Raw genomic sequence first — 64,053 nt, forward strand, 5'->3', positions numbered from 1 at the left:
TACTCCATATTTTTTATACGTTGCATGTGTATGTATTTCTTCTCTCAAGTATGAGGCGTGACCCGAATTCGAATTAAATTCAGAGAGTCGGCGTTTTTACAGAAGTTATCGACGACTATCATCACGTTTAATATTGATCACGAGTGCAGTAATATTTGAAACTGTGATTTATTTTTATTTTTTTGGAAAAAAAATCTGTGGTGTGATAATTAGGATTTTAGAGTTTGAATCCCAATTAATATTCCTCAATTTGAAAAAAAAAAAAAATTGAGTTGAATCTGGAAGCAGAATAAACCCAATATACTCTATAAAGGATTAGTTTGTCTCTATATAATTGTACTAAATGAATCTGATCATTTCTTGAATTAAACCGGCCGGTTCAAGCAGACAAGCTAGCAAACAATTATCAGCATTGTCGATAGATGGACCCACGTGTGAGCTGGATATGATGCAGACCATTTAAATGCCTCCATGAAAATTATTAATATATTCATTTTCCTCACCTTAAAATACTTCTATATTTATTTTTCCGCGTACGCTACTTTTTTATATACATCAGATAAATATCCGTATTAATAAATTATATAATAGTCTGATAAACTTCAGTATTGCATGGATAATTAATTCTCCGTGATAGATTCATCCAAGAAAATATTATTACGAAGAATCGTAGTTCTCACCACTGATCCATCGGTCACCTACTCCACCAACTCTAATACTCTCTCAAAAACGCACACAACCCTATATATTTTAAACATAGAGTTTATTTGAATAGGGAAATTAAGGTTCATAATAATTTTTTTTTAACTTTAAAAAAAGTTAAAAATAACGAATTTCTTGTTTTCATACACATCTACATTTTTCGAAGTAAAAATTGACGATATGATTTGTGTATCCTAGTTTCATGTCGGATTATGAGTTAATCATTTCATGAGTCTATTATGGTATTAAGTTTGTAGAAACGTAGCCTATAACATGACTATCGATTAGTTTTTGCGAGTTTATATACTTTTAATAGTTTTTTTAAAAAGAAAATTCTAAAACATGCATATTGAATTAATAGAACCAATTAATATATGAATTTGGATTGGTATAAGAAGAGTGACCAATAAAAATGAAATCTAACGAGTGATCCAAAGGAGCACATGATGTTTCTTTTTAACGTTTGACCCAACGAAAGAACCAATGCCCCATCGAAGCATATGCATTATGCTCACTGCAATCCAACTGTCCCTGTCATCCAGTAAAAAAAAATTTAAAAATAAATTAACATGCCAAATTTCGAATAATTAACCCGAGATGTAAAATTAAATTAATTTACCCAAGAAAAATTATTCTCTAGATTGAGATGTGTGCGCACGTGCAAACATGTGTGTATATCTCTTGGAAATTCTAAATGCCATATATGCACACGTGCATACATGTGTGTGTGAGTGCGTGTAATCTGGAGTGGAGAGGAAGTGGCCAGCTTATGTGATGAATAAGGTCTTTCGACGATTTTAATAAGAGTAAGACTCTTGCGAGTTGATAGACTCATAAATTTATGTATGTGATATGAGTTGATCCGATTCATTTTATTAACGAGAGAGATCAAAATCTAGATTCTTATGAGATAGACTTGTGAATCTACATATGTGATATGAGCTGACCCAATTCATATCAGCAATGAGAGAGGACAAAATCTAGATTTTGATATATAACAAAAAAACTTATGTATGAGTTGAGTTTGAAGTTAAGTGATAATGAGTATTTACAAAGACAACAAATAAGACAGTAGAATTTTAGAAGTTGTCACACTCCAACCTCCAAGAGATTCTTTCTAAGTTATTTGTTTAAATTAAAATATATAATTCAAACTTTTAAAAAAAAAAATCAGAGGTCTCAATACTATTTGGATTAATTTGTAAATTATTAATTTATGGTTAATTTTTTAATTAAAAAACAAATAAAGGTATTATTATATAAAATTAATCTTTATTCAGTTGAACGAATAATCAATTTATTGTAATATCTATGGGAATATTCGACAAATTTATCTAAAACAGATTCGTGAAAAGTTTGTGTTGTATATAGTGTTGGTAACACCAAGAACAACATGCAGTAAAATAATAAAACACGAATAAATAATTAAAAAAAATAAAAACCAGAGATAATTATGCACAAATAACTAGTACTTGTGTGGTGTCTTAGGTCAAATAATCACTAAAAAAACGTGGATAAATTTACAAAAAATACTAGTGATTTTCACGAAAAACTAATTTTCTCAACAAGTTGAGAAAACAAATTAAATTGCATAAAAAAATAATCAAATTTAAATTTTGTATGCCAAAACGGGATAAATAGAAAACGATCTTCAAACAACATTTTGCAATTAATATTCTCTTCGATGTCTCCAACACGCAAGACAACACGGTTAAAACAACAACCAAGTCTGCACAAAACATTCAGAAAATTCTTCGAATTCTTCAACATAATTTTCTCATGCTCTTTGATTTGTTGTCTAATTCCTTTTTATAGATGAGAGAGTCCTTTCAAAGGATTCCTTAGATAAAGAAATCATGATATCTTGATACATATCGATAATAACGTACAAGTCTAAAATAATAACAAATCAAGATATAACAAATCTAGGAAATATTCAATCTTGAAAAGCAAAACTTATAAATTCAATCTTTTCAAACTAGGAATTTATGTGCAAGTCATATTCCTTTCATAACTAAAAAAAGTACACATGTGTTGCATGTAAATAATTAACCACTGAAAATATGAGTAAGAACTTTAGATAATATTTAAATTAATAGTGAATTAATAAAGAAGAAGATATATGGTAGATTAGTAGATGGATAATCATCCGTCTCCCAGCGTCTAAATGTCTAGACGGTTTTTTCCAGTCTAAATCTCTAAAATATTCTTGTTCATCTCCATATTTATCCAACATTTCATCTGTATATAGGATTCAAACTCAAAATCCACAACATCTTCTTTCTCCTCATCCGATACAAATTTTTTTTGTAAAGTTCTATTACGTAATGAGAAATGTGTGATACGCAAATAATTCATAAAATATATAATAATCCACCTAGATAGCCCTAGGCGAATTTTGAACTGTCTAGCTAAGTAACATGTCGCCCCATAAGCGGTCGATTAATGCGAAAGACATCTTTTTAAAAATCGAGACAATTAGTGACAGTCTAACGTCTAGATGAACCTATTCCTATATTAGGGGTGGATTTTCGATATATCGTATAAAAAATATTGTTATGAAAAAAATTTATATCGGAATCAATATCGAAATTCTGAAATTTTGGTACGAAAAAAATTCATACTGATACCGTAGAGATACCGAAAAAAAATTCGATATACCAAAAAAATGTTTATATATCGAAAAAATTTCGGTACGGTATACCGAAAAGTCGGTATTTTGGTTCGGTATCCCAACCCTAATTGTTGTTTTCTTTAATGGATAAAATAAATATATATTTTCAACGTCTTACGCGGTCAAACTGACTTGGTTCTTAAGTGGTTACATACTTTAATTTATACTATGTTTATTTATGATCCTTAATTTTTAATTTTTCCTTCTCACGATTAATATACAGCATAGTACTACATTAGTTTAAAATTCAATGCTATATTAAATATCGATCTATTTTTGGAACTCACACTTGTAAGAATGTATACATTTGTTAAAGTATAGAACAGTATATAGTTGGATTAATTAATACAATATTTTAGGTTTTGTTGTGTACTTTGAGATTGATTTTTTTAATGAATTACAAATTACATCTCGCTCTCCATATTTTATTAAATTTAAACATATGTGATATGGTCCAATATATTATAGTTTCAATTTTTAGTTTTCATGTAAAAAAAATCCCGAGTTTTATGTTATGAAAATTTGATCATGAGCTAATATGATTGATTTTCTAGAATAAATTGTACATAAAATTCTAAATAATTTAATTATTTTTCTTCCTCAACCTCCAACTTAGCACTGAATATAGTGTTAAACGAAAAATTTGTATTACAAAAAAATTGTATTTTAGGTTATATATGAATGTTTTTCTACGATGTTGGTAATCCATATATGTTATCAAATTTCATCCATGTATCTATTATTTTTTGTCAATTTTAATCATCTTTCATCAAGAGTGCTTATATGACATTACATGTATGTCAGCGCCACGTCGAAAACTGATTGAAATTGTCCCAAAAAAAATATAATATAATACGAACTAAGATTGAAATTTGACAGCATAGATTACCAAAATTGCAAAGTGACAAACATAAAAAAAAAAAAAAATGAAATTTTCCAGAGATTATACTTTAATAATTTTTTGTAACAAAACAAAAATTAATTGTGATCGATAGACAGGTAAAAAAATGTATACACAATGTTTTGTACGTATACACCCATCTTTCCCCTGTATTTAATATATTTGACACTAAATATAAAAATTATAACATGCAATGAAAGTAAGTGTCAAATACGTCAAATACGAGCGTATAAGCGTCGTTTTAAAAAAAAAAACCAAAAAAAGGGAAAATTAAGAAATTAAAAGGCATAGGTGTCCAAACAGTGAGGACGAGAAGATGGGGAGGTGTGACCCCCTTTTGTTATTAGCCTCGCTGTCTTGCATGTGAACCCCTCACTCCTCATATATATATACATACATACATACATCATCGAGATACATCCCCTATTTCTACACAATCCAATTTTTTCGAAATCAAACATTTTCATTTCAACCCCAATTATTTGCGAGTGAATTTCATGATATCGTCGATTAAGACACATGTATCCCACCCATTATTATCCATTCTCATATATACATATATAATTATTGAGAGACCAAGGTGAAAATTATATATGAATCAAGTGCCTTTGTTATAAATTTTTCGAACGAAATTCACATGCATATGCAATATGAATGTTTTTACATCTGTCGGCTGTCGATTTGCCTCCCTTATTGAAATATATATCTACTTATATTTATATCGGAAAAAACATTATAATTAATGTCTTTTACATTTGCTTCTAATTTTGTGTTTTGATCATGTAATTAAATTTTCAAATTTTGGATTTTGAGTTTTGACCCTCTTATGTTTTGATTTCTGTCTTTTTTTTATCAAGATATTGACGTTGTTATGTTTTGATTTCTGTCTTTTTTTCATCAAGATATTGACGTAAAGCTAAAAAACACTGATGTAGCATCGATAAATAATGTTGACGCGTGTTTCACGTCAACTCTACAAAAGATAACCAAAACTCAAATTTGAATATTTACACTATCAAAACCCGAAACAAGCAAAACTTAGATGGTCGTTTAAACTATTATTCTTATATTTTTTTTCTAAAAAAATCCCTTCCCTTCCCCTCAAATTCAATACTCTTATATTTATTACAAGAAACAAATAAACAACACGAAATCTTATGTGTACATAAATCTACATTTGATATTAGCAATGGAATATATATACACATATACACACCCTACATGCTAATTAAATATAATAACAATACATTAATATAAAAACAAGACCCCTAAAAAATTTCATATATTATAAATATAGCACACCCACCATCCACATTACAAATCCAACTGGCATAGTGATACACTCAATACTTTCAACTCGAAGACAAAACCCTTGTAAGATTTCATCCTCATTCTCTTTCGTCTTTTGCCCCCTACCCCCATCACCCACCCACACGTATACGTACTCTAAAACAAAAACACAACAAGAAATTAAAAACCCACACACAAAATCGACTCGCGAAACCACACCACACCAAGAATTCAAGAAAACAATGGAGTACATTTGCCCTTTCGAAGAAGAAGAAGATAATCAAGGATTGATCAGCAGCAGCAGCGGGTGCGAATCGGGCTGGACGCTTTACCTCGGACATGATGACAGCTCCTTGAGCAACGTCGACGTCCAAGAACACGATTTCTTCGGAGGAAGAAACCGTGTCTGCTACGAGGATGAGGACGAGGATGAGGATGAAGACTTGTCCATGGTCTCCGACGCTTCGTCGGGACCTCCGCACTTGAACGAAGAGGACAGCTATGTCTCTACTGGGAAAGACAACATTAATATTAATGCAGCATTGTCTGGAAAGAATCTCAAGAGACAGAAAATAGAAGAAAATCGACGTCGAATCAAGGATAATATTGCTAATGATCAAGATCAGTGTTCTTCCAGCTTGCTTGATGACACTGCTAGCTCTCCTTTCTTCGGCGTAAACTACCTTTGTTTAATTAATTACGTTCTTTTTTGTAATAATTAATGGTTTGTTTAATGTCTGAGATATATATATGTTTGAATTTGGTGCAGGAAAGATTCACTCACACAAGATCGAGGCAGGAGAAGGAGTTGGATTATTCACAAGGATACTCCACGACTCATTTGCAAGTATGATTAATTAATTTATATATATTCTTATTTATTCAATCTTTTTTTTAAAAAAAATCTATATGAAATTATTTTATTTTATGGGTTTTTATTGTTGCTAACCGGTGATTATAACTATTCCCTTTTTTTTTTCAGGGGAGAGCTAATGATTATTACCATGAGACACATGATTTTTTCCAGTCCTCAGTTTCTGGAAATCAACTGTACCAAAACCAGTTAAGTACTATATATATTTTCGAATATTTACTATTTAAATCACTGATGTTAAAATTTATTTATTGATTTAGATGTTAAATTAAGTGTATTACAATCTTGTCTTATCCTGTGTATATTTATTTATTTTTTGGACTCAAATTCTTGCAGGTGGTTTGAAGAGAAGAGATGGTGATTAATTCCAAGAAATTAAATTCAATATTAATTAGCACTTTAATTTGGTTATCTGAACCTAAGTTAAAAGGGAATTCATGAAGAGATGTTTTCCCTTTCTTCTTTTTCCTTTTTCTCTTCAATTGTAGCTAATTTGAATGTAGTGGGAATGAAGCTTGTGAGGCAAATAACAAAAACAAAAAAAAGACCAAAAAAAAAAAAATAGTGAGGGTTGAATTTCATATATTGTTCAAAGGTTTAGCATTATTTCTTGTCTACAAATTAATAATGGAAATATTTGAGCAATTTCTTTCAATGTTTCTTGTTTTTCTTTTGTTTGTCTTTTTATATATGGAGCCCAGCCCCTATGTTCCCTACAATTTTAATTTTTTTAAAATATAAAATGGAAATATTTAAAGATCATGATCTTGTCCATAAAAAAATAAAATGAAAATAAAGATATATCTTCTTGTCCAATTTAATTATATTGATGCTACAAAAATATATGTGCATATTTTAAAGAAAAAATTAGAATAATTTTATAAAATATATCAATATTTAGATACACACACTGACACACACACACAAAATAAAATAAAATAAACGTTGATTAATTAGAATGTCATTTGTGAGAAATTAATTGTATCGTTATCTCTTGTGATTGTGAAGATGCATGCATGAATTGTGTTGATTTCAGCTCATTAAATTGTAGAGTACTCACTCCCCCAACTAATTTATTAAATACATAATAAAATAATAATAATAATAATAATAATAATAATAATAATAATAATGATAATAAAAATAAAATTTCTTAACTAATTACAATAATTATCGAAGAAGACAACTTTGATTAACCTTCGATATTATTAATGTTATAATCACGTGTGACAGCCAATACACATTCCTATATATTAAAATTATCACATGCTGCTACTCAAACCAAAAAAACAAATTAAATTAAAATAAAAGTAGCATGCTCCCTCTGTCCAATGTTCGTGTAACTATAATTATGAATAATACTTCACATTTTCCATATGACAAAAAAATGCGCTATTAGCGACGGTTTATTGAAAGATAATCTCGTATCACATTTATTAATAAAGATGGTTTATAGATACAAAATTAATTAACCAAGAAAGAAAATCTTCATTCACCCAAAAAAAAGAGAAAAAAAATGACAAATTGTACTAAAGAGTCGCCGGTTTTTAAATTGCCCTGTAACTTTATAATTATACGACAAGCACTCCGATTATTAATGTGTAATTTTTGTAATGAAAACAAATTTTTTCCACTAAATTATATAAGACCCTTCAACCTAGTTATATATAATATATTAATATTAATATTTTTCACAATGGAAATTAAAAAGTTTTTAATATTTACTATGCCAAGTTCCGAGCAAGAAATTGAGTACTAGCTACTTCCTAGAGTTATTCTTTTGTAGAGAGATATATACAAACAAAATAAATTAATTCGAAAGCTAATTATTATATGGATTTTTATATGATCAAATATATTTTAGTTTGACTCAAATTCAAAAAATTTCGAATTTGAGCGAACGTGAAAGGTGATTGCAAGCTGTTGGATTCATTTGAGCCAGATCTTTCAAGTTCTGCATGTGAAAATATTTAATCAAGCTTAATTTATAGAAAATGTACAAGCCTAATCATTTTATTTCAATGGCTGACTCAAAAAATTATTTATTTTTTCTTTTTAAAAAAAAAACGAATTTAAGATTTTTAATTGGGTATAAATAAATGATATTATTCTAGACAAAACTCCATGCTAATTACATGGTATTAATTTTGAGATAAACGGGGTTAATTCGATCCTAGCGATAAGGTGTTTTCTTATAAGAGTTTATTCAGTAATATACAATTGAGAAATATATGATTTTTATACGTGAGACAATGCATTAAACAACGTGAAAAATCAGTTATTCTATATACGCGTAATGTACGATTGGATCAAAACTTAGGACAGCACTGGATCGAATACATTAATCGATAAATGGGTTGAAATTTTTACATATTGTTGTATAATTTGAGAGGATGATTGATGTGTAAAAGGGGTGTAATTAATCCTAGGTTATGGGCAGTCAGAGAAGAGGGGAAATGACAAAATAATATGTTGGAATATTTCATATTTCATCTTTTTATAGTGCAGAGATCCTGCCTCATATCTTCCTGACCTAAGGCAACATGCCCCCATTTTTATATTGCCAATTATTTTTCTTCATTTAATTTTGGGAAGTACGTATCTTGGTGTTAGCCCAAAAAAATATAAAATAATTCGTTTCTATAACCTTTTGTGGGTTCGTATGCGTTTGCAATATATGATGAATGCAACAAAACACAACATCATCCCAGAACGGCAAATATCGATTCTACCCGACGGAATTCGAGCGGTCTCCGACGTTCGATGCGAATTATTATTATTATTTTTCCAAAAAAAAAAAGAGCTTGTACTATATATATATCATCAATTTTCCAATGACTAAACATTTAAATAACTCCCCCTCTTGCATATATTGATAGTGAAATATGTATACATTATGCGACAAGAAAAATAAAAAAAGAATGAATGTGTGCGCACTATATATGCACAACCAATCAAAAGCAACTAAAAAAAGGGACAATGATTTTATTTTATAATATAAAAGCAAGAAACAAATTATCCAAGAAAATGTACCCGAACCAAAAACCAAAAAAAAAAAAAAAAGGGATGATTGGACAATTCATTCTCTGATATTTGATAATGTTGGGTTGAGTATGAAAACCGAGTATGGGGGTCAACATTTTTTGTCGCAACCAAGACAAAGTCCCCAATCCCTTGTCACAATTTGTAAGAGATGATTCGAACACTGGTCCGATTTTGGGTATGTGCCCCAATTAATTTTTCACCTAGGACTGTTCCCAATCCACTTGACAATCCCTACATTACACCCACTGCATACATGCCAACCATTATGGCCTTTTACTCATAATCTCTCCATTTCTTTTCACTCACTTTTTTTGTGCATCTTTCCTTTTTCGGTCACAACGAACCCGCAGTCGCTCTCTTTCGACCCATACTGATTAAACCTTGTGTTGTAAAATCGCCCGTTGAGAGGCACCTTTCAGGCCCTCTTTGCGTGTGATTGCGTGTATGTATGTATATGTGTATTGAAGATATTATCATTACATGGAATCATTTGTTTGCAGGCCTTCAGGGGGGGGAGCATGTGCTTTGGATCAGTGACAGTGAACATTGGTGTAATTCCCCCCCTTTCTTGAAGTTACGGTATTCACTGACGATGTAACGTGGATTAAATGCAGTTCTGAACATGTATATAATATCATTTCAAGATTGGAATGTATTAAATGAAAATCTGATAAATCTTGTAGAAAGTTGTGTTCGTATACATCAAAAGTCGGAGAACGTTAACGAGATTTGCGATAGAATTACATATCCTTAAGATAGGTAGAACTCAGATAAAAAAATCTCGACCGCGGGGTCGAGATATGCATGTGTGAGAGGTGGAAGAAGGACCACAGATCAATATGATGACGACTGTACTGCAAAGTACAAGCTAAGAAGGGGGGATTGAATCATACAAGTTGGGGAGTTCAATGAACGTGGTCAATCAATCATCCCATCGTCCATGCATGCATCCACTCGTGCAGGGGACCCAACTTCACTATCTACGTACCCAACAATTTAGACATCTCCATCCTTGTATAGTTTTCGATATCATGTATTTAATGTTGGGAGGACACTTCATTATTTGAGGTGCCTTTTATTGTTACATTATAAGACTGGATAATTTAGACATCTTTCTTTTATATATGTTTTAGAAAAGAATAATAAACAACAAAGGAGCCGAACCGATCCGGACCGATTTCGAACCGGATGGGCTAATGTCATCTCAAATGAAAAAAAAAAAAGGTAGAAAATATGTACCTGAAACTATAGACACTGAAAAGGAGGGTGTATAATTAAGTTCAATTTTTGTGGTCTAAAGAACCAAACTAGGTGGGTACACAAAAATTTTGTAGTGTAGAAGACAGATCCTAGGAGACGCATGATATACACAAGATGCAAGAGGGTGAAGATACACATGCATGGAGTGGATGCTACCGAACCTCTCCATCCTCGCACGGCTCCTGATCTTCACTCCGCTCCTCAGCATCGACGTCCTTGCTCCGACCATCCCGATGATCCCTTTTGCGTTTCTTGCTCTCTTTTTCGGGATCCACATCGGCGGTCCTCGATTGCTTCTCAATCTATCAAATATTTACATGATTAATACTGCTAGGTGTTCGAGCCGATTTGTGCAAAAGCGCGTCTCATAATATTTAACAAAATAGCACAGAAAGATACCTGCCTTTAATGAATTGCACAAAAAGATACCTGTTTCGACTTTTTGGCATCGGTGCTGTGTCTATTAGACCTAGACCTATCTTTCTCTTCGCCGTCGAAACTGGCATCATCAGTGTAATCCATGCGCCGCTTCCGATGCCTCTTGCTCCTGTCTCTCGACCTTCTACTCTCTTCAAAACTGTGTGATTTAGAGTCGTCGCTGTCAGTTTCGCCTTTCTTATGTCTCTCTCTATCCTTTTTGCTCTCGACTCTCCGATCTTTATTCTTCCTCTCCTTATCGTCTCTCCTTTTTTCCTTCTTTGCCTATGAAGAACATAGTTTAGCCCACATATTGCACGGTAAACACAATCTACATTAAATTGATCGGTCCAAGGAAACAAGAAGAAGCGATAATTAAGTAAATCATCAACGGGCTCGACCTATTCATAAAATGTTCAAAAATAGTGTGGGATTGCACATAGGAAAAAGAAATGAAGGTCGTCTTATTCTCGGAAAATTACTCACTGGAATATACAAATCCCAGAAATTATGTAACAAGAACACAGATGATAAGAAAGTTTAATACCTTTTCCTCTCTTCTCCTTCGCTCCTTCTCTTTGGCCTTTTCTTTGAGTTCAATGATGAAGTTGTCAAAGATTTCCTGGAAAAAGCTTTCGTCTCCAACAAACCTGTCCAAGGACATGTTCATACAAATTGGTTGACAGAAGGTTGGGAAGAAAGGAGACGCATCAGAGTATAAAGTAGAATGCACAAACATTAAATCTACATTAAAAGATAAAAATTACATATCTGAAAATTTTAGCCAACATGGTTATTCATGTTTTACAACATTTGAGCAGGAAAAGAAAAACGAATTGAAGCTAAATCTTCAAAAACATGCTAATTTTCGCTATTGAATAGAACAGAAGTTACAATAATTTAGTAAATTAGAGGTGTACCGATCTCCAACAAGTGGTTTGCAATCCTCCCACTTCGAGGACGCTGTTATTTCCTGCTTAAAATAGTAAACAGTGTTATAGGATAACTATAAAGTAAATCTAGAAGTAAATGAACTTGCGTTGCTAACGCAACATAGGTTACTGTACCTTTAAAGTATATAGGAAGTCGTGGAAATCTTCAGCTAGACGCTTGCGCTTCTTAGCTTCTTTTTCCTCTTTATCTTTAGTTATTTCCATCAACTCATTATATACAAGCTGCAATATTATGAAATCATTTAGCACATCATGTGCACAAACATAGACAATATACAAGCACTGACAGAAAAGGAAAGAAAACAGAACTAGCAACCAGGTCCATGTATTTATAGTTGATAGATCAAATATACTGATCAACAGATACAAGATCATACATGAAAAGAAAAAATTCAGCAACCACGAGCAGTAAAAGAATAGGCAGTGAAGAAAAATTTTCAATTTGTTTGATCATATCTTATCGATCAAGATTATTTTGAAAACTGTCATTCAGGGACACCCAGCAGTAAAAGAATAGGCAACTTCCATAGCTACCATCTAGAGGATGAAATGGCCTAAAACATATAGGTAAATGACATGATGCAAATTTAATGAGCGGCACAAGATTTCTGCTGCCATTTTTAATTATAATTATGTATTCAGGTACAATGACGTGAATAGGTGATTTTAAAAGCAAGGATTGTGAAATAGACATTTAATTTGTGGCATCTTCATTATAAAATGCCAACAAACGAAAAAGAAAACTACCTAAAAGGCCTATTACAAGAAAAAGGTTAGCAATAACATTTAAATGAATTTTCTTACTTTATTATTATGGACTCATAATTTTCCAGCATACCTTTAAATTAATATCAGATATTTTTCCTGATGCAATTGCTTTGGGAAGTGCGGCCTTGAAGTCTTCAAGAGTACAAGATGTAGACAAGGATATCTGTAACCACAACTTACGTTGGTCTAATGGATAAATTTAACTATTCCCAGAAAATGCTAAAAGGACGGCCAATTCAATACCTTTTCATTCTTTATGGCACCTTCAATTTTCTCCTTGTCTTCCAAATACTGCAATTGAGTTATCAAAAAACACATAATGCACAAGCAACATGACAAATGAAAGGAGAAAAGTAAGTGGCAGTATATTAACTATTGATTTACAACATTGTATTGCCCCATACAACTCGTAAATCGATCTATCACAAGATTCACAACTCTTACGACAAATGAAAAATAAGGAGTAACAACAAGATCGTTTGCTCACCTATACAAGTGGATTATGGCAAGTCATATATTTAAACAATTATTTACCACATTCTCCAGGAAACTTCTTGGCATCTACAATTCAAGTTCACAAACTTTTTTCCTTATCTTTCTTTATTTTCCCCAAGATGTAATATATGTGAGAGAACGTCAAGTGCATATGTGGTGAAAATCCTCGTACTTGAAAGGCATATAGGAATGTAATGACTTTTAAATTCCATAATCTACAAAGTTTTGCCCCACATAGATCAGAACATAGTGCTTCAAAGTTCTTAAAAGGTATTAAAAGCAATGAAATATGTCCAAGATCAGTGAGATATTAAGCTAAAATACAACACCATTGGCCATCATTCCCATTTCTTGGATCCTTTTTAAGCAAAGTACGCAAATTTCTTCTAGAACCAAACAAATGAAGGTAGAATTTTTTTGGCAGTTTTATTACATCAGGTCTTAATTCTCATTTTGGAAAATACGTCCATGAGCACAAAGACACGTATAGTTGTGTCAAAGATACAGATTAAGTTTTTCAAGTCACCAGTGATCAATACCAGATACTAGTCATACATAAGAAGAGCATTAGCAGAAAATAATATTTTGGAAAATACGTTCTTGAGCACAAAGAAGCGTGTAGTTGTGTCAAAGATACAGATAAAGTTTTTCAAGTGACCAATGATCAATACCAGATACTAGTCATACATAAGAAGAATATTAGCAGAAAACAATATTTCAGATTCATAACATTTTTTTCAGAAGAGAAGGACGGACTACCTGTTTTTCAAGGTCGTCTATGACATCCTCAAACAAATCTTTTGCTTTAGACCCTGAGGTGTTCGAAGATACCGCCAGATATGCGGGCGTGTCTTTAACCTAAAACAAAGTTGAAGTTAAAGCACAATAAAAGAGATGTTCTTGGCCAAACTGTGTCATATGTATAATAGAACCAACCTTTGTACAATAGTCACGCCAGTGAGTACTGGCAGTAAGCATGCCATTAGCAATATGTTCCTCCATCAGTTTTCGAAATTCATCACGGTTTTTACGTTCTGCTTTCCTCATGTCCTCCTATTTCAGCAGTTACAGATGGTTTATAGATGAAGAGAAGGGAGGGGGGAGGTGGGAAGGGAGAGAAGTAGGTGCAAATAAATTCCAGAAAAAAATCTGGTTATATTACCATTCTCAATTTTCTTTGTTCCTCTTCTACCAATTCTAGATCTCGTATATATTCCTAAAACACAGCTCAACAACAATGAATACAAATCTCATGCACAAAATGATTTGATGGCAATTTCACGGGAATATAGGAACTAATATTTACTTGAAAGATTTCCAATCGCTCAAATTTTTCTAGGCGTAAGCATCTCTCATCAGTTTCTAAACGGTGCTGAATTTTCCGCCATTGACTACTTGCCTTGTAAATAAGACAAAGAAGCAAAATGTTAGCCTGCTGCACAGATTTAAGGACTAGTACAATGAATGTAGAGAGAAAAATACCTTGATAAAATCACAAGATTTTAGAAACTCCAAATACTCTGTCTTATGACGTTTGCGCTCCTCCAAAGCCTTTGCTCGTCCCTAACCGAGAGAAAGAAATATGCAAGAAAAAAGTTACAGGTATTTCTGAAATGTTCGTTCCAATTGATATGTAAATCCTTGTTGTGTACACATGTAAATTCCTTGTGATGTTATTCAGTCGCCAATGACGAACAGAATCACCCCCCACCCTTCCAAACCTCCTTTAAAAGCTTGTTTACGGTATTCGCGACCACCTCATTTTTCTTACATACTGAGAGAAAACTATCGACCATACCTTTTTCTTGAGATCCTCTAAATGGTCTTCAAAGAGGTCCTCACGATCTTTAGCTCGTTCAACAGCTTGAAAACGTTCATCGTTTTCAAACATAGATGCTGCTTTGCTGCAACAGCCATCCAGTGTTATCGCAAAACATCAATCAGCAAAGTAAGAAAAGTAGGCTAGACCATACTTTGATCTGTTAAAACAGAATTAATAACATCTTAACACCGAAACCGGAAAACAAATACAAACCTCCATCTTGTTGATGAAGTCAAATCTTCTGATTCCTGCATAAATTATGACTGGGGTGAGTGACTTGATTAGGAGATCATAACATTCATTAATGATAAAACATAAAAAATAAAACAATAACGGCAATCTTTGGTAAAGTCAGAAAAATCTACTAACCTCTAACATTTTCTTGAAATCTTCCCTCGCCTTCTTCTGTCTGGCACGCCTCTCTTCAACTTCTTGTTTTTTCTTTTGTCCCACAAACTGAACCACAGATCACAAACATGCTTAAAATAACCATTGGCAGAAATGGAAAGCAACAGCTGGAGGTATTCAAACTGAGGTTATAACCATCAAAAGAAAATCTTTGTAGTGAATGCAAAATCACCTCATTAAAAGCTTGCTTTCTTTCACCGAGAGTTCTTAGTGCACCATATCTCCGGTCATTTATTATCACTCTCATGGCCTGCTTAGAGACAGTGTCTATATCAAAGATTTTCTCGCAAAATCTTCAAAAGGTGTTAAAAAAGCAACCGACCTGGTCCCAATTCCAATCAGAGCCAACATTTGATATTTCCAAAAGAACTTTAAAAGCATTCTTCGCCTCCTAAAGCCAGAGCCAGGGAAAGAGAGACAGAGAGGGAATAAATGATATCACTAAGCTGAATAAAAGATTGACTAAAAAATTTATAAGTGAGCTTTCCCTCGTACAGCTTAATACCACAAGCAAAAGTTAATTAGCTTTAGAACAGGAACATAACAAATCAAAATACCTCTTTACTCTCATAGACTACAGGTCCATGCTCTACTTTTTTCTCTTCAGGTGCAATGATGCTCCCGCTTTCAGAAATAGCAGATATTTCATTGGTTTCCTGCGGAAATATAAACAAGCAACATGAGATTTTTTTTAAAAATGGGTAAAAGAAAAAAAATCCAACTTTTAGTACCAAAAAACAATAATAAAAACTAAAGATGTAATACCTCCGGACCTCCATTTGAAGTTTCATCGACAGATGGTGGCGTAGCTTCCCGAGGTGATATGCTATTAGCAGTTCTTCTGCAACAGCATTGCATTTAATCTAAGATGTTGGGAGATCAAGAGAAGATTCAATGGATAGCTAAAGAAACATGGAATACATTGGTGCAGTGGAGCTGTCAAGCTCAATGGGGACCGATGTATCTGCCGTAGCGATTGAAGCAGCAGTTTCTAAAGGATCACGCAATCCTGTTACATCTAGTTTCGTATGAGCAGACTCCTCTTGTTTGCCTGATAATCCAGAAGTGGCTGCAGGTTCTGGATTAACAGCAGGTTCCGCTGAAACTGGGCTAGACACAATTTTTTCACCACCTTGAGAAGAAGAATTGTTTGCATTGGGAATTGAAGCTGGGTTCTCAGAAGCAGGAACACCAGCTGAGGTATGGGAAATAGCATGCGTCATTACTGGTGTTCCTTCACATGAAATCAGAGTCGCCCGTTCACGAGCCAACTATACAATCATTTAGACACATCAGACAAAAAACACCATTAAATAAGTAGCATAGTATATTTCTCCTATAGCAAGTTCAATACTCAGTGAATCAGATAAGAATTACCTTGACTTCATCTGGAATTGCCCACTTCGATTGTTTGGTAACTTTATTGAAGTAATACCTGTTAAAAAAATTTAGAATGAACATAATTGCGTTGAAAACAAAACAAATGAGTGATTTACTCTTATTTTTACTGCAACAGAAGAAAACACCATAAAACTATTAGGTCACACACTTTCTTCCTGCGGGACTAGTGAACTCTCTCCAATCAGTTGATGCATCAGCTCTCTGCAATATTACAACAACATGAGATGAATTGGTAGCACATGGAAAAAGAAATGGAGAATATGGAAGTCTGTGATTAAGGAATTTGTCATTTTCAGGAATCAGATTCCGATGATACACCAATAGACCCAACGAGCGAATGACACAAGGACGAGACAATTACGAAAATGTAGTCAGGGACAATTCATGTCATTATCTCAAACAAAATGGAAATTATAAGAAATAAATCGAATCTAAAGCAGAGGTTGAAGTATGTCTCACCTCAGTGAGGGTCATCAATTCTAATGGCTTCTCCCACAGAGAAATCCCTGTCCGTTTGCTGTAATAATATCTGCAGTTGAGATACATCATGATTTGACAACTGAAAATATAAAAGCATAGATCAAACAGAATAAACTTCCTAGTCAATCTTGCAGACGAAATTATACCAATTGTTAGGCGTATCATAGTCAAGTTAATTTATTAATCATCAAATACATACATCGGAGATGTTCACGAGCTCAAATACCATAAAACAGAGAAAGTATGTCATTCCATATGAATTGCATGAAACAAGTTGCTTAACAAATAAAATACTTTTTTCGATCACGAGAGGTATATTCTTTCCATTCTGATAAAGCCTTTTCAAGGACGGCGGGCTTGGTAATTTCCCCCTGAAATCGAAAACATCAAGAATCATAGTCTTAAGCAAAAAGAAAGTGGTGTGGGAAACTATTTTGTACATGCTGCAGAAAAAGGAATATCAGAACCACTTGAGAAAATTGTCACTGGACTGACCGTGCCAGCTAGTTCCTCAGTCTGCTGAGAAGGTATTCCAGATTGTACATTGTGATTTGCACTTTGAAACAATTGTTCTGCACCAGCATTTTGCTCCCCGGTCTGCTGCAAAGGGGTAACAGGTTTTAAATTCTGGTTCCCAATTGCAAACCATGGTTGTCCTCCAGCACTTTGTTCCACCTCTTGGTGTGGTCGGATGGTCGATTGCAGGTTCTGATTGCCCATAGGATACCATGGGTGTCCGCTAATAGAAAAATTGGGAACATTAGTCTGGGGCATCGACTGATTCTGAGATATTGAGCCCACGTTCATTTGCTGCAAGCCACTAGATGATGAGGATACCTAAAAACAAAGACATGAACGTTAATAATAACAATAACCTTGAAATGCACAAATTCACGACGAGGGAGGCCATCTGAGGATATTTACTTACAGTGTATGCCGCTGGAGAAAAACCAGGCATGAAATTATTTGAGATTGGATGCTGAACAGGAGCAGGCATCACAGGTCTATTAGGCTGGAAATCTGTCGGCGCTAGCGGTGGTCCTTGCGGAGGCAATGGGGGAGGCGGTGGCGCTCCTTGAGGATACTGAATTGGCATGGGATGAGGAGGCATCCCCATGTTTGAATGTCCAACTGGCTGAAATTGATGGTGAATGTATGGTTGAGGCGGCTGCGGCTGTGGTGGTGGCGGGGGCGGAACTGCTGGTCGAAACTGAAATGAAATAATAAAAAATTACAAGGAAAACCTTTAAGAAACCTCACTTGTAATATGATTGGAGGGGTGGCGGGGGCGGAACAGCTGGTCGGACATTCCTTTCTTCTTTAGTACTATGACATGTTTCATATGTTAAAGCTAAATAGCCAACATAAAAATAACATACTACATAGAAAATAATATAAATGTACAAGTGCATATATATATTCAAATCTCTTCCATAATTTTAAAAACCAATCTCAAATTGAAATGTTTAATGAGACCATCTAAAATCCCTACCTGCATGCCACTGAACTGAGGATTATTGGCCATTTCAGGATAATTGCCAGTTTCTGAAACAATAAAGTAAATATTAGTCTATATATGTGAACAAGCGTCATATGAAAAGAAAAATATATTAATAAATAAAAGGGATAACCACCATAAAAACCTAGTATTACAGAATAAAATGCAAAAGGAGAAAGAATATAAGGAAGATGATCCGGAAAGTAACTATATAAGGCAGATAGTTGACCACAATTGAAAAAATTAATAGTGACTAATTCTGCACATAACCGTTAATACCGTTGCAGTAACGAACTAACGATCATTGCTTATTTTCCTCGTGGCAAACACCAAAAAAATATAAATAGAAAACCATGTTTATCCCACATGTGATTCGGACCGACAACAAAAAGCTTCTGGATCTTGGGATTGTCCAACCAAGAGATAATATAAAGATATCAGAACGATAGCATTTTCTCAATTCTTCTACTAATATCATCAGGTATTCAGATTTCAGGTATTATCACCAAGTGCTGATTATTTCAACTGAAACCTTTCTATTTTCATAACTTGTAATAGGAAAATCAATGACTGATATAGAATAGGGATTTTCTTTTACAGGTGTGCAAATTGATCTAACCTAAAGTGCAGAAAGTCAGATACTCAGATCCAACCTATTACAAGAAACATTAAAAAATGGCTATAAGAAACATACATCTAATAACGGAATTCTGATCTTCATGAAATTATTTTTTTTTTTTCTTTACTTATCCCTTCGCCCCTTCTTTTCTTCAGTTTTTTTCATTCAAAAACCTCCATTTTCATAAAAAAAAATCACTTAAAAAGCCAATGATTTGGCATTACAAAACATGAATTCAATCAAGTTAATCATGATTGTTACGGCCACAGCTAACAACTTACCAGTCACAGGAGAACTGAATTCTAAAAAAACATATATCACCACACCTGTTTTCAAAGGTTAACCCTAAAGAAACAATCAACACATGATAAAGTACTACTAGAAAAAAAAGGTTACTTTTCAAGTAGTTTTTAGCCCAAATAAAAAAGATCCCTTTTTTATTTTTTGGCAAAGAAGAAACTCAAGAAATCATCCACAGAAAAGGTGGCAGAAAACCTATCAACAATGCAAAAGTTCCATACCCCAACTCCAGAACCAAGAACCCATTGATTTTCAAGCGGTTTTTAGCCCCAACGAAAAAAAAAGATCTTTTTTTTTTTTTTGCAAAGAAGAAGCTCAATAAATCCTCCACAGAAAAGGTAGCAAAAACCTATCAACGATGCAAAAGTTCCATACCCCAATTCCAAAACCAAGAACCCATTGCAATAAAAAGAAAATGACAAATAATGAGTGGGCTTAGTAGGAGATTAAATTACATTGGAATTGAAGAGAGAATAGGCTCCGTTTTGTGAATGCACCAGCTTGCCAAGCGTCAATATATCACGACAGCGCGGAATAACAATAATAATTAATGCACAAAAAAGGGGGGGTGGGGAAAAAGGTGAGTAGGATTGGGATGAACCAAAGACGCCAAAAGGTTGATGATGCTGAACAATATCTTAGCTGTTTTGCGGGATTTTGAATCAAAAAAACCACTCGGGGCAGCGGGTTTGGGAGGGGTTTTGGTGGGATGAAACTGAAATTCGCTGGTTCTTATTATTTATACACGCCCTGCCAAACGGGATGTTCACACAGGATCCCTTCTCGCGGTTTTGGGTGTAAGCTTTTTTGTAGATCCTGTATTCAATTTCTTGCCCTTTTCTTCCATAATTCAAAAGTTTTCTTCTTGTTTTCTTTTCATATAATAATAATAATAATTTTTTGTAAACTTTTATTTTCACTAAAATTTCATGTGACTATTCTATAACTCTGTTTTTGCTTTCATACAAGAGTTTTAGCTTTCTTCAATTTTCCCCCCTAATTTTTAGCATCATATTAATAGTTTAATTTTTTATTTTGACATGAAATATTTGTATGTGACCGTCAAAAAAGAAATATGTGGATGTAGCATGCTCTAGAAGAATGAGTTATATAACAAGAAAATACTAAAATTTTCATAAATCAATCGGAGTATCAGTATAAATTATCGACGGGATAATGATCGAAAATCTATTGATATTTTTGCTTGTGTTTTGGATATTTGTCACCAGTTGGATCGATAACTTATAGTATGTTTATGGCATTGTCTCTCGCAAGGATGACAATTTATCCAGATCTAACGGATACCTGATCTAGACTTAACTCATTTTAACGTTTATGAATATGAAAAAATTGGGTATCAGATTAGTTACGAGTGTTGAAATTTGGATTATTCTGTATACGAGTCGAGTCGAGTAACGGGTCTCATGTTATCTGAAAACTTAGGAATTTAATATTAATGTATTGTGTATATGTGAAATATATTCAAGCAATCTATCAATGTACTTTTTATATTTGTAAAACACGTTTCCATGCAAATAGTAAATATTTTCACTATGTGTTAGTTCAATTATTTTTATCTAACGCATTACACACGTGATGCGCGTGTTTATTCAATTACTATATTAAAATAAAATTTATATATAAAAGGTGTTAATTATTTTAAAAATAATAAATAAAAGTCAATCTCAAGCAATTAAAAAAATAGGTAGCAGTTAATTTTTAAATTTTGAAATTAAAATGTCTCAAATGTGAGGTGTGAAAGTTGTATTAAAATAAATTGAAATTGTTAAATTGTATTTTTATCTATTTTTTATTTATTGAATAGATTTATTTTGGTAGTTCACTTAAAAATATCAAAATTAGTTATGATATCACCCTCTTGCTTTATTAAATTGTAATAGATAATAATGTTGCAACGAAATTAACTGTTAGAATCTTTTATATTTTCATAAAAATAAATAAATTGTTAAAAAAATACTTAAAAAATTAATTGTTAAAAAAAATAAATAATAATTAGTGAAAATAATGTGATTTTTAGTTGTTATTGGATTATCATTATGATTCAATGGAAGGAAACATAAAATCATTTCTAAAAGTAAAAAAAAAAAGTGAATTTGTATCGATCGTTTAATCATAATAGCAATTATTATAGTAACTCGCACACTGTTTTACAAGATAAAATGATAAACATGATTAAAGATCATTATTCTAATTAACCAAGTGTTTAATTGGATCAAAAATAAGAAAATAAGGCTTCGGAAATGCAGAAAAGTTCGGAAGCACCGATGTAGCCTATGTCAAGATGCACTAGACACTTCAATACACGTGCAGGAAATATGAAGGTTTGAAGTAGGGATCGGAGCTTCAAAAGTCAGCAATTCGGAACATGGCAACCATGTGCAGTTCAGAACATTCGAAGTAGTGTTCGGAACGTCCGAACTCCGCCTATAAATATCATCTGAGGCTCACTTTAGACTTGCAAATTCACGAGCTTCCCACATCTTTCAGTTTATATTGTGGGTTTTAGCTATCTCTATCGAGGGTCGGGCAATAGCGATGTGTTTTTGGGGTAGCAACGGAGTCGTGTCCAAAGAGTTGGAGCCTTCAACATAAAAAAACTGACGACAGACGTAGGTATAGTCTGCGATCCATAGTAGTATTGGGAGTGTTTATTAGCTTAGTTAAGACTTTTAGATATTTTAGTGATATGATAATTATTGGCTTGTAGGCTTGAATCCTAGACTTGTATTGTCATAACTGCCTTAGCTAGAAAGGTACGTGAGTACTGACTGAGATTGTCAGAGAGTAATGAGTATGCATGCTTATATGTTGTATTTATGTACCATGATACATGTTTTACTGTTTTATTATATTTATGTTGCATGTGCATATTTATATTGAGCCGCATCTCCTTCGAGATAGCCATTTTAGTAGGGTCGTTCAGCCCTACACCCTTGTTATGTGGTCGGACTCCAGGAGGTGCCATGATGACGGGATGGTGCTACAATGGTCTTAACGAGTGTGAGAGTTTACCCAGCAGAGTTGACCTCAGATGGTACTACACACTCATTGACGCTTAGACTAAGTAGGACTTGATTAATTGAACAGTTACTCAGTCATTTGCATGCATGATATTCATTTGTACACTCGTACTTTATGTTCTGATTGTTAGTCGCTCACGTCCTTGTTGTTATTTTTTGGACACCCTATTTGACGAGGCAGTATCATGTTAGATGAGGCCAGAGATTCGAGGCAGGGTTGAGAGCAGGACCAGCGACCAAAGTTAGGTGTCGTTTTGTTCTGTGGTTTTGATACAGTTTATTCGATATGATTGTATAACTTTATTGCTTTGGGTTTTAGTGTCGGTTGTATTCTGCCAGTTCGCGTTGTAAACTCGGTTTAAATTTCTGTTGCTTTACTTTTTTTGATTAAGTTTTATTGCATGCCTAAGGAATCTAAGTTAGTAAGTGATCCGGGTAAGATTACTACAGTTATAATCTCAATCAATCAAGTTAAACGTATAATTTGCGTTTGATTTGAGTAATATAATTATATATGAAAGAATAATGATAAGTAATAATGTGTATAGTTATATTTTGTTTCATGTCATAAAATGTTTTGAAATGTATTTTTTTTTTTTCACATTTTCCATATAAATTCTGAATTTTTTTTACTTAATAATCAAAACTGTGGTAAAAATTATGAGTATTCACCTAAAAAACCTATAGTCATTTTTTGTTCATGTTTTTTAAAAAATAAATAAATGAGTCTTTCATATATTATTTCTGGAGTTATTTGCATCAACCACTCCTGTGAAATATTGAAAATGCACATTTTTCTCCTATGAAATTTTAATAGGCATCTTCAACCCCGATCTTTTAAAAAATTAGCACACTCGCCCCTTCAGATGAGTGATTGTTGCGCACGCGTCCCTCATGTGACTGTGCAAAGATTTTGATATTTTTTTTTGCACAAAATACCCCTGTGAAATATAAAAAATGCATATTTGACCCCTGTGAAAATAATTTTTAAATATATTCAACCCATAATACACAATTTTTATTAAAATCTAATTATAAAATATTTAGCAAACATTTTTCGTTTTATTAAGAATAATTTTATTTTTAATTTTAATTTTAAATTTATTATTATTATATAATTGTTTTCTAAAAATAATTATTATTTTATCTTGTTATCATTATTTTATTAAACTTTCTTCTTGTTTTCAACTTCTACATTAAAAATGCATTCATAAACGAGATTTAAATACCTAAAAATACCAAAATATTAAATCAAAATGATAAGTGAATGATAAGTACCAAAAATTTTTAATTTTATTTATTTTTATTTTTATTTTATAATTTTTAATTAATTTATTTTTTACAAAAATTATTACTTTATCTCGTTATCATTATTTTATCAAATCACTTTTGTTTTCAACTTCTCCATTAAACATGATTCACAAATAAGGATTTAAATATCTAAAAATACCAAAATATTCAACCAAATGATAAGTTAATGAATGTTACTTTTTCGATTTAGAATTATATAAGCATGTTATTTTTTATTATTTATTACAAATTGTGCAATGCATATTCTCAAAAAATTTAAATTTTGGTTCAATAATATATAGTCCTAAATCGAAAAAACAATAGGTTTGAACTTATCGGTTTAGTTCAATATTTTGATACTTCAAATTATTTAAATACTTGTTTATGAATGCATGTTTAATGAAAAAGTTGGAAATACAAAGTGAATTTAATAAAATAATGAAAACATGATAAAATAATAATATTTTTTAGAAAATAATTAATTAATGATAATACATTTAAAATAAAAAATAAAAATTAATAAAATAAAAAATGTTTTCTAAATATTTATAATTGGATTTTATTAAAAATTGTGTATTATGGATGAATAGATTTAAAAATTATTTTCACATAGGTCAAATATGCATTTTTAATAGTTCACAGGGATATTTGGTGCAAAAAAAATATCAAAATCTTTGTCCAGCCGCATGAGGGGCGCGTGCTGTAACACCCGGTATTTTAAATACGTGAATCCGCAGGCATAATTAGGATATTTAATTATTTAAATTTTAGATTTATGGGTTAAATAATTATGTGAATTATTTGTGCATGATTTAATTTATTTTTAAGCATTTAACCCATAATTAGTGATTTTTATGATTTTTAGTATTTTAATTATTTTATCGCGTAGACGGGACCGTGGACGGACGAGATGACAACTTTCTAGCCAATTAATTTCATGAGCCTTTTTAGAGCCCTAAAATATTATTTTGAGTTTTATTATCTCAAAATTTTTAGTATTTAATTTTATATAATTTTAGGAGTCCATTTTTATTCAAAATAAGCCAAAATATTGACTTTTTAGTATTTTTAAAATTCCCTAAATTTATAATTTCGGGATTTTCATATGTTTAACTTAAATTATCAGATTTTTACTTTTATTTAGAGTTTTAAAATTTTATGTTTTATATTTAAAACTTTTAATTAACCTAAAACCTATTTTAATTAAAAACCTAAACCTAATCTCCCCAAACCCCACGTTATTTTTCCTCTCAGCCGACACCCCTCCTCCATCTTCATCCTCTTCCTCGAACCAAAGCCAAGGAGACTCCATAGCTCGATTTTCTGTAAGTTTTGAAGGGTTGTTCATCGTTCGTCGTCCCGGGAATCGTTCTACGCGCTTCTAAACTCAAACATTGGTGAAAGACATGATTCCTTCTCTATTTTTCGTACCATATCAGTTGTTATAGTGTGTGTGTGTATGCATCGATTTTTATCTAAGTTTTCCTTTAGAAATTCAATCGGTTTTGATGTATGCATATGGTTCTTGAAATTGTTGATCATGTTCACGTTTTTACTAGCCATGGATCGTTCTAGCTGCTGGTCATGGTTGATAGGATGTCTAAGGTGGGTCTAGGCTCAAGTGGCTCGAGGGGCTCGAGCCAAACGAGCCTATAATCAAGCCAAGAGGTGGTCGGCTCCATGGTAGACGCAGGCTAGGGTTTCGGATTAAGGGGCTTCAGGTTCCTTGGCTAGGGTGCATGGGGACCGGGGCTGGGCTAGGTTCAATCCGCCCAGACGTGGGCTATGTCTGGGCGACGGCGCTCCGGCCAGGGGCGGCCGGAGCGAGGCGGCAGCAGTCCCTAAAGGGCTGCTGCACGCGGCGGCCGAGAAAGGGAGGGAAGGGGGAGTTTCGGGTTTAGGGTTAGGGGGTGGTCTGGGTCGGGTCGGTGGTCCGGGTCGGGTCAGTAGTGAAACGACCCTAACTCTATAATTAATAAATAAATATGCGGAATTTTTTTATTTTTTTTTTACTTACTAAATAAAATATGTACATATATGCACAGAATAAAAAGATTTAAAAATAAATAAATAAATAAATAACTTAAATAAAAATGCATTCTTTAATAAAATAAATATTTGAGTCTACATTTAATTAAAATACTGTCATGAGAAAATAATTAAAAACTGCATGCACTAAAAATATTTAAAAATAACATTCCAAAACCCAACCACTGAAAATTACTTTAAAATGTAACATACTAAAAATATTCAAAACATGCATAACGACTCAGACATCTATCACGGTCACGGGGTCACTGCATGTCTGCTCATATGTCCTCGCCGTCGGTAGGAGCTACATCCTCCTCTACGTACTCACCTGCACCATACCAGTGTAGTGAGCCTAGAGGCCCAACATGCTAACATAACAAGGGTTTAAAATAATTTAAATCACTTTAATACTAATACATAACATATACATGAATGAGCATGCTTAAAATATCATAAACATAACATAAACTTAAATTAAACTTGAATATCATAATACATAAACATTGTTGAGAAAAGTATTTTCTAACATCGCATGGTTGTATCCATAGTGTAACCTTAAATCATACATTAAATACTGATCAGCGTGGAAACCAACGTACGTGGCGGTGACGAATCACCTCTTAAATTGGCAGTAAACTGCCCTTCAATAGTTCACATATGGGGACGAATCCCCCTCAAATCTCAAATTATCACACTACTTCAACTTCCAACATAAAATATTTTCTTATTGCTCAACCTTAAACATTTAATCGTACATAAAATTATTTCATGAATGCATGTACTTAATTAAAATGTGTGTTCTTCATATATATTTAATTTAATTTCATACTAACATATAAATATTAAAATAACTCCCATGCATAAAATAATTAAATATATATTCAGGACACATGCAAATTTCTCATGGATTGTACTGGACTGCTGGCCCTAACACCCAAGCCCATTTACTTAAATCTGGTCCATTAACACTGAGACTGGCCCAATAACATACTTAAGCCCAATAAAAATTATTCTAAGCCCAATTAAATAATTAAAGCCCATTAAAACATTCTAGGCCCAAAAACAACTTAATCTGGCCCAATAGGCCCGAAAGCCCAAAACCTGGCCCAATGACTTCCATGGGCCCTAAAGCCCATAAAAATTAGTGGGCTCACTTAATTAAATTAATTAAGCCCAAATACTTAAATTTAACCCAAAATAATTAAATGGAACCCAAAACATTTTATTTCAAATTAAATGGCCCAAAAATCAATTAAATCATAAAATACTTTAAAATTAAAAAGGCTCGAGCCCGGCCCACCAACCCGGACCCGAACCAACTTAACCCGACCCACTACCCTAATGACCCGACCCGGACCACTCAGACCCGGCCCAGACCCGAAACTAGCCCAAAACCTCCTCTCCCTACCCCTTTCTCGGCCAACAGTTTGAGCAGTTCCACGAGATTCGTTCGTGCCATCTGCTCCAGAAACATTTGGCCGTGAAACCACCTCACAAACATAGTGCACTCAAATACGTTTCCAAAAAGCTAAAAACCAGCCAAAATGATGGCATAACGAAGGAGAACGGACCTCTGCAAGTCAGCCTATCCTAGACTTGCGCGCAGAACTGACCAGCGCCGGGACTTTCGATCGTTCTTCCTACTCCGGCCATATTTTTCCATGAAACCACTTCTCAATCCTAAAAAAAATCTAGATGGTTCAAACCCTTCAGGCCTCACCCAAAATAGTGGCCTGGAGAAGGAGAACGAAGTCTTTTCCTCAGAACCCTGAACCTGCGCACCCTTGGACCCAGAACTGATGCAGCTCGACTCCAGCCCTGTTCCAGCCTTAACCATCCAACCAAACCCAGCCTAGGGACCCTAAGACCCCCTCTGAACCATGGACCAGCAGCCATGCACGCCCATAATCATAAAAACATGAGTATGTTAATGAAATCAAAGAACCATGTGCATACCTCTAGAAATCCGATTTGTTTTACTGAAAATTTCAATGAAAAGTTTGATGCCTACACACACACACGCATAATAACTGATATGGCATGAAAAATAGAGAAAGAATCATGCCTTGCACCGTAGTTTGAAGAGAAAGGAGTGCGTAGAACGATTCCGGGACGACGGGGCGATGACAACCGACTTGGAAGCTTCAAAATCGAGCTATGGTGTTCTTCGTGGAGGCTGCTAGCCGAAGAAGATGATGAATATGGGGTGGGGTGGCGGCTGATGGAATTAACGTGGGGTTTGGGTAGATTAGGTTTTGTTTTTGTTTTAATTAAAATATAGGTTAATTAAATATAGATAAAAGGTTTTAAATATAAAAATATACAACTTAAACTTTCAAATAAAAGTTAAAATCTGATAACTCAATTTAAAATCCCAAAATTACAATTTAAGGGAATTTTAAAAATAATTAAAAGTCATTAAAATGGCTAAATTTGGATAAAAATGGACTCCTAAAATTATATAAAATTAAATACTAAAAATTTTGAGGTAATAAAACTCAAAATAATATTTTTGGGCTCTAAAAATGCTCATGGAATAAATTGGCTAGAAAGTTGTCATCTCGTCCGTCCACGGTCCCGTCTCCGCGATCAAAACAATTAAAATACTAAAAATCGTAAAATCACTAATTATGGGTTAAATGCTTAAAAAATAAATTAAATCATGCACAAATAATTCACATAATTATTTAACCCATAAATCACAAATTTAAATAATTAAATATCCTAATTATGCATGCGGATTTACGTATTTAAAATACCGGGTGTTACAATTCTCCCCCCCTTAAATTGAATTTCGTCCTCGAAATTTAAAGTACTTACCCGAACAACTCCGGGTAGCGAGTCCTCATGTCTGCCTCGGTCTCCCAAGTAGCTTCCTCCTCTGAGTGATTCAGCCACTGGACTCTGACCATCGGTATGACCCGCGTCCTAAGCCTCCGCTCCTCCCTAGCCAAGATCCGCACTGGCCTCTCCTCATACACTAGATCTGGTGGCAACTGCAAGGTCTCGAAATCCAACACATGCGACGGGTTAGAGACATATCTCCGAAGCATGGATACATGGAAAATGTTGTGCACTGGCGCTAGCCCTGGTGGTAGAGCTAAACGGTAGGCCAACGTGCCAACTCTCTCCAAGATCTCGAATGGCCCTATATACCTCGGATTAAGCTTGCCTCTCCGGCCAAAATGCACTACTCCCTTCATAGGTGACACCTTCAGGAATACGTGATCACCTACAGCGAACTCCAAATCTCGTCGTATGGCATATGCATAACTCTTCTGACGACTCTGAGCAATCCTCATCCGATCTCGAATCTGAGTCACAATGTTAGCTGTCTGCTGCACAATCTCAGGACCCAGTAAAATCCTCTCACCAACCTCATCCCAATGCACAGAAGATCTGCATCTCCTCCCATACAATGCTGCATAAGGAGCCATACCTATAGACGACTGAAAACTGTTGTTATAGGTAAACTCCACTAATGGCAATCTAGTCTCCCACGAGCCCTGAAAATCGATGACACAAGCTCTCAGAAGATCCTCGAGAACCTGAATCACTCTCTCAGACTGACCATCTGTCTGGGGATGGAATGCTGTGCTGAACAAAAGTCTAGTCCCCATAGCTGTGTGCAGACTCTTCCAAAACGCGGATGTGAATCTCGGATCTCTGTCTAACACAATCGACACTGGTATGCCATGCAACCTAACAATCTCCTTGATGTAAAGCTCCGCATACTGTGTCAATGAGTAAGTAGTCCTCGCCGGCAAGAAATGGGCTGACTTGGTGAGTCTATCCACAATCACCCAAATCGCTGTGCAACCTCTGGCACTCCTCTGTAAGCCAACCACAAAGTCCATCGTAATATTCTCCCATTTCCATTCCGGAATAGGAAGAGGTCTAAGAAGTCCTGCTGGACGCTGATGCTCTGCCTTGACTCGCTGACAAGTCAAGCACTCTGACACCACTCTCCCGATGTCTCTCTTCATTCCGGGCCACCAATACAATAGCTACAAATCTCTATACATCTTCGTACTTCCGGGGTGAATGGAGTACGGAGATGTGTGAGCCTCTGCTAAAATATCAGCTCTCAATTGATCGACGTTCGGTACCCACATCCTACCACGGTACTGAACAATGCCATCCACCACTGTATACAAGAGATTACCCCTAGCCTCATCTCTCTGTCTCCATCGCTGCAACTCCTCATCAGTAGACTGTCCATCCCTGATCCGATCTCGCAGAACTGGCTGCACCGTCAATACTGACAAGCTCGGTGCATGACCACTCGAGTACAACTCCAAATCAAACCTCTGAATCTCACTCTGCAGTGGTAACTGCACTGTCAAAAACGATACCACTGTCGACTTCCAACTCAAAGCATCGGCCACTACATTAGCCTTACCTGGATGGTAGCTAATGTCGCAGTCGTAATCCTTCACCAACTCCAACCATCTCCGTTGCCTCATGTTCAACTCCTTCTGGGTGAAGAAGTACTTGAGGCTCTTGTGATCAGTGAAAATCTTGCACTTCTCTCATACAGATAGTGCCTCCAGATTTTCAAAGCGAAAACCACTGCTGCTAACTCCAAGTCATGCGTCGGGTAATTCTGCTCATGAACCTTCAGCTGTCTCGACGCATACGCAATAACCTTGCCACACTGCATAAGTACTGCGCCTAAACCCAGCTTAGACGCGTCGGTGTACACCACTAACTCCTCGTGTGGTACTGTCACTGCTAACACCGGTGCAGTAGTGAGTGCTTCCTTCAGCTGATCGAAGCTCCTCTGACAGTCTGAACTCTAGATAAACTTCGCATTCTTCTTGGTTAAGGAAGTCAAGGGTACTGCAATAGAGGAAAAACCCTTGATGAACTTCCTATAATATCCTGCCAAACCCAAGAAACTGCGAATCTCCGAAGCATTCTTCGGAATACCCCAATTCTGCACTGCCTCAACCTTCGACTGATCAACTGCAATCCCATCTCTCGAAATAATGTGGCCAAGAAATGCCACCTGCTCGAGCCAAAACTCGCACTTGCTGAACTTGACATACAACCGATGCTCCCTCAAGGTCTGCAAGGCTGTCTGTAGATGCTGTCTATGCTCCTCAATGCTCCTAGAGTAGATCAAGATATCATCAATGAAGCCTATGAAGAATTGATCTAGATACGGCTGAAAAACTCAGTTCATGAGATCCATGAAATCCGCTGGAGCATTGGTCATCCCAAATGGCATCACTAGGAACTCGTAATGCCCATACCGGGTCCGGAAAGCAGTCTTGGACACATCTGCATCTCTAACCCGCAGCTGATGATAACCAGATCGCAGGTCGATCTTGTAGAACACTGAAGCTCCCTGCAACTGATCAAATAAATCCTCTATCCTCGGCAGTGGATACTTGTTCTTCACTGTGACCCTGTTGAGTTCTCGGTAATCGATGCACAATCTCATACTGCCATCCTTCTTCTTCACAAATAACACCGGAGCTCCCCATGGAGAAAAGCTAGGACGAACAAAGCCTTTCTCTAATAGCTCCTGAATCTACTCCTTCAACTCTTTCATTTCGGTAGGAGCAAGTCTGTACGGTGCCTTAGAGATAGGCACAGTGTCTGGCACTAACTCAATGTTGAACTCCACATCTCTCACTGGTGGAATTCCTGCAACATCCTCCGGAAAGACGTCCGAAAAATCACGAACCACCTCTATCTCTGATAATGATCTGCTAGATGGTTATGAGGCCGTGCCAATACTCGCTAGAAAACCTCGGCAACCCCGTCTCAACAACTTCCTCGCCTGAATAAGAGATATCACCTGAGGAGTACTACTGCTCTGAGATGCATAGAAAGTAAACGGGTCGCCTTCTGACGGTTTCACTGACACTGAACTCCGACGAAAATCAATCGAAGCTCCATTGACTGTCAACCAGTCCATACCCAATATCAAATCAAATCCACTCAACGGCAAAACCACCACATCTGCGCGAATGGAGTGCCCCTGAAGCTCCAACTCCAGTTCTCGAATGATACTAGAGGTAGTAATAATCTGTCCTGACGACATAGTGACATCATAACCACTGTTGGCAATCTCAGGTGTGATGCCTATCCGTCTGATAAACTCTAGGGAGATAAAATAATGTGTAGCCCCTGAATCTAGCAACGCAAATGTGGAGTTTCCTCCAACTAGAATTCTCCCGATGATTAAGGAGGTATCTAGGTCTGCCTCCTCAGCCTGCATGACAAACACCCGCCCAGTGGTGTTCTTCTTCCTTGAGCAGTTGTATGCCTCATTCCCTAGCTCCTTGCAGTGGTAGCAAACGTTGGAACCGATCAAACACTGACCTGAGTGAGACCTCTAACACTATGGGCACAAGGGAACTACTCCTGTCTTAGGGGCCCCGCCCCTCTGCTGCTGCTGCGGCTGGCGCCCCTAAGGCCTCTGCTGCTGTCCCTGCTGATTCGGGCCCTTAGACGGCCCAGTAAACTACTTCTTCGCAGAAGACTGCGAAGATGGTCGATAAGCTCCTGGCTGGAACTGCCTCTTGCCTTGCTGTTACCTCTGCATCTCTCGTCTCCCTTCCTCAGAACGCAATGCTCTGCTAACTGCCGCCTCGTAAGTAGTGACATCCAACATGCGAACGTCATGCTTGATGTCAGCCCGCAATCCACAAACTGTCTCAACTTGTCTGGTGCACTCAGCAAAAGAGGCACGAAGCGACACCCTCTCTTGAACTGGGTAATGTAATCCACCACATGTTTCTTTACGTAAATCGTCATACATAACTAAGTGTTTTAAAATTAATGCTAACTTAAATCCTTAAAAAAATAAATCATACTATAAACACTTAAAACTTACAGACCGGTAGCGTGGATTTTTGAGCTCGCATAGCAGTAATGACCCCTCCAAGGACCGTGCTTTGATACCAACTGAAACGACCCTAACTCTATAATTAATAAATAAATATGCGGAATTTTTTTATTTTTTTTTTACTTACTAAATAAAATATGTACATATATGCCCATACATATATGCACAGAATAAAAAGATTTAAAAATAAATAAATAAATAAATAACTTAAATAAAAATGCATTCTTTAATAAAATAAATATTTGAGTCTACATTTAATTAAAATACTGTCATGAGAAAATAATTAAAAACTGCATGCACTAAAAATATTTAAAAATAACATTCCAAAACCCAACCACTGAAAATTACTTTAAAATGTAACATACTAAAAATATTCAAAACATGCATAACGACTCAGACATCTATCACGGTCACGGGGTCACTGCATGTCTGTTCATATGTCCTCGCCGTCGGTAGGAGCTACATCCTCCTCTACGTACTCACCTGCACCATACCAGTGTAGTGAGCCTAGAGGCCCAACATGCTAACATAACAAGGGTTTAAAATAATTTAAATCACTTTAATACTAATACATAACATATACATGAATGAGCATGCTTAAAATATCATAAACATAACATAAACTTAAATTAAACTTGAATATCATAATAATACATAAACATTGTTGAGAAAAGTATTTTCTAACATCGCATGGTTGTATCCATAGTGTAAACTTAAATCATACATTAAATACTGATCAGCGTGGAAACCAACGTACGTGGCGGTGACGAATCACCTCTTAAATTGGCAGTAAACTGCCCTTCAATAGTTCACATATGGGGACGAATCCCCCTCAAATCTCAAATTGTCACACTACTTCAACTTCCAACATAAAATATTTTCTTATTGCTCAACCTTAAACATTTAATCGTACATAAAATTATTTCATGAATGCATGTACTTAATTAAAATGTGTGTCCTTCATATATATTTAATTTAATTTCATACTAACATATAAATATTAAAATAACTCCCATGCATAAAATAATTAAATATATATTCAGGACACATGCAAATTTCTCATGGATTGTACTGGACTGCTGGCCTTAACACCCAAGCCCATTTACTTAAATCTGGCCCATTAACACTGAGACTGGCCCAATAACATACTTAAGCCCAATAAAAATTATTCTAAGCCCAATTAAATAATTAAAGCCCATTAAAACATTCTAGGCCCAAAAACAACTTAATCTGGCCCAATAGGCCCGAAAGCCCAAAGACTGGCCCAATGACTTCCATGGGCCCTAAAGCCCATAAAAATTAGTGGGCTCACTTAATTAAATTAATTAAGTCCAAATACTTAAATTTAACCCAAAGTAATTAAATGGAACCCAAAACATTTTATTTCAAATTAAATGGCCCAAAAATCAATTAAATCATAAAATACTTTAAAATTAAAAAGGCTCGAGCCCGGCCCACCAACCCGGACCCGGACCAACTTAACCCGACCCACTACCCTACTGACCCGACCCGGACCACTCAGACCCGGCCCAGACCCGAAACTAGCCCAAAACCTCCTCTCCCTACCCCTTTCTCGGCCAACAGTTTGAGCAGTTCCACGAGATTCGTTCGTGCCATCTGCTCCAGAAACATTTGGCTGTGAAACCACCTCACGAACGTAGTGCACTCAAAGACGTTTCCAAAAAGCTAAAAAACAGCCAAAATGATGGCATAACGAAGGAGAACGGACCTCTGCAAGTCAGCCTATCCTAGACTTGCGTGCAGAACTGAGCAGCGCCGGGACTTTCGATCGTTCTTCCTACTCCGGTCATATTTTTCCGTGAAACCACTTCTCAATCCTAAAAAACATCTAGATGGTTCAAACCCTTCAGGCCTCACCCAAAATAGTGGCCTGGAGAAGGAGAACAAAGTCTTTTCCTCAGAACCCTGAACCTGCGCACCCTTGGACCCAGAACTGATGCAGCTCGACTCCAGCCCTGTTCCAGCCTTAACCATCCAACCAAACCTAGCCTAGGGACCCTAAGACCCCCTCTGAACCATGGACCAGCAGCCATGCACGCCCATAATCATAAAAACATGAGTATGTTAATGAAATCAAAGAACCATGTGCATACCTCTAGAAATCCGATTTGTTTTACTGAAAATTTCAATGAAAAGTTTGATGCCTACACACACACGCATAATAACTGATATGGCATGAAAAATAGAGAAAGAATCATGTCTTGCACCGTAGTTTGAAGAGAAAGGAGTGCGTAGAACGATTCCGGGACGACGGGGCGATGACAACCGACTTGGAAGCTTCAAAATCGAGCTATGGTGTTCTTCGTGGAGGCTGCTAGCCGAAGAAGATGATGAATATGGGGTGGGGTGGCGGCTGATGGAATTAACGTGGGGTTTGGGTAGATTAGGTTTTGTTTTTGTTTTAATTAAAATATAGGTTAATTAAATATAGATAAAAGGTTTTAAATATAAAAATATACAACTTAAACTTTCAAATAAAATTTAAAATCTGATAACTCAATTTAAAATCCCGAAATTACAATTTAAGGGAATTTTAAAAATAATTAAAAGTCATTAAAATGGCTAAATTTGGATAAAAATGGACTCCTAAAATTATATAAAATTAAATACTAAAAATTTTGAGGTAATAAAACTCAAAATAATATTTTTGGGCTCTAAAAATGCTCATGGAATAAATTGGCTAGAAAGTTGTCATCTCGTTCGTCCACGGTCCCGTCTCCGCGATCAAAACAATTAAAATACTAAAAATCGTAAAATCACTAATTATGGGTTAAATGCTTAAAAAATAAATTAAATCATGCACAAATAATTCACATAATTATATAACCCATAAATCACAAATTTAAATAATTAAATATCCTAATTATGCATGCGGATTTACGTATTTAAAATATCGGGTGTTACAAGTAGGTTAGTGGGTCGGGTTAAGTTGGTCCGGGTCCGGGTTCGGTGGGCCGGGCTCGAGTCTTTTTATTTTTAAAGTATTTTATGAATTAATTGGTTTTTGGGCCAATTAATTGGAAATAAAATTATTTGGACTCCCAAATAATTTTATTTGGGTTTTTAAAATTTTAATTAAGTTAGTCCATTAATTTTATGGGCTTTTGAGCCCATAAAAGTTATTGAGCCAGTCTTTGGGCTTTTGGGCCCATTGGGCCAGTTTAAGTTGTTATTGGGTCTAAAATGTTTTATGGGCTTTAAATTAATTTAATTGGGCTTAGAACAATTTTATTGGGCTTAAGTATGTTATTGGGCCAGATTTAAGTAATTGGGCTTGAGTGTTAGGGCCAGCAGTCCAGGACCATCCATGAGAAATTTGCATGTGTCCTGATTATATATTTAATTATTTTTATGCATTGAAGTTATTTTAATATTTATATGTTAGTAAGAAATTAAATTAAATATATATGAAGGACACACAATTTTATTTAAGTACATGCATTCATGAAATAATTTTATGCATAATTAAATGTTTAAGGTTGAGCAATAATGAAATATTTTATGTTGGAAGTTGAAGTAGTGTGACAATTTAAGGGGGATTCGTCCCCATATGTGAACTATTGAAGGGCAGTTTACTGCCAATTTAAGAGGTGATTCGTCACCGCCACGTACGTTGGTTTCCACGCTGATCAGTATTTAATGTATGATTTAAGGTTACACTACGGATACAACCATGCGATGTTAGAAAATTACCTTGCTCAACAATGTTATGTATTATGTATGTCTATGTTATTTAAGTTAATTTATGTTATGTTTAGTTCATGATATTTTTAAGCATGCTCATTCATGTATATGTTATGTTAATATTTAATTGTTTTAAATTATTTTAAACCCTTGTTATGTTAGCATGTCGGGCCTCTAGGCTCACTACACTGGTATGGTGCAGGTGAGTTCGTAGAGGAGGATGTAGCTCCTACCGGCGGCGAGGACCTATGAGCGGACATGCAGTGACCCCGTGACCGTGATAGATGTCTGAGTCACATTGCATGTTTTAGTTATGTCAGCATGTTACACTTTTTAATTATTTTTCAGTGGTTGTGGTTTTGAATATTTTCAGTGGATGCAAATTTTACATTATTTTTCTTATGCAGTATTTTTAATTAAATGTTTGACTCAGATATTTATTTTATTTAAAGAATGAAATTTTTATTTGAGTTATTTAATTATTTAATTATTTTAAATCTTTTTATTCTGTGCATGTATGTATGGGCATATATGTGCATATTTTATTTAGTAAGTATATAAAAAAAAATTTTCCGCATATTTATTTATTTAATAATTATAGAGTTAGGGTCGTTTCACGTGCGCAACAATCACTCATCTGAAGGGGCGAGTGTGCTAATTTTTTAAAAGGTCAGGGTTGAATATGCATATTAAAATTATACAGGGAGAAGTTTGCATTTTCAATATTTCACAGGGTTGATTGGTGCAAATAACTCATTATTTCTGAGAAGTAAAATATATTAATTTTATTTTTCCATTTTGTAAAAGTATCAGCAAAAAGATTATTTATTACACCTTTCATCTTACAATTTATATTTAATTGAAAATATACCTCCTTTAATAAAATATACTTAATTAATTGAATGAAACTCATAATAAAATTACATCAAGTATTATAATCTAAAGTAAAAAATATGGACAAACTATATAAGTTTTAGGAAAGAAAATAAAAAATAAAAGGTTGTGTATCATTATTATGGAAAAACAAAACTATCTGCCCATAGGGGCATATGCGAGTTGGTAAGGCCTGAGGTGACGTGGGAAAAAATTCCCCAGCATTGCGGGTTCGATCCTCGTGTGGAGCATATTCCTTGCTGAAATATTGTGGGGGCTATGCTCTGGGGATTGGGTCATGTGCTCCCTCCTTCAGGTCCCTGCCGCTCGTGCACATCCCTCGATTTACCCTCCGTATGAGCCAATGAACCTCTGACTCATGTGGAATGAGGTCCCCTTCGGGGTCAACCCTTTTTTTTTTTTGAAAACAAAACTATCTAATGATTGTGTTTATATCATATTTAGGGTAACTTCGATCCTATTAATGGGGTATTACTCCATGGGTGGTGTGAAAGTATTTGATTGGTCAAATCATGTGGGCCCCACATAAATCATGTGGGGTCCACATAATTTAGACCAATCACAGCACTCTACAACATTCATGAGATATTACCTCATGGGTAGGTTTAAATTTTCCATATTTAAAATCGTCAATTTGAATTTGGATCAAGTCAACCTAAAGCATCTTAAAACATATATGACAATTGTATCAACTCATTTAGAGGCATATCGAAACAAACTAACCTATCAATATTGCAGGTGTAACTAGGTTAAGTTACTTTTTATCGAGATTTTAATTTTAATTTTTTTTTTTTTATGTATTTTATATGTAGATGATGAAGATGATATAAATATTTGAAGATAAATTTATTGGGTGATATTCAAATATTTTATAAATTATTCATGAAGAAAATGAAAGGTACGAAGAAAAATATGAAAATTCAAATGATAAAATGATTAATGGTTGATGAATTTTGGACAATACATTGATTTTGTTAAACTTTATTAAATTTTAGGTTTTAATTTCTTATGATATCAAATTATCAATAATATTCATGGTTGGATAATTTGGTTAAATGTAAAAAAAAATTAATTTAATTAATATAACCCTATCAAACTTAAAAAAACATGATTATATAAATAATTAATCTATTCTTTAATCAAGCAATAGATTACATATAATCAATTAATCTATTTAATAATAAAAAATACATAATTAATTAATCATTAATCTATACTAATACAATCTATACAATCTAATAATGCACGAACTCTTTAGAATAACCATCTTAGTTAAATTAATGGATGCACAAAAATCTCTCTTACTACTTATAATTACTATCTTTTAATTTTTTTTTTCAATTTAAAAATATAAAAAATATTCATTATTTTTAAATATAATATAAACTATTTATGCCCACGAATTTTCGGTACGGATTACTAGTTTAGATTAATTACTACAGGATATTGTGGGCTTATTATTATTTTTGTTTTGGGTTTTATGGGTTTATGAAATTATGATTACCCATAAGCGTCAAAATTATTTCTAGAAAGAAAATTGAGATAATTTAATCCTCCAACTTTCCAAAAACCTCGAGTTAAGCTCCAGTCGCCGGCTCATGGCGGCGACCACCGTCTCCGTACAATCTCGGTGTTGCTCCGCTCACTTTCAAGCACCGTCGCTCTATTCCTCCACCAGATCTCACCTTCCAATCAGAACCTTCCTGCAATTGCAGCCCCGCCGCCCCGCCGCGACTCTTCTCCTCCTCCTCCAGGTCACATTCTTCCTTGAAGGATGCAGTAGCAACTGAACATCCTATAATGCAACTTATTTAACACCTGAATTTCTTAAAATTGAACAGAAGGGTCGGAATCCAATACACAATAATGGCTTTTGGGGAGTGAGCTCGCGAAGTGGTATGGTGATGGGTGACGATGGAGGTGATTTTGATGAAGATGACGAGGATGATGAAGAAGATGAAGATAGGAGCTTGGATCTCCTGATCAGGTTTGTGGAGAATGTGTTCAAGAAGGTATCGAGGAAAGCACGCAAGGCAGTTAAATCTGTTCTTCCTATTCCCATCTCCACTAAATTGGTAGGACTAATTTCTCTATCAATTGCTTTTTTTTTTTAAGGTCTGTTCCATCTAGTTATCATCCTGAGAAAGGTGGCGTAGTTATGGAGTTGTTATATTTGCCATTTCCATTTCCATTTCCATTTCCATTTCCGATTTGATTTCTTCCGACTTAAATGGTTGAGAGTTTTGGGTATTTACTGTTCTGAAAGCCATCAAATTTTCCACCTGAGAGAGTGCATGACTGATTCTTAATCTCAATGTTTGAACATGCTATCAAGTATCAAGCATTTAGATTCCGAGTGATGTATCCAAGACCTTGAATCAAAAGGTTGGCATCTAGAAATTTCACCTTTTTGTTTTCATGTTTGGAGCTTAGTCAATGAAAACGTTTTGTAAAGCTTGATGTGAATCGTTTCCAATGAACTAGTCACCATTATGGCTGCAAAGCTTGTTTTTAGATTCATGACATCACAAGATTTTACTGGTTCCGCTCCAATTGTTTGTATAGACTTTAGAGTGCTTTTTTAGCCAAGTCGCATGCACTTATACAAGAGGTTTGTTTGCAAAGAAACTGAAACTTTGTGGAAGAAGGAAACGACCAATATTAATCAAGGTTCTATGGAGCTGTGAAACTTGCTATTGCTTTGTTTTATTTGTTTAAAACAACAGCTTTTAATTTTTCTTTGAAAGAGAGCATGCGTTCTTGAAATTGGTTGTTTATTCTTTTGGGATGCAGGTCGGATTTGCTGTTAATGGAACTATAATTCTAACCTTTTTGTGGGTTCTGAAGGCATTCTTGGAGGTAATGGAATTCTTCTCTTGCTTTCAAACTTGTTTTATACAAAGGGAATGTTCTGCACTCTGTCTGTTGGCTCGTTGTCCTTTGTCTGTACGAATCCTTAGCAGGAAACAAAACTTTTGTTATTCATCGTTAGCTTTGATCATTTAGCAGCATGTAAGTTCTTTTCTTTGTTCAGTGATTTTTTGTATTAAACAAAGAATTTTATGGTCTTGTGGCGTTATTTCTAGAAAATTTTTAGTTACTTGTGTATAATTATTGGATTGATTAAGGATGTCAATATCAAAGATTAGTGCGAAACAAATGTTTTAATGTATTCAAAGGTTGGGCAGTAATCAAGGATGATTAACGTGGGAGTTATGCTTTGTCCTTCATAACAAAGTTGAAACTCACGCACTCATCAGTGCATTTATGATATGGGGAAACAGTCTGCAAGGGGAATCTTTTCCTATGACCCTCTTTGATAGAGAACCAACACCAACGTGCATGAACCCAATATCAAACTAGTGATATGAACCCAGACACTCCGGTGGAAACCCAATATTAAATTTGGAACAAAACCTCAAGAACTTAAAGGTAGCTTTGATTGTGTGTTTTGACCCGTTACTTATAAACAAGGTAGAAACCAAAAGAACAAGAAAACGAAACCATAAACCTTAAACCCACAAATAACTTATCTTTGAGAAACCAAGGATGAAAAGTTGACGAACACCACAAAGTTGAAAACTTTGATAAGCGTTGATTTTTAGTGTTTAAAGTTTAAATGAAAATAACAAGCACAATACTCACAATTTGTATGAAAAGATGATTGGCTCTTTTTGATAATGAAAGCTCCTCACCGGGCTGATTGTAGTAGGCGACGACCACTCACGTATCAATTTAACTTTCTTCTCATCAACTTGTATACTCTATGCACCCCCAACAAAACCAAGAAACACAAGTTTGTCAATACAAAAATACACACTTCCTAAGGTGAGGAAATCCAAAAACATGAATCCAGAGTACGATGGAAAGGGTAGGGAGGATTCAGTGATATGGGTTCATAGTATATCGAACTTCTGTCACACAGGTAACAAATGGGATCAGCAATCTCTCATTTGCGAAACATTAAATGTCTATGTAACATCATCTCTTTATAATTATCTACTTCAGAATGATTGTATCCTCGTGGTGTATCCATCCAAACAATATTTTTATCCTTTGGGGCAGGGAGGATTTGTTCGAGAAGACCCCTTTAATTTTTACCAATTTTCGTTTGAGTTGTCGGGGTTAGGATTTTAGTCATGCATGCTCTGCAATATATGGATTTTAGTCATGCATTCCTGTTACAAGAAAAGCAGTTTCCGGCAATGGCTTTCTAAAACATGATTGCACCTACTGATTGGACGCATAACCTACATTCTGTTGGAATATGTACGTATGTACATTATGTGCTTGTTCTCCTTCAGTTATTCTGTTAAGTATGATCGTTTACGAATCATGCTAGTTTTGATACCTCGGATCTCCAATTTGAAGATCCACATTCTTATATTCTTTAGTTTTTTTTTGGGCTCCGTGCAACACCTGATTGTTTCGGTTCCAACATCCCTTTCTCTCTAGGTAATATGCACCCTTGGCAGTGTCGTTTTTACAAGTATTCTGTTGATTCGTGGAATCTGGACCGGGATTTCCTACTTCCAAGAAACCCGCAGTTATAGAGCAGAGGATGATGAGCGTGAAGTTTGGACTGGCACCCAACCTGCCTTTGAATGATCATTTGCACCAATAAGAAAGGTTCAAAAGTCTCTTACTTAAGTGGACAACTGAGACAAAGGCAAACATAGTCTGCAGTTCAAGTGTAAGACTATATGTGAAATTTCTGGTTCGTCCTCTCGTTATATCTCACCCTCATCAAGCTTGCTAGCCCATAAAGTTTAGTATAAGTCAAAACCACACATCTTTGTACTGCTTGTTTCGATTTGTAATGGAAGCAAAACAATAGCTTCTGTGGTCTCCACTTGGAACCCGGGGAAAACAGCAGTCTTTAATGAAAAGGTACACAAGAGAATGTAACTATTGTACTGGAACCAAATATTTATCACAGCATTTTGAATTTCATATATGTTCAGAATATAGATACCAATTGTATGATTGTATCTCCATTATCTTTTAATTTTATCCATTCGTGTGTAATCATCCATTCACCTCGTGTTTCGTAGTATAAACGTTTAAAAGCAAAAATTTATTGCCAAGCGTTTTACTATAATTTTTAGATTTTCCTCACCAGCCTGTGTGAATCAACGAGATTCTCCGAATCATGTATTCAATGGTTCATATCTCAACACATGGACATAATTAATGATATAACTCTTGATTTAAGATTTAAGCATGAGCCGAGCCGAACAGTATCAGGCTCAGGCTCAGGCTCGGCTCATTTGACAGAAATAAGGGCTCGAGCTCGATCCGAGCTTTTATCATAAGGCTCGGGCTCGGCTCGTTTAGTATATATAAAAGCCCGGGCTCGGCTCGTTTATCATATTAAACAAGTCTGGATCGAGTTTGGCTCGTTTTCAGGCTCATTAAGCAGGCTCGTCAGAAAGCTCGTTTTTAGGCTCGTTAGTGAGCTCGTTTTCGGGCTCGTTAACCAAGTCCCGTTAGCAGGCTCATTAAAGAAGCTCAGGCTCGTTAAGCAGGCTTGTTAGCGAGATCGCTTTCAGGTTCGTTTTCTGGCTCGTGAGACATATAACCTAGCTCGAGTTTGATTTTTTTTCGATTATAATTTTTCGATCAAATTGACTATAACTTAATTTATAAGCTTACCATGATCTAAATCTTCAACCTCCAACACAACCCAATTCGAAAAATTCACCAATTTCATTTATCAAAGTTTTTGATCTTTATGAATTTACAACATTATTACTAACTGCTCAAGTCATGATATATCTTGAAATATCCGAATTTATTATAGATCAAATTCTAGATGTAAATTTCAACCACAATCCTTCGACTGCTTTCAATATGTACAAGTTCAATGTGCACTATCATATGCTATATAGTACACAATTATATTCATCATTCCAAAACTTTCATCACATAATCAAATAATTAATAAACTCAAAATTCAAGCTTCGTTATTCTTTATATCTTTCAAATAAAATCTGAAGCTCCCAACTAAAAATCCTAAACACAAGTTTCGAGTACTTACCCTTGAAAAAATCAAAACTGGCAATGCTTATTTCACAAATATATAAAACTTTATTGTGTAGCTTAATTATTATAATATATATTTTTTAGATTTAAAAAAAATGTATATATATTTTAATTTTTTTTAAAAAAACCATCACACTATTATTTTTTATAATGAGATACAAGCATTACTTGTGATACGATTTGTCCGTATATGAAATATTTTATTTAATGATATTATATAACTTTATTAAAATGTTGTGCATATTTAGATACATTGAGTTAACAAGTTTTAACTCAACAAATTTAATTTAGATAATTTCACTTCTTCTTTTAACTAATTTTTTTTAATATCATTCATCTATCAAATATAGTTTTAATTCTCGTAAGACATTTTAAATAAAATTGTTATTTCGGTTATTTGAAAATGTATTGATTGAATTGTCATCATTAGTAATATTGCACATATAAATATTTTATTTATTGTGTTTTTAAGAAAATTTTAATACAATGATTTTAAAGTTAAAATAAAAAATACAAATTGCGGCTACATCCTATATATTGTAAATTCATCTTTATTTCAACAAAGTATTATGTTCTAATCATGTCATTTGCATTAATATTAATATTTTTTATTTATCCACTCAAACTCAAACTAGATAAAACCACATAAATTAAATGAACATATTTGCGAGCCTCCGAAATGAGCCAAGCCCAAGCTGGAGCTCGCGAGCCTCCTAAACGAGCCGAGCTCGAGCCCATACTAGCGAGCCTCTTAAACGAGCCGAGTCCGAGCTCGGGCTCCCAAGCCTATTAAAAAACATGTTCGCGAGCTCACGAGCCAAACATCCTTAAGCTCAAGCTCAGCTCGTGAAAATTGTCGAGCTCTAAATCAAGCTCAGGCTCGACTCGATAAGCTTATCGAACGAGCTTGAACGAGCTTTCTATCGAGCCGAGCTCCGAATAGCTCGCGAACCGTTCGGTTCGTTTACATTCCTAGATTTAAGGTATCGTTTGGTAGGTATGATGTGATAAATAATACATAGATAAATAATATAATTTAATAAAAAATAAATAAAAAATGATAGTAAATATAAGTATTTGATTTCATTGATGAATTATAATTTATTTGATTTGATTGATTAAATTTTATGTAAAAATAATAAATTATTATTTTGTCTTTTTAACAATAAATAAAATATGAATAATATTATTTATAAGGGGTAATATAGTAATTTAAAATTTAATAATTTGACTGATGTAAGATAAATAATTAATGACTTGATTGATGTAAAATAAATAATTAATAGATGAATAAATAATATGACAAGAAAAACGTGAGATTGAATAAGATAAATTATACGTAGATTACTAATATATGCTACCAAACGGAGGATATTACTCAAAGTAGATTGAATTCTACCCTAATTTGGACAGAATCGGATTTTACAACAAAAAAAACACATGAATGATCGTTTTTAGTGAATGATAAATATCTAATAAAAACATATTCATTTATTTAATTTAGTTTTTATTTTATAAAATTTGACCATCATCAGAATAAACGGATAAGGATGACCAATTGATTTAGAAATTTTCTTCGTACCTATCTGTTTGGAAAAACAAAATCTTATAGATACAACAAAATTTATATAACAAATTTTACAACAAACAAAAATTCAATATAAAAATTTAATTTATCAAAATATCACACTATATTTAATTATTCTGAGTATTGAATTTTTAATATACATAAAACATAGTACCGATTCAAATTAAAGACCATGGAGTGAGTTACCCATACCAATTACAAAATCATGATTTATTAAAAAAAAAATTGAAAAAAGTTGTTTCAGACATTAATATTAGAGCGGTCAGACGGACCAACCCATAGCGAGACGAACCGACTCACCAAAAACCCACCGTTTGGCTGGTCGAGGGCGATCCGGCCCACCATCCTGACGGACGGGAAATCCTCAACCCAACCCAACTCAACCAAGGTGAATTGCGGGTTAGGCGGGCCGACCCACGAGTTGACTCATTATAAATAAAAATAAAAATCATTATAATTAATTATAAATTTTATTTCATAAATAAATATTAATAGAAACATATTAATAAAATTTTTAATTATTGATTTCACACGTATAAATTTTATATAAAATAATTGATACAATAGAAATCACAACTATCACTATAGAAGTACAAAGATAAAAAAAATAATTTCAGGCACGCCGCGGGTTGGCCCGCCTTTAGTTGGATTGAAAAAAATTTCAACTCAACTAAATTGTGTGGCGGGGCGTGTTAGGCCCGCCGACGGCTCTAATTGGTAGTGTTTGGAAGAGCTTCTAAAAAACAATTATCAGTTTTTCCTTAATTTTTTTTCGAAATTTTGTAAAATTTTGTTAAAAAAAACTAATAAGTACTTCATAGAAGCTCTCTTAAACACTACCATTACATTTCACTCGTACAAATGCAATATATATATAAACAAATCATAAATTAGCGATACAAGTTTTTACTCGTATGTATTCGTTCGATTAAGATGGAAACAAGAAGCATTCAAAGCTCCGATTTGATTGAACGAAGAACTAATCTCAAAATATATAGTGTTGAAAATATTTCAAAACCCCATTAATATGAATATTCATTTATGCATAGAACTAATCTCAAAATATATACATATCTCCTAAATCGAAATAATTTGGAGTTTTTTTTATATTTAATTTAAAAAAAAACCTGCTAATAGCGCGCTGCTTAAACATGGGGGTCTTGCAAGTCCCCCATGTGCATTCCTTTTCTTTTTTTTTTTTTTTTAAAAAATTAATTATTTAATTAATAATATTTTATAAAAATAGTATTTATTTAGTATTAATATAATAATTTTTTCCCAAAAATATAAAGTTTAATTTTAATTTTTGAATTTGATGACTACGTTGAAAAATTTTAAAAAAAAAGCAAAACAAAAATATACAATTAAAAAAATTAGATTGATCAAATAAATTTATTTTGATCAAATATATTTATAAAAACATTAGTTAACTTAAATAACATATTTTCATAAAATTTATTTTATATTATATTTTTTAAATATAAATTTTATTTTTAATTTAAATTTTAGTTAGCATAGTCATATATTTATTTTAATTCGTTTGGATTTGTGAAGGTTCCTCGGTTCTCTGGATAAACCTAAAAGAGTTAATTCAGATCTATTCGGGCTGAATTGATGCAAAAATGCTAGGTTTTCGTCCTTGAATACTATCTATATATAATTATTGTTTTTTTAAATATATCTGATCAAAATAAATTTATTTAATCAATCTAATTTTTTTAACCGTAAATTTTTTTGGTTTTTTTTTAAAATTTTTCAACGTGGTCACCAAATTTGAAAATAAAAATAAAAATTTAGATTTTTGAAAAAAAATAAACATACTAATACTAAATAAATAATACTTTTATAAAATATTATTAATTACATAATTAATTTTTAAAAAAATTTCCTCTCAAAAAAATTTTTAAAAAAATTGTTAACTAATGATTTTATAAATATAGCTGATTAAAATAAATTTATTTAATCAATTTAATTTTTTTAACTATAATTTTTTTGTTTTTTGTTTTTAAAATTTTTTTAAAGTAGTCATCAAATTAAAAAATTAAAATTAAAATTTATATTTTTGGGAAAAAAATTATTATACTAATACTAAATAAATACTACTTTTATAAAATATTATTAATTAAATAATTAATTTTAAAAAAAAAAGAAAAAAAATGCACATGGGGGACTTGCAAGTCCCCCATGTTTGAGCAGTGCTCACAGCAGCGGGCAGTATATTTGCAAACGCTTCTGCTTTAAATTACTTTTGTAATTTAATTTTTTTTTAAATTAAATATAAAAAAAACCCAAATAATTTGACATGAAATGAAGCAAATTTAGTAGTGTTGAAAATATTTCAAAACCCCATTAAATGAATATTCATTATTTATGCATAGAACTAATCTCAATATATATCCTAAATCTGGAAATAATTTGACATGAAATGAAACAAATTTGCTAGTGTTGAAAATATTTCAAAACCCCATTATATGAACATTCATTTATGCATAGAACTAATCTCAAAATATATACATACCTCCTAAATCGAAATAATTTGACATGAAATGAAACAAATTTAGTAGTTTTGAAAATATTTCAAAACCCCATTAAATGAATATTCATTATTTATGCATAGAACTAATCTCAATATATATATATATATATATATATATATATATATCTCCTAAATCTGGAAATAATTTGACATGAAATGAAACAAATTTGCTAGTGTTGAAAATATTCAAAACCCCATTAAATTATGAATACTCATTTATGCATAAAATCCACGCACAATCATTAATGGCCACAAAATTTAAGGCCGTTAATTTCACCATGCATTAATTATTGTTCGGAAACCTTTGGAATTCTTTCCAGTCTGTTGCAACTCAAACCCTCTTATGGTAATCGTCCTCTGACTTTATTGCAAATTATTCGTAAAATACAAATGAGATTTAATTTGTTTTATAAAGAAATTCACCCATTGTTACCTAAATATACCCCCAAGTATTCAAAGTCTTTGGTCTTCTTATCTTAATTATTATGCACATGACATAAACACACCCACACACACATGTATGTATATATACGTACATATTAATGCACATGTACACAATTCATATATAGGCCAGCCACGAACATATTTCTTGAATTTTTACGGTGCATTTCGCGGAGGGGAAAAGTTATAATATTTGTTCATATTTTCAGAGATAATTGAGAAAATTATGATGAAGGAGGCAAGTTTAAGCACTGAAGTGGGAGATGATTTTTCTAAGTTTGATGACGATGGTCGCATAAAAAGAACAGGTTATTTTTTTTTTCTTTGAGAATTTCTTTGTTTGTTTACATATTTTGGATTTTTATTTTGTTAGCGCTTTATAAATCAAAATGAAATATTTTTTGTTAATGATATATATATACCTTTTTTAAAATCATATTTCTCGATGGCTTTCGGTAAGATTTTAATCCAAACTTCTGTGAATTTTATTAAGTTCAGTTTAAGTTTTAAAGCAATTTAATTTCTAATGTATGATCATCTGTGTTTTTTCCACTGTTGGAAAGCTTCTACTTTCTTTAAATTTTATTTAGTCACCCACAATGGTTTTTTAAATCATGCACAATCTAGCTGAAAATGCTGCTAAATGTAACAATATTAATTTAATACAGTTTTTTTAGTTGAAAGAGATTTATTATAATCGAGTTTCGAACTCGAGACCTCGTCCATCCGCTCGTAGTATATGATTGTGGTTGATAATATGATGCAGGAACAATGCTGACAGCGAGCGCTCATATAATAACGGCTGTAATTGGGTCGGGTGTATTATCTCTGGCCTGGACCATTGCTCAATTGGGCTGGATCGCTGGGCCCATTGCCCTAGTGGCCTTTTCTGTAATTACTTGGTTTACATCCATTCTAATGGCTGATTGCTACCGATCCGCTGATGGCAAGAGAAATCCCACCTATCGGGCTGCTGTCCAGTCTTATTTAGGTGAATTTTGATATCTCACTCACGGTCACATGGATCAATTTTATGTGATGGATTTCCTATTCGACGTGTATAATTCATGAAAAATATTATTTTTTGTGCTAAAATTATTACATTTCGTTTGTAGATACTGTTGGATCGACCCTTTTCACACGAGACTTACTCAAGTTATAACTAAATCACAAACTTGAGAGTTTGCACTAGATGTATATGAAAGAGTGAAACCAGTTTTATTTTTCGAAGTGGGAAAACAAACATAAAAAAGGGCATTTTTAATCATATATATTTGTCGGTTTGCAAATCATTTGTACTGTCAAATTTCAATCTTAGTTTTATCGGCAAAAGTAGAGTTATTATTATTTTTTTTTGGATGTAGCTGTAGTGTCAAAGCAGCACTCACCATAAAAAAAAAATTATGACTGAAGTTACAAAAAAATCAGAAGAAACCAAAGAGACAAAATTAAAACACATTTTTCCCAATGTAGAGTTGCAACATTTTACCATATGCATGCATGGTCATATCTGCAGGAGGATACAAGATCTTGCTCTGTGGGATAGCTCAGTACAGCGCGATCGTGGGCGTATCCATCGGATACTCCATAACCACCTCCATCAGCATGGTGTAAGTACACGCCGCGGCCAATAACGACGCGTGACCCTGATAATCATACATGTACATTTTTCATTAGAAGTGCATAAAATTAATCTGGTTGTCATGTTTGTTTTCTATGCCAGGGCCGTGAAGAGGTCGAATTGCTTCCACAAACACGGCCATAAATCTGGTTGTCATGTACCAAACAATCCCTACATTATCACAAATGGACTCATACAAATAGTTCTGAGCCAGATCCCAAATTTTCACAAGCTAGAGCTGCTTTCCATCGTGGCCGCAGTCATGTCCTTCGCCTATTCCTCCATCGGCCTCTCTCTTTCCATGGCGAAAATCGCAGGTCCATCATCTCTGTTTCATAAGCAGTATTTTACTTTTTAAGTAAATACATGTATATGCCTTTTACATGTTGTTTGTTATATATACAGAGGGAGGGCATCCCAAGACTAGCCTAACTGGAATACCAATTGGAGATCATATGTCGAGTACCGCGAAGATGTGGAACACCTTTTCTGCCCTTGGAAACATTGCATTTGCTTATGCTTTCCCTCAAGTTCTTGTAGAGATACAGGTGATTTTAGTCAAATATAACTTTCATCTGTTGCTTTAGATCACCGTAAACTTGCGTATTCTCCGAATTAAGGTTGCATCCAATGATCCTTACTCGTTCTCATTATCATTATTATTAATGGATGTGGTGATTTCTTGATGTTTGTAGGATACCATAAGATCCGGAGCCCCGGAAAATGTTGTCATGAAAAAAGCCACTCTAATAGGAATCTCAATCTCCACCATTTTCTACATGTTGTGTGGGATATTGGGATATGCTGCATTTGGCAACAATGCACCTGGAAATTTTCTGACTGGATTCGGCTTCGACGAGCCATTCTGGCTCATCGATATAGCTAACTTATGCATAGTCATTCACCTCATTGGAGCTTATCAGGTACCGTTTTCGTCCACGTTTCTTGCGAGTTTTGATCATTCCGTATGCTTTGTAGATCATCTGAAATGGGATTGATTGATTTTCAACATAGGTGTATAGCCAACCACTCTTTGGTTTTGTGGAGACATGGGCCAGAACCAAGTGGGGAAAGAGTGAATTCATCACCAAAGAATTCCCAGTTGGTGACAACTTCAACTTGAACTTATTCAGGCTGGTTTGGAGGACCTTTTATGTGATCACCACCACAGTTGTGGCCATGCTTTTCCCCTTCTTCAATGACTTTGTGGGGCTAGTTGGAGCCATCACCTTCTGGCCTTTGACTGTTTATTTACCTATAGAGATGTACATTTCGAGGACGAAGATAAGACGCGGCTCGTACCCTTGGGTTTGGATGCAGTGTCTCAGTTGCATTTGCCTGATCATATCGTTGCTCGCTGCCGCCGGATCCATCAATGGACTGATCAAGTCCCTCGCGACCTATAAGCCGTTCCATTCGGTGTCTTGAACTCGTGCACGTTGTTTGCTTGGTGTAACAGATTATGAATTTCGTAGGGAAGGGAGTATGTTGTATTAGCTACTTGTTAGATCTTTGCATAGTGCCCTACCAGTTTTTATGTAATTCGAACGATATGTTTTTAATGAATCATGAGGAAATGTCACATATTTTCTACATAGACATGATAATATCAAACACTGTTCTTCTCTGAAATTCAATGAACTCAAAGATGAAGTGATGATTCAAATTAGCATTGGGAACATTTTAGCTGTGACAGCATATATCAATTGTGGAGTCGAGAATCCCGCTTTATCATAGCTATGTTTAGTATAACGGTACAACTCAAATATTTTAAATCAATCAGTCTCCTAGTGCAGACAATAATGGCACCGAGTGTGAAATTTCTTAGTAGTAAAAGTTAAATGCAACATATTACTAAGGATAGTTAGCAAACTACCGTTGATCAAACTTGTTTTTGAAAACTTTCTCTGGTGTATTTGAAATTCTCTCGCTTTATCTTTCCCTTAAATATATTTCATGATTGAGAACACCAAAGTGACACAAATTTGGTTAATAAGATGCTATCTTCCAGTTATTTTTATGGGTCTAAACAAGTGGGGTGTATGCTGAATTCAATAGACGAATTCACCGTATTTGAATTACCTACGACTGTTACTTCCCTTGTTTAGCGGCGTAATATATGGCTGCATTGGTTCAACTAGTTTAACACCTTTTAACCTTCAAATCTTCAATTACATGTATTTTTTTGTCAAAAGATGTCCTTCAGATTTTGTCTGGTTTTAATTAATGTTACATGAGAAAAAACGTACGACTATATGTTAATTAATATCTGAAATATCCTCCAAAAGCACATGGGCATGTTTAACACAAATCTCTCGATTCATCATTTAATTTTATGATACAGATCTTTTATTTGATCAAACTCATGAAAAAAATATTATATTATATTTTAAAAATATTACTTTTTACAATATATAAATCGAATCAATCCTTAAAATCGTCTCACATCAAATATTTTAATGTATAAAACATAAAATTGATGACCATCGGCTGAATGGGGTCTCTTCTTTAGCATAATTTCTTTCTTTCCCACCTTGAGTCCAAGTTCCGACAATTCAACTGATTTTTGGCACAAAATCCAATGTGATGCATGACTCGTGGGTCGTGAAATGGTGTGAACAAGAAAATATTAATGTACGAGGTTAGAGAATTACATAGACGATGCTATCGGCCTAATGGCACCAACCAGGTTTTTTTTTTTTTATAAATTATTTAAAAAATAAATAAATATTTTAAACTAATGTAAGTGGTCCGTAAAACTCTATCACTTGCGTGGTAACTCAACCCAAAAGACTAAGTGAATGACGGTTCAAGTTCAAATATACAATTTCAAACATTTAATCTAGTCGATATGAGACAACTTACACATGTTATAGGTCTTCAGTGACCAACTTTTTTTTTAATTATTAATCATATAATTTGTAAATAATTTTGTAATATCGTTATAATTTATTTGCTACCAACATTTGTAATATTTTTTTGTCTCAAAAAAGAAAAATCGAATTTGAAATTTTAATTTGACAAGCTAAAAAAATTATTAGGGACTCCCTTCTTGTTCCGTGCAGAAAGGAAGAGTTTCCAGCTTTGTTTGGAACCACTACAACAAATTTTGGTATCAACAACACCTAAAAGACAATTGTTTTTTCAAAAAATCATTATTTTTTAGCTTTTAACAACGGTTTTAGTAAAAATTGTTGGCCATATTTTAATGAAAAAAACAACGATTTTTAAAAAATCGTTGTCTTTTATATGTAAAAAACCGTTGGTGTTAACACTGAAGCAGCATCATTTGCTAAGTTCCCGTTTGACGATCGATCTATATATCTCCCAATTGTTTTTTTGCAAGTTTTCGTTTAATCTAAGAAGAAGAGACAGATATATAAATGGTGCAAAATGCTTCGGAATTTTACTTGAAGAACTTTGCTTTTTGGCTTGTTTCTTTTAAATAATGCATGTGATTAGTTTCGCCAAACAGTGCAAAAATGACCACATTTATATATCTTTGAAAGATAAATGCATGTGATTAGTTTTTCGCCAAACTTCTAAAGTTTTCATTTTAATGATGGAGATCAATATAATTGGATCAGGATCCCCTACTGTGTGGGGGATCCCACAGTAGGGGGTGCTGTGGAGGAAACGGCCTTCACAGCACACGTGCCTCTTCCTTTTTCTTTTTTTTTTTTCGTTTGTTTTTTCTTCTATTTTTTTCAAGTTTTGCACTTCCTTTTTCTTCTAATTTATCCAATTTTATTTCTTTTTACAAAAATTGTAGGGGCGACAAAAATTTTTGAAATCCCGACTCTTTCTGAATTGCATCTCATTTTTGTTCCGAAAAAATCACAATCCAACATTTTCTCGAACCGAGTTTTTGCAATTTTTCTCGTCTAGATTAATATCGGAAGAGAGATCGGGAATAAAACCTTAATTATCCCGAGGGGATTCTCGACCCCTTCTGAAATAATATTATAATATATTTTATTAATAATTCTAATAATAGATTGAGCTAAATATTATTATGTTTCAACACATATAACAATTAATTGTCGATTTAATTCACGTAATTTTTTTATTTTTGGAACGATCATACAGTAGAATCACGAAATGATATTTTATTTTTGTGTCTTTTTTAATAATTTAATTAATTAATATTTATAATTATCTAATTAGAACAAATATTTAGAATAAAAGATGCAATTTGACAATCTATTTACTAAAATTTATCCGGTAATTGTTATCATAATATTTTATTAATAATTATATGATATATCGTATGATGTTTTTTTTAAAAAAAATTTAAACATTATAATAAATATTTTAATATTATATGCTTTAAGTCAAATATTTATTTTATATTTAGAAATATAAATTTTTAAATAGCATTTTTAAAATAAATAATCATTTTTTTTTGTTTTTTGAACGAAATATTGAAAACGAAAAAAATGGGAATTTATTCTTCCTATTTGAGAGATCCCGAATATTCGCGGTCCGAAAAACAAAATTTCCTCTTTTTTATTGTAAATTTAAAAATACTTGAATTGAAAAGGAAAAAAAAATATTTCAACTCGAACATGTAGAAATTGGAGGCAAAAAATTATTTTTTAAAAAATAAAATTGGATTTAAAAAATTGAAAAGAAAAATTGGATAAATTAGAAATAAAAAATAAAGCCAATTTTGTTTTTTGTTTTTTTTTAAAAAATAAGAAAAAACAAAATTGTTGAGTTAAAGAATTAAAAAAAAATTACAAAACTTGGGGAAAAAAAAAAAGAAAATGAGAAAACAAACGAAAAAAAAAAAGAAAAAGGAAGAGGCACGTTTTCCTCCACAGCACCCCTACTGTGGGATCTCCACAGTAGGGGATCCTGATCCCCCGTTAAAAAAAAATGAGAGATCATGTTTAAATTTTAAAGTGGCAAACATCTTATCCTCAATATATTCACTAAACAAAAAAAGAAAGTACTTTTTGGAAGGACAAAATGTGAGTCATGCATGCGAGCTAGATAGTTTCAGACAAAAGGCAACCTGCCATGATCCCATATCTCTAAGTGGGATGCCTTTAACTAATTGATATTCATACGTTTGAGTTTGGATAACCATCGCATTCAAGATAATGACATTTTAATTTGGTCGATTAATGCAAATATAATATCGATGAAACATAGGTATATAAGTTGATCATAAAAATAGTACAATGTCGAGATCTAGAACTTTCTCGAGTTCAAAAAACAATTATCATATATATCCAATAACACCCGCAACTCAGAAAGAATGAAATTGTGACACAAAACTAGGTGCAATTTGTCTGCACATAGTACTGTGGGCACTCCACGAGACACGAGAAGCCTATCACTTTGTATATGTGGTGATTCAAGGTTTGCAACGTATAGAAAACGGCAATAGAATATCCACCACTGTGGCTTGTGTGAAAAAGTTAAGGACATGTGGCCTCTGTATAATACATAAATTTATTTTGAAATATCTATGCTTATTTGATTTTTAAACAATATATATATAATTGAGTTATGGTTAGTTAGATGTTACCTGTAAGGAGACTACCTTGACATATATATGATGGTTGACATTCATCAATATATGTGATGTCCTCTATTTTTTAATGGACCCCTCATATATTGATGAATGATCAACTTTAGATCGATTATGAGGATAGTACCCTTGTAGGTAGCATGAAATATTCCCGAGTCTATGTACAAATAGATTAGACGTTTGAGATCAAATCAACCACCACTCCTTGTCCCTATATAAGACCTACCACTTGTGCATCATTTTGGCACCAAACATATATCTCCAAAATGAAAATGGGAAGTACTCCAACGAAAACAACACTGCCAAAAGTAAGTCTCTTCATTATCCTAACCATGTTGCATTACTCTGTTGAAGCACAAAACTCCCCACAAGACTACTTAAACGCTCACAACGCCGTCCGTGCCTCGGTAGGTGTTCAGCCTATGACATGGGACGAAAACGTCGCGGCTTATGCACGAGACTACGCAAGTCAAAACACCGGTGATTGCGAACTCGTGCACTCCCAAGGTCCATACGGGGAGAATCTTGCCGAGGGGAGCGGTGAGTTAACCGGCACAGATGCGGTGAGTTTGTGGGTCGGGGAGAAGTCCAACTACGACTACCCGTCCAACTCTTGCACCGGAGGAATGTGCGGGCACTACACGCAAGTCGTCTGGAACGAGTCGGTCCGGCTTGGTTGCGCTCGGGTTCAATGTGAGAATGGGGGTTGGTATGTTTCTTGCAACTATGATCCTGCAGGCAATGTCATTGGCCAACCTCCCTATTGAACGACTTGCATGGTTCCAATATATATGTCTAGTGTGGAGTCTTGTTTCTTATATCTTTTGGCATACTGGTGACACATCTATCTCAAGGAACAATTGATGCTTTGTTAAACTTGAATCCATCATATGATTCAATAAAAAAAATTATTAAAATAGAAAATGGTAGATCTCCCATCGACCGATCATATATATAGAGTGAAAATTTAAAAAAAAAATTAACAAAAAAAGTAATATTTTTCATTGGTTTGTCAATTAAGAGACGTGCCTCACAAAATTAACTCATGAATTTTGTAAACATAGAACTGTATAGATTATTTTTATATGCTTTGGTACTGTTCGGAACAAGTTTTTATCCTATCCAATCACGCGTTCTTCTCGTCATATTATTTATTTATTTATCTATTAATTATTTATTTTACATTAATCAAATCATTAATAATTTATCTTTATATCAATAAAATCATTGAATTTAAATTACTATATATTTATTCTTAAAAAGATAAAATGATAATTTATCATTTTTATATAAAATTTAATCAATCAAATCAAATAAACTATAATCTATCAATCAAATCAAATAAATTATTAACTATCAATTTTTATTTATTTTATATTACGTTATATTACTTATTCATCCATGTATTATTTACCCTATCACACGAACTAAACGATACCTTTAGGTTTTTACAATAATAAGGTGCGGATAAATTTACAGTAATAGACTTTTATCTTGAACAATGAATTTTGAATAACAGACGCATCATGACATCAAACTTTTTGAGTATGGAAGTAATTGTAAACTTTGTCTAAATTAATATGTTGACCCGTCATTTTCTTTCTACTAATAATTTGATACAGAACAATCATGAAAATAATTAAAAAAAAAACATCTGATTCTTATAAAATGTATGAAAAAATCTTCTCCCTTAAAGTGAAAGGCTAAATTTATTAAATAGGCTTATTTATTTTTTTTGGTTGAGTACTACGACACTATCTTTACGAGAAACACTACCATTTTTATATTTGAATATGAACTTATTAATTAATAATTACTTCTTATTTGTGAAATTAAAATCCAAAAACACTAATTAAAATTCATAGTCACATAATTTAAATATTTTTTAATAAACATTTTAGGATGAAGACATGGTCAAATTCCCATACCAAAATGACACTTATAACAAGTAAAACAAGTACGTACAATGACATTCAACATTTTTTTGGTTGAAAGGAAGCCTAAAAGTGTAAGGCATAATAATAAGAAACCATGTCTAAAAACAATAGATGCATACACACTACTACACTACCATAGTTAGTGTTTCAAACTTATACTACACCACCACCAAATCACTGAAACCAAGTTAAAACTACAAACTCAGATATGAATATATGATGATCATGGAGATGTGATCTGATTCCTGAGACGGCTTGAACGCCTCACCGGTGTAATAACTTCCACGTCCTCGTCTTTGTTCGTTGCCTGAAAAATTTGTAATGTGCATATTAGGATTGATAAACTAACCAAAAAAACAAATCACAGATGGATAAGAGTTAGAAGCAAATCATTTTTACATGTTTAGTGGGAAGTCTTTCGTATGTGGTGAAGCTTCCATATGATGGCGAACCCCCGGAGTACCCTGATGAAGAAGCCAATGACTCCCTTTTCGAATACCTCTTTGGATTGTTCTCCAAACTTTGAACTTCATCTGCCCCTTTCCTCTCCTCTTTGTAACTTTTTTCAAAGCTGCTGATTTCGGAAGGCCATGATCCACCGAGCAAATCGACCTCTGTATGGGTGGATAGCCGCCTTTCTTCGGAAATGTGCTCTGTGCCCGCAAATTCATTGTCCAGCTGCTTCTTAACCATCAATGATTCCGCGGTTTGCAAAACAACTTCTTCTTTGGCTAGATTTGGTTTTTTCTTGTTCAAGTATATCAGTACTGCAACCGTCGATAGAGCTACCAAAACGGAAGAAATGCCAATGATGTACTTTGTAGGAAATTTTTCTTCTGATATCTGAGGTGGCGGCGACTCCAGTACTGGTGAGCTTTTGACAGATTCTTCACCAGACGAATCAACTTCTAATGAACCTTCTTCATGGTTCAACACATTAACATCAGCGCCAGCCGAAGAACCGACATTAGTTTCGGCGTTGAAATTTTCAGCATCAATGATCTCAGGCTCCATTTCTACATCTTTGGCTTCAAATCTACTTTCTTGGTCCTGAGAGGAAGCAGCTAATTGATCATCTTCACGGGGAACTCCATTTTCGACTTCTACATTTTTCCAAATCTTAGGCTCATCTAACTCAGAAAATATTCCAGAGTAAGGAGAGATTTCTTCAGTTTCTAATCTGTCGTATTCTTCAATTTCCTCATCAAATTTTTCATCAGTATCTAGTACTGCATATTCTTCTTCCTCTGTAAAATCCTCCAACTCATCTTCTTCAAGATCATCCATCAATCCGTGATGGATCTGAAAATGTTCCTCATTCCAAATTTTCTTTTGAAGATCAGTAAGATTCATGAACTGCAAAGGGCCTATTATTTCTCCTTCACTGAGCTTGTTCATTAGTGCAGAAATGAAAGACAAAGAATCAACTTGGAACTGATTGATATGTCTTGCAACCCAATCAAATTTCTCCTTTGATTGGTGATAAACGTCACTAAAATCAGAGAAGCCCGATTTTTTCAAAACGAATTCGTCAACTAATGGCGAATGAGTGATGTAAACTGATGCAAAAGCAATCAAAACAACCAGAAACATAGAGCCACAAATCAATCGAGAGAAACCCCGCGGTTTCTTGTCGATTTTATGCACCGAATTCTCTGACATTTCATCAGTAGAAGGCAAACTGACCGGTAAAGATTCAGGCAGATCAACAGACGCAGACAATTCTTCCATTTCGGTTACGCCTACTACCATATCAGCTGAAGCAGTAAGCCCAGGCTCCTCCTCTTGCAGATCCTCCGCCTGAGATTCCTCTGTGTGCTCGGAATCTGATATGGTTTCAGACATGGAATCTTCAGTGAAATCTTCTTCTAGCTGCATAAATTCATCCGAATCCGGCCTGTTCTTGTTCAAGAGCATGTCGATCCTGGGATTTGGCTTGTAATAAAGAAACTGAGGCCTTGGAGAAAGGTAATTGGTCTTAGGATCATAAGGAGGCATGGATGGATCTGCATCGAGGGGCGCTATGGATTGAGAAACATCTGAACAAGAACTCTTGTTCTTTAAGCTCGATTCGAGAAAATTTTCATCTGAATCAGTAACCACTGATTCAGAATCTGTAGGTGCATCTAAGAATGTCACCCTTTTCAAAGGCTTGGAAACTGCTGGATCTTCAGGAACAGCCTCATTTTCCTGAGAATCAGCAACTTCTGCATCCAGGGAACCATCAATGGAGTGGTTCTGGTCAAATCCCAGGTCAGAATTTGGCTCTAAAGTTTCGGAAACATCGGTTGTGGACGAGGCGGAGAAAAACATAGCTTTTCCATCAGATAACGACATTGAGGTTCGAACAGGATCGTTTCTCTCCACCAACACCTTTTTTCTTGGAGATGGGGTAAATTTTGAGGCGGCCGAAATAGTAGGCGACATGAAATTCTTGGAATTTTTTGCCGGAGACCGGAGTTTAGCGGCCATGAAATTCATGTCTTTTTCATCGTTCTCTTTCTCTTCAGAAACGTTAAGAAATGAACCCAGACAGCTTTCTTTCCCCACGGATCTTCGTGAAAAATTTGAAGATTCTTCCAAACACAAACGAACAAACAATCAAAACCCAAGTCTGAAAATTGAAACTAAAGCAGTACTCACACCAAAATCAAGAAACTAGCAACAACACAGGTACAATAAATTTCAGGTGAATAAACTATGGAAACTGGATAAATTGAAAACAGGACAGTACTCATACCAAAACCAAGAAACTAACAACTAGAGGCACAATAAATACCAGACAAAAATTGATTCAAAAGAATGTAAACAAACCTGATGGGCTATTGGCAGGAGTGACGGGATCAAATCTCCTCAGATTAGTAAGCACAGAGGGTTTTCCTAAAGGATTATTGTTGCCACTGAAACTTTTCCTAGTTGCAGGGTTGTTTTCTTGATTTCTGGAATTGGGATTGAGACTACTGGGCCTGGATGCATTTGGGGAAGGGGATCTGTTTGAAAGAGCAGCCATTGGAGAGAAGAGATAAGAGTTTCTTCGCGATCAGAATGGAAAGAATGGAGAAAGAGATCTTGAAACGATTTGATTGCGATTATGATTCTGAATGTGATTCGAAATTGTGATGTAACGGCTACTTACCGAAACGAAGAATTAGGGTTTAAAAATTTGAATGTTCAACTTCGACCGTTGGGATTAAATAAATTGGGTAAAAGATAGATAGCCGTTGGATTGGATTATCTTTGTGTTCTCCAGCTTGTGACTTTTTTTATTTGTTTTTTATTTGTTTTTTTTTTTTCAATATATATTGGGTCCACACTTTTTCCTTTTTTTTTTTTTTTAAGTTTGCGGAAGAATTTTGTTAGAATCATACATTTAGTTTATGTTTGGTATGTGTAATGGGATAATTGAGTTATTAATCATTGGAATAATTAATTGTTGGATAGAGAAGGTTTTTTAAAGTGTGTGATAAAGAATATTGAGTTTGGTGTAATTTTTATAATTGGGATAAATTTGTTGTTAATAAATCATGGACAAAAATACCCTTGTTTAAAAAAACTTTTTTTTCTTTTCTTCACCACCGATTAACACAGAAGCCCTATTTTTTTCTCAGTAAAAGGACACAAAAGAGGGCGCGAGATCTGTGTTCATGACCTAACGATTACGCCTTCAATCGCATCTGAAACTAGCGACACGGCCGGAGAGTGATAAAAAATATTGAGTTTGGTGTAATTTTTATAATTGGGATAAATTTGTTGTTAATAAATCATGGACAAAAATACCCTTGTTTTAAAAAAATTTCTTTTCTTCACCACCGATTAACATAATACAGAAGCCCTATTTTTTTCTCAGTAAAAGGCCACAAAAGAGGGCGTGAGATCTGTGTTCATGACCTAACGATTATGCCTTCAATCGCATCTGAAACTAGCGACACGTCCGGAGAGATCCCGGTGATATTGTCGATGCTGAAGCTGATACCATGCACGGTGGATGGGAAAGTGAAGGAGAGCTTCACAGTGGTGAAGAAATCGAAAAAGTGACCGCTTAATTCGGTTATCTAGCAAGTACACTATGTCAAGTAATAGTAAGTGGGCAGAGAGTCCAAGTATCGATCCCACAGAGACTGTAGTCAATTTTTAAGATTTAATTATTTAACTTAATATAGACAGAATAACAAAAAAGGATGCAAAGAATTAAATAAAATTTTAATTACTAAAAACAATAAGAATTAAAATAGCTGGAAGATAAATTTAATTAAAATAAGACAACCAAGACACACGAAGGTACCAAAAAAATTATGCAAACAAGTGGCAAATCTAAGATCCAGATTTAATCTTAAATCACGATGAATTTTTCCTAATTTATTTAACAGTCTATTTCTAGAATAATTAAACCTATTAAAATATTGAAGGATTAATCTTTCATAATTCAAATCAAATTCAAATGCATTGGGAATTATAAGAATTCAATTTTTACCTAAAACCGCATACTGAAATCGAATACTATTTTTAGTCGATTTAACCATATGTCAATTATTGGAGCAATCGAAATGAATTCCTAATCTGTTATCTCAGAATCAATTAACATGCAAGTACATAATTGATCAGATTATTCACAAGAACAAAACATAAATCCAACAATCAATAATCTTAATAAAAATCTAAAAATCCCAAATAAAAATTCACATGTTCGACATAAAATTTTTTGGTCCAATCTCACCGTCTTGGTTGAAAAAAAATCTACTCAATAATTAAAAACAATAATTCAAAAATAAAAATAAAAAGAAGAAGAAGAAGAAACTAAAATGGAGTGTTCTTCAAATCTTCAAGTCTCCTAGCCGTCGCCTCCTTCTGACTGCGTGCGTCGGATCTCCCTCTTTCTCACATCTAATAATCTCTATTTATAGTCTTGAAAATCCCATGAAATAAAGCCAGCAAAATAAGAGTTTTAAATTCTAAAAATTTTGATTTTTTTTCTGGATTTGTTATCTCTCGCTCGAGCGTGTAAATATGCGCTTAAGTGAGATCTTTTCTGCCCCAAAAAAAGTTCATGCACAGATGCAAGCACAACTGCTCCAATTCATGCGCAATTGCGCTGTTCCTTATTTATCTCCATTGCGCAGAAGTGCCCTTCACGCCGCAGATGCGCCTTTCTTTGTTTATTCATATTACGCAAATGCACTACTCCGTTGCGCAGATGCGCTGGATTTGTTTTCTCTTCAACACGCAGAAGCGTCCTCCAACTTGCGCAGAAATGCAGCCTTCAATTCTCTTCAATGGCGATGATGCGCTTCTTCTTTCTTCTTCATGCCCTGCTGCGCCCTTCATGTCGCAGAAGTGCAGCTCTCTTTCTTCTTCTCGCTTCACATAAGCGCAAAAGTGCAACTTTCCAATGCTGCTACACTTCAAATCCTCATCGTGGCGCAACTTGTTTTTTCTTCACCAAAAATCCCGTGTTACCTTCTATTTTCCTGTAAATAAACCAAGGAGAGTGACGTGAATACACATGAAATAAAACACACAAAAACACATATAAAATAATAAGATGCATGCAAAATAGATATAAAAATATCACAAAATAATGCATATAAAATGCAGTTATCAAGGACCCACACTAGGATTTCAAGAAATCGATTATGGACATGATTTTGGAGAAGAAAATGTCCAAGGAGAAGGATTTGGAGTAGCTCTTGATGTGTTTTGGTAGCTGATGTGTGCCTTATCGCGAGGTTCCATTGACACCGGTGTTTTCGGGGTCCTAATTTTGAAGAGCTGAAGGGCTGAAAATATAAAACCGAAGGAGAATTGAAGGGCAGTTAGACTTGAAATTCAGAAGCAATTGAGAAGTGGAGAAGAAATTTGGGGTGTTTTTTTAGAAGGATAGAAAGAAGGAGAAAAATAGAGAGGTAGCGTGAGGTTAGAGGTTGGGGGCATTCATGGAAAGTGAGAGTATGATAGAAAGAAAGAGAAATAATATTAGGGTGTGCGATGGATTTATTAAACACTCATTTATCCAGTTAAATCCTTTCTGGGCAAAATTAAGTAGGTTTAATAAAAAATCAACCAAACAAGAGATTAACACTACAATCCTAGCTAATCTTTGGTATAAAACGGTCCCTTACGATTAATAGATCAAAAGTTATAGTTTTTGAACAGAAATGCAATTGTATTTTCATATATTGTGTTAGTGTAGCGTTGTAGTGACCCGTATCCGTAATTAGCGTTTAATGAGTATAATAATCGTGTGATCATGTTTTGATTTATTAATACATGATTAAGGAAATTTATATTGGATTAACGGATTTCAAAAATGGATCCAGGACACTCGAAAATGGCCGGGAAGGTTCAGAGGGTTCGAATGATCCGAAACAGGTTAGGAGGCTCCGAACTGCATGGTCAGCTGTCCGAGAATAATACGGCATTGGTGACGTCATTGATGGGACTTCGGAGGATCCGAAGTCAGGATCGGAGGCTCCGAAGTCGGGTTTGGAGGCTCCAAACTTCTATTATAAATAGGGGGCCGAGATTTCATTTTCAACTCGCACCTCTCCTCTCTTCTCTCTCAATTCCTTAGTCTTCTAGCTTAGATCTAGGGAATTCTAGGCGTCTTTTTGGGATT

General features: G+C 34.2%; 6 protein-coding genes across 8 annotated transcripts; 4 read left to right on the plus strand and 2 right to left on the minus strand.

The window, feature by feature from the left end:
• The first annotated feature begins 5,627 nt into the window (after positions 1-5,627).
• LOC140867319 (protein SOB FIVE-LIKE 5-like) lies at positions 5,628-7,022 on the plus strand. Its single transcript, XM_073272397.1, has 4 exons — positions 5,628-6,241; positions 6,337-6,414; positions 6,550-6,629; positions 6,778-7,022. The coding sequence occupies exons 1-4, from the start codon at positions 5,810-5,812 to the stop codon at positions 6,800-6,802; spliced, it is 615 nt and encodes a 204-aa protein (XP_073128498.1). The 5' UTR covers positions 5,628-5,809; the 3' UTR covers positions 6,803-7,022.
• Positions 7,023-10,711: 3,689 nt separating this feature from the next.
• LOC140859993 (pre-mRNA-processing protein 40A-like) lies at positions 10,712-20,731 on the minus strand. 3 transcript variants are annotated; one of them, XM_073262706.1, is made up of 28 exons: positions 20,363-20,731; positions 18,983-19,035; positions 18,419-18,700; positions 17,986-18,327; positions 17,785-17,861; positions 17,470-17,539; positions 17,159-17,211; positions 16,987-17,044; positions 16,531-16,880; positions 16,375-16,450; positions 16,167-16,265; positions 15,932-16,000; positions 15,782-15,859; positions 15,571-15,657; positions 15,415-15,449; positions 15,178-15,283; positions 14,862-14,942; positions 14,686-14,778; positions 14,542-14,595; positions 14,316-14,432; positions 14,139-14,237; positions 13,128-13,175; positions 12,955-13,047; positions 12,231-12,338; positions 12,084-12,136; positions 11,711-11,813; positions 11,176-11,448; positions 10,712-11,048 (listed from the first exon to the last, which is right to left on the minus strand). In XM_073262706.1, exons 2-28 carry the CDS (start codon positions 19,013-19,015, stop codon positions 10,899-10,901), a joined length of 3,087 nt encoding a protein of 1,028 aa, XP_073118807.1. In that variant the 5' UTR covers positions 19,016-19,035; positions 20,363-20,731; the 3' UTR covers positions 10,712-10,898. The 3 variants fall into 3 exon arrangements, with proteins under 3 accessions (XP_073118807.1, XP_073118809.1, XP_073118808.1); XM_073262708.1 differs by having other exon boundaries at positions 10,911-11,048; positions 11,146-11,448; XM_073262707.1 differs by having other exon boundaries at positions 10,916-11,048; positions 11,150-11,448.
• An 18,530-nt stretch (positions 20,732-39,261) lies between these two features.
• On the plus strand, positions 39,262-42,765 carry LOC140865916 (uncharacterized). Its single transcript, XM_073270757.1, has 4 exons — positions 39,262-39,484; positions 39,572-39,805; positions 40,524-40,589; positions 42,186-42,765. The coding sequence occupies exons 1-4, from the start codon at positions 39,329-39,331 to the stop codon at positions 42,336-42,338; spliced, it is 609 nt and encodes a 202-aa protein (XP_073126858.1). The 5' UTR covers positions 39,262-39,328; the 3' UTR covers positions 42,339-42,765.
• A 5,744-nt stretch (positions 42,766-48,509) lies between these two features.
• LOC140865618 (amino acid permease 6-like) lies at positions 48,510-51,389 on the plus strand. The gene is made up of 7 exons (XM_073270304.1): positions 48,510-48,648; positions 49,107-49,331; positions 49,857-49,950; positions 50,064-50,278; positions 50,367-50,509; positions 50,657-50,884; positions 50,976-51,389. The coding sequence occupies exons 1-7, from the start codon at positions 48,567-48,569 to the stop codon at positions 51,387-51,389; spliced, it is 1,401 nt and encodes a 466-aa protein (XP_073126405.1). The 5' UTR covers positions 48,510-48,566.
• A 4,381-nt stretch (positions 51,390-55,770) lies between these two features.
• LOC140866660 (pathogenesis-related protein 1-like) lies at positions 55,771-56,379 on the plus strand. The gene has a single exon (XM_073271692.1). The coding sequence runs from the start codon at positions 55,776-55,778 to the stop codon at positions 56,268-56,270; it is 495 nt and encodes a 164-aa protein (XP_073127793.1). The 5' UTR covers positions 55,771-55,775; the 3' UTR covers positions 56,271-56,379.
• Positions 56,380-57,496: 1,117 nt separating this feature from the next.
• On the minus strand, positions 57,497-60,506 carry LOC140866606 (uncharacterized). Its single transcript, XM_073271633.1, has 3 exons — positions 60,255-60,506; positions 57,840-60,016; positions 57,497-57,747 (listed from the first exon to the last, which is right to left on the minus strand). The coding sequence occupies exons 1-3, from the start codon at positions 60,448-60,450 to the stop codon at positions 57,664-57,666; spliced, it is 2,457 nt and encodes an 818-aa protein (XP_073127734.1). The 5' UTR covers positions 60,451-60,506; the 3' UTR covers positions 57,497-57,663.
• Between the last annotated feature and the right edge of the window lie 3,547 nt (positions 60,507-64,053).

This window comes from Henckelia pumila, chromosome 4, assembly GCF_033568475.1.
Source record: "Henckelia pumila isolate YLH828 chromosome 4, ASM3356847v2, whole genome shotgun sequence".
Taxonomy (NCBI): Eukaryota; Viridiplantae; Streptophyta; class Magnoliopsida; order Lamiales; family Gesneriaceae; genus Henckelia; species Henckelia pumila.

Excerpts from the sequence above, each read along its gene's own strand:
- LOC140867319 (XM_073272397.1), top strand. The coding sequence starts at position 5,810 with ATGGAGTACATTTGCCCTTTCGAAGAAGAAGAAGATAATCAAGGATTG. Across the intron at positions 6,242-6,336 it reads CTAGCTCTCCTTTCTTCGGC|GAAAGATTCACTCACACAAG; the intron begins GTAAACTACCTT and ends AATTTGGTGCAG. Across the intron at positions 6,630-6,777 it reads AATCAACTGTACCAAAACCA|GTGGTTTGAAGAGAAGAGAT; the intron begins GTTAAGTACTAT and ends AAATTCTTGCAG.
- LOC140859993 (XM_073262706.1), bottom strand. The coding sequence starts at position 19,015 with ATGGCCAATAATCCTCAGTTCAGTGGCATGCAG. Across the intron at positions 15,284-15,414 it reads ACTTCATCAACAAGATGGAG|CAAAGCAGCATCTATGTTTG; the intron begins GTTTGTATTTGT and ends TGGCTGTTGCAG. Across the intron at positions 11,449-11,710 it reads GAAGGAGAAGAGAGGAAAAG|GCAAAGAAGGAAAAAAGGAG; the intron begins GTATTAAACTTT and ends TGTTCTTCATAG.
- LOC140865916 (XM_073270757.1), top strand. The coding sequence starts at position 39,329 with ATGGCGGCGACCACCGTCTCCGTACAATCTCGGTGTTGCTCCGCTCAC. Across the intron at positions 39,485-39,571 it reads CTCTTCTCCTCCTCCTCCAG|AAGGGTCGGAATCCAATACA; the intron begins GTCACATTCTTC and ends AAAATTGAACAG. Across the intron at positions 39,806-40,523 it reads TTCCCATCTCCACTAAATTG|GTCGGATTTGCTGTTAATGG; the intron begins GTAGGACTAATT and ends TTTGGGATGCAG.
- LOC140865618 (XM_073270304.1), top strand. The coding sequence starts at position 48,567 with ATGATGAAGGAGGCAAGTTTAAGCACTGAAGTGGGAGATGATTTTTCT. Across the intron at positions 50,279-50,366 it reads TTCCATGGCGAAAATCGCAG|AGGGAGGGCATCCCAAGACT; the intron begins GTCCATCATCTC and ends TTATATATACAG. Across the intron at positions 50,510-50,656 it reads AAGTTCTTGTAGAGATACAG|GATACCATAAGATCCGGAGC; the intron begins GTGATTTTAGTC and ends TGATGTTTGTAG.
- LOC140866660 (XM_073271692.1), top strand. The coding sequence starts at position 55,776 with ATGGGAAGTACTCCAACGAAAACAACACTGCCAAAAGTAAGTCTCTTC.
- LOC140866606 (XM_073271633.1), bottom strand. The coding sequence starts at position 60,450 with ATGGCTGCTCTTTCAAACAGATCCCCTTCCCCAAATGCATCCAGGCCC. Across the intron at positions 60,017-60,254 it reads TCCTGCCAATAGCCCATCAG|AATCTTCAAATTTTTCACGA; the intron begins GTTTGTTTACAT and ends TGTGTTTGGAAG. Across the intron at positions 57,748-57,839 it reads AAAGACTTCCCACTAAACAT|GCAACGAACAAAGACGAGGA; the intron begins GTAAAAATGATT and ends CAAATTTTTCAG.